Source organism: Nicotiana tomentosiformis, chromosome 5, assembly GCF_000390325.3.
Source record: "Nicotiana tomentosiformis chromosome 5, ASM39032v3, whole genome shotgun sequence".
In the NCBI taxonomy this organism is placed as follows: Eukaryota; Viridiplantae; Streptophyta; class Magnoliopsida; order Solanales; family Solanaceae; genus Nicotiana; species Nicotiana tomentosiformis.
In genome coordinates this window covers 126,573,282-126,645,370 of record NC_090816.1, presented here as the reverse complement: position 1 = coordinate 126,645,370, position 72,089 = coordinate 126,573,282, and the positions used below count along the sequence as shown (strand labels likewise).

Genomic DNA, 72,089 nt, shown 5'->3' with positions numbered 1-72,089 from the left:
GAGTATTGTTTATCTTATGGGTGACGATGAATGCTATTAATTATAACAAATTTGAGATTTTAGAATTTATTAGGAGTAAGAGAATGGGGTTGTTGGGTGTAGAGACACTATTAATGAGGGTTATGAGGCTTAACGCTCATAAGGTGTTTGATAAAATGCTTAAGTGACCAACACATGAATATTATTGCTAATATACAATCCCTTTGACTTGTATTGATATAGATTAAAGTTGAAAAGGTTGGCGAATTTTGTATTACGCTTAAGAGCAGGAAGTTAAGGTATGTGAAGCTAACTCTCTATGTTTTGTAATGTTGATGATTCTCCCTACACTACATTTCTTTTACAAAGTTACTAATTGCCTCAAAAATATAGTTAAGCCTCGTTCCTTGAATAGTTGCAGAACTTCTATTCTCTAGCTTCGTAATCCGTTCATGACTTTCATTTTGAACGTTGTGAGCTCAGTGTGTAATCAATATAAACTTGTGTTTAATATCCATGAATCTAAGTCTATATTACCAGCATGTCATAAACAGTTGAAGCATAAGCTCTCATAATTAGTTCATGAATACATGTCTCAGTCTAGTTCTATTGAGCATTCCAGTATCATGTAACTCAATATGGTTCAGTATTCAGTATCATGTATTGCAGTATGATTCTCAGTTCCTAATTTTAAATCCATGAATGTTGATCCCTTGTACTTGGGTCTGAGGCTGCAGTTTATGTTTTATGCATCTTTGCGCCTAAGGCCTCATTTTATGCTTTATGCATCTTTGGGCATGATGCCACGGTTTATCCTTTATTCATCTTTGGGCCTGATGCAACAGTTATGTATACGTATACTAGGGCTCGAGGCCACAGTTTGTGCACATATATATTAGGCCACAATTTATTTATTCAGATAAATAGGTGGTTCATCATTCAGAAGAGGGAGTATTCATATCCTTACTTCCTTTGTTCAGTTCAGTTATCAGTTATCAGTCATCAGTTATCATTTCAGTTATTAGTTATCATTTCAATTATCAAATATTAGCTATCAGTTCTCAGTTATTAGTTATCAGTTATCAGTTCAGTTTCAATATCAATATTTACAGTTCTTTCTTTCAGTTGCTTTATATACCAGTGCAATTCAAATGTACTGATATCCCTTTTTGCAGAGACCTGCGTTTCACGATGCAGGTAATGATTTACAAGTTGATGATTTAGAGCGCTTGGATTCTCGTACCAGCTATTTGGTGATCCTAGTTCTTTCGGGGCATTATCATTAATACAATCTTCAGTATTTTCAAACAACCAATGTTTTCAGTACTTTATTAGAGTCTTCAAAGACTAGAGTAACAGTTAGACATAGTCGAAGGCTTTTCATGTTAAGCCATGCCGGCTACAAGTATGTTTTAGAATTGTATTAGTGTTTTCACACTTTGATTTATTATCATTCAGAATTTCAATATATCAACATATATTAGTTTATCTTTCGCATTCAAAATGTTATGATATCGCATGTTGATTCAGCCAGCAGTTGGTTCGCTCGGTCACATATAGTCAGGCACCGAGTGTCGTGTTACACCCAGGCTATTGTTCGGGGCGTCACAATCAGAGGACTGGTGGTTTTCTTCAGAGGTTGGAGATTCCTGAATAGAAGTGGGAGCGTATTACCATGGATTTCGTTGTTGGGCGGACAAGTTAACCAAGTGGGCGCATTTCATTCCAGTAGCAGTTGCCTACTCTTCAGAGCGGTTGGTTGAGATCTATATCCGTGAGGTCATCCATCTTCACGGTGTGCCCGTGTCCATCATTTCTGATCGAGGTATGTAGTTCACCTCGCACTTCTGGAGGGCCGTACAGCGTGAGTTAGGTACACGGGTTGAGTTGAGTACAATATTTCATTCCCAGATGGATGGACAGTCCTAGTGTACCATTCAGATATTGGAGGATATGCTCCGTGCTTGTGTTATGGATTTTGGGGGTTCTTAGGATCAGTTCTTGCCACTTAGAGTTTTCCTACAACAACAACTAACAATCAAGCATTCAGATGGCTCCCTATGAGGCTTTATACGGGATGCAGTGCTATTCGCCAGTTGATTGGTTTGAGTCGGAAGAGGCTCGGTTGTTGGGTACCGTTTTGGTTTAGGATGCCTTGGAAAAAGGTCAAGATGATTCAGGATATTGCCTTCGTACAACTCAGTCTAGACAGAAAAGTTATGCCGATTGGAGAGTTTGTGACGTTGCATTCATGGTTGAAGAGAGGGTTCTACTACGAGTTTTACCCATGAAGGGTATGATGCGATTCGGAAAGAAAGGCAAGTTGAGCCCTAGGTATATCAACCTTTTTGAGATTCTTGAGAGAGTGGGTAAGGTGGCCTACAGGCTTGCACTGCCACCTAGTTTATCAGCAGTCCATCTGGTGTTCTATGTGTCCATACTCCAGAAGTATCATGGTGATCTGTCCCATATGTTATCTAGCCATAAGAGAAAGAGGTGTCGAATAAGGCCACTCATCCGTTGATCTGGCCGAAAGAAGAAAGCAAAGAGTTTTGCGCTCTCTCAAAACGCTTGCACGCTTGTGAGTGTTCTCCCCGGTCCTACAAATTGAGCTTCCGAAAGGGGTGCTTGCTGGAGAATCTCAACGAGATGTGGGTTCAATTCCCTTTATGCCTCATCCTAGTAGGTGGATGCCTTTCCACTCCTCACTTTGGTTTCCACCAAGCCAATCAAATCTGCCTCATGTGCTCTTATATAATTTTTGGCCTCTCTCTGCTTCTCGACTCTGCGCGTCTACCGGGGCATCATACTTACTTTTTTCTTTATAATATAAGGAGTGCACGGAACTTCATAAAGAGTGATTTAGCTCAATCCAATTGGACAAGGATTTAACTTATGATGAGGAGTCGGTGGCCATTCTAGCCCGGTAAGTCTGGAAGTTGAGGTCTAAGAGTTATCTTTCAGTTAGAGTAGAGTGGAGAGGTTAACTAATCGAGGGAGCCACATGGGAGTCCGTGTATGACATGCGGAGTAGATACCCACACCTCTTCACCAGTCCAAGTACCTTTCTATGTCCGCTCGAGGAAGAACATTTGGTTTAGAGGTGGAGAGTGTGATTATCCGATAGGTCATTTTGAGTTTTAGCCTACATTTATGTGTTTTGAGACGTCGAATAGCCCCGTTTGGCATTACTCAATTTGCGTGCGCATTCCGTGTCTCTTCCGGAAAATTTTAATGTGAAAAATTGAAGAAAATATAAAATTTGGCCTTAAAATGATTTAAGTTGACTACTGTCAACATTTTGTGTAAACAGACCCGGATCAGTATTTTGACGATCCAGTGGGCCCGTATCGTGATTTTGGACTTGAATCGAATTCGGAAGTCCCTAACTTGATTTAATGTGAATTGTTGAAAACTAGTAATTTGAAGGTTTAAAGAATTCCTAAGTTTGATCGTAGGTTGACTTTGTTGCTACCGAGGTTCGTATTTCAGTTTCGGAACTTGGTATAGGTTTTTTCCACTATTTATGACTTGTCTGTAAAATTTGATGCAAAACGGAATTGATTTGACGTGATTCGGATGTCCGGTTGTAAACTTGAAAGCCCTTAAGTTTCATTGAAAATTTAATACATTTTCGATGTACGGTTCGTGGTTCTAGGTGTTATTTTGATATTTTGATCGTGCGAGCGAGTTCTTATTGATATTATTACACTTGTGTGCATGTTTGTTTTGGAGATCAAGGGTCTCCCGAGAGTTTTGGATAGGATACAGACCATTTTCAAACTTGAAGGATTGCTGGTTTTCACAACTGCTGATATCTGGTGTATTCTTCTTCGCGATCACGAAACTACTCTCGTGATCGCAAAGGGTAACTGGGGACTGGGGAGGATTTCTTCTTTGCGAGCCTGGAGGAGGGCTCGCGAACGCGGAGCATTGGAGGGGTAACCCTCCGCGAATGCGGCTCTTCACTCGTGAACGCGATGAGTAAGGGGTCTGGGAGGGGAGCAGCTGGGTGTTCTTCGCGAACACGATCAAAGGGTCGTGAATGCGATGGCCAGGGGGATATCCATCGAGAGCACGAATAACATCTCGCGAACACGAAGGCCAATTGGGCCGCAGTTAGGGGTGTTCAAAACTGAAAACCGAACCACAAAAGTGACTTATTGGTATTGGGTTATTGGTTTAACGGATGAGGAACATATCGAAATTTTATTATTAACGGCTTATCGATTTGGGAGAGGACTATTCAATTTTCTTATCGGATAAACCATTAACCGGTTAGGAATATATATCCACTGTTGAAGAATTTCCATTTTGTTCCGTTGCTCAAACTTATAACATGCCAACAATCTCCTTCTTTGCATGTTATAAATATATAGGTAAATATGATCCTAATGCCACCAGATGGACCAAATTGTTGACCAAAAGAATATAGTAACAAGCAATGGCTTGTGTTTTACGACCATTGAAGGTAACAACGAAAAATAGTGGGAATACATGCAAACTAAACTGGCGTTTGCTGGTATTTACTAGTAACAGTATAATACGAGGAACCAAAATAGGCCTCTGTAATACAGAATCAATTAGGACGATAAACCGCCCGATAATAGCTAAACCAATACCAATCTACCTGATATCTTATCGGGTGTGTGATGACCTAAAAATATCATCTTTAATTTAAACGTTCAATTCTGTGTTATATGATGATGTTGAGAGCTTACCTGCTATGAGTTACGTATCACCTGAATAGTTGATGTTAATGGCATTCCTTTTCTAGTAATATATTGTTTATGAGGCCATTGTTAGTATCGTTTTCATGTTGTGTTACGTTTATTAGATTATGTATGTGTTATTAGGATTGGTTTCTGGGATTCTCTGACAGGTGGATAGGCCCAGCTACAAAGGAAACTCTGGCAAAATTTTTGAAAATTTTGGGAGTTAGTAAAAATTCGGGAAATTAAAATGGGTGAAAGACGAGATAAGTTATGTTATGTATTTGGGGGCGGACTCTACTTCTCATTTGAGGACTATTAATATGATGGATATCAATTGGATATGATAATAAGTGTACGAGGCATATTATAAGTGATGTGGGTTATAAGGAGAGGCTTAAGTCTAAGTCAAGTTGGAAAATTTCATAATAGACTAAAGTTCCAAATGAGTACGCACAAGACCAAAATTTGAACGAGCATATCTACATATATATATATATATATATATATATATATATATATATATAAGGAGTTATGTGATGAACAACCAATCAAATGAAAGATCTTCGAGTCTAGTTTCTAACTCTTCAAACCGTTTGTCATTTGCACACTCCTAAAAGAAGTTATGACCAAATTACCAAAACTGGCAGAATATGATTCCGCGGCCAATTGTGCGACCGCAGAATCATTGTGCGAACCGCATACCCATTGTGCGGTCCATTGTGAGACCGCAGACCTGACTTCGGAGGTTCCATTTTCCTATTTGCCTAACCCGACCCCATTTTGATAAATAGGCTTTGAGGCTTATTTTGGGGCAATTATCTGATAATTTTAGAGAGAAACGAGAGTGTTCTAGAGAGAGGAAGAAACTCAAGTGCTTTGTTCAAGCTTTGAAATCCAACAAGGAAATATCACAAGATCTTCACCCAAGAGGTAAGGTTCTAACTCCTAGTCTTCAATTTCGAGTTTGGGCAAAGATGGATGATAGGGAGTGTGATTTTTGGATGTGAGAGTATTAGTTATACATGCTTGTACCAATAAGGTTGTGAGAAGATTGTTGAGTTCAAATGGGTAAAGATTGGGTTGAAAATGGTAAAAATCTTCAAAGACTTTAATTGAGAATTTGAAAGGCATTCCGATGTCGGAATTCGATAATTTTTGTATGGTTGAACTCGTATCGGAGCGGGTATTCAGATTTCATGAGTTTTTCGGGATTCGAGACGTGGATCCCACTGTCGATTTTTAAAATAAATTTCGGATGTTAATCCGAAAAATTAGTAATTTCATATAGAATTAATTCCTACGATTCGTGTTGAGTATATTGAATTGTTTGTGACTAGATTTGAAGCTTTAAGATACTAATTCGCGAGGCAAAGGTTTATTGAAATCTTGAATTTGGTTACAAAGCGAGGTAAGTGTCGTGGTTAACCTTGACTTGAGGGAATAAAATTCTTAAATTATTTGTTAAGTGAATTTCAAGTATAATGACGTATAGACGAGGTGACGAGTGTCTATACGTCGTCAAATTGATTGTTCGCATAATTATCTGAGAATCATAAATTATTTTAAATCATGAATTAATTATTACATTAATTATTTCTCTCAAATTCCTTGTTCATTATTATGTCTTAAATCCATGCTATAATTTCTACATGCTTATTTGAATTATGCGTCATAATCACTACTTGACATTTAGCATATTATATATTAAATTGCCTATTTTCTCCCTGATTTCTATAATTAATTGCTACTTGTCATTACTTGTTTCCTAAATAAATCATAATAATTGTATGCTTTGTTGCCTAATAATTTTTTCTTAAATGTGGTATTTATTGGAGTATTTTTACATTTAAGAGTTGTTTCATTATATTGTTGGAGCGGGTTGTACGCCGCAACAGATTTATTTTAAGTTTATATTGTTGGAGCGGGTTGCACGCCGCAACAGAATTTAATTGAAAGATTATATTGTTGGATCGGGTTGCATGCCGCAACGGAAATAAATTGAGGGATTATGACTACTGAATTGACTTTAATTTTTGATATGATTTACCGGTCTTACTTCTATTCCTGTTATTATTATTATTATTATTATTATTATTATTATTATTATTATTATTATTATTATTATTATTATTATTATTATTATTAATGCGTACAGGTTAATGTAAATGGCCTGCCTTAGCCTCGTTATTACTTAGTTGAGATTAGGCTCGGCACTTACAGAGTATATGGGGTCGGTTGTACTCATACCACGCTCTGCACTTCTTGTGCAGATACCAGAGTTGGTCCCAGCGGCGTACAGTAGATTTGCTCGGATTCAGCTATTCGCAGGGGACTTGAGGTATGACTGCATGGCGTTCGCAGTTCTGAAATCCCCTTCCACTTTATCGTAGGTGTGTATTTCTTTCAGACATCTTCATTTTCATTCAGACCTCTATTTGTATCATTCTAGTAGCTCGTGCACGTGTGACACCAGTTCTGGGATGGTATTTAGACATCGCTAATATTATGGATTATTCACTTTATTTTCGCATTTTTTTCTTTGTTATTAATTAATTTAAAATTATTTAAAAATGGCGAATATTATTCTAACGTTGGCTTGCCTAGCAAGCGAAATGTTAGGCGCCATCACGGCCCCAAAGGTGGGAATTTTGGGTCGTGACAAGGTGACTAGCAGATTAATACATTTAAAAGCCGATAACCGATAAACCGAACCGTTAAAGAGTAAATAACCGTCCGATCTGCCCGATAAGTAGCCCTAGCTACAGTGCTTCGTGACCGAATCAGGTTCTTCACGAACGCGATGAAGACCTGACGCCAGTGATTTTAAATATCCCAAAATCAGGATTTTCTTCATTTTTCACCATCTTCACATTAGAGCTCGGCCTAGAGGCGATTTTGAAGAGAAATTTCATCCCAACTTCATAGGTTAGTAGATTTTAACTTATTTTCTTCCATTTCCATCAATACCCATTGATTTCTAACCTTTAATTTATGCTCTTTCAAGTTAGAAATTAGGGATTTGGATAAAATTGGGGATTTTAGTAAAAATTAAGATTTAGACCTCAAATTGAGGTCAAATTTCGAAACTAATCACATAATCGGGCTCAGGATGAATGGATAACTGGGTTTTGGTATGAATCACGGGTTTTTGACCAAGTAGGATCGGAGTTCACTTTTATTGACTTTTTAGGAAAAGTTTAAAGATCTTTGCTTTATCTATTATAATTGATTTCCCTAGCATTGTTTGATAATATTGAGTTAATTTTGGTTATATTCGATTGGTTTGGAGGAGAATTTTAGAGGGAAGTCCCAGGTTGAGCTTTGATTTGATTGCGGAGCGAGGTAAGTATTGGGTCTAACCTTGATTTGAGGAAGTTAGGAAACCTTGAACTATATGTTATGTGAATTACGTGTGAACGACGTATATGCGAGGTGACAAGTGTATATACGCCCATGAAATGATTGTTTCCATGTCTTTCTCGTATTTCATGAACTATCTCACTCTATGCCTTAACTGTTACATACCTTAATTAATTTTTATGCCATAATTTGTTACTTGTCATTAATCATTCTTGTATTGAATTGTTCGTTCCTTCCATGACTCTGTGATTAATTGATACTTGCCTTAATTGTCTTACTTGCATACCTTAATTGTCACGTACTTGACTTGTCTTGTTGCTATTGTATTATTTGTAGCATTCCTTTGATTAGTACATTGTTCCTTTATTGCTTTGCTTTCATATTCCTTAATCATAGAGATTCTTGTAAATTGAGCTATTGGATTGATTACATTTATTAAAATTATTTATGGATCGGGTTGCATGCCGCAACGGTTATGATATGGTGGAATAAGGGAGGGTTTTGATATTGATTGTAATGATATGGCGGGATCGGGTTGGGCGCCACAACGGTTGTGTACGTAATACTTGATATTGATAAATTGTGACATGATGAAATAAGGGAGGATTATGACATTGATTATGATGATATGGTGGGATCGGGTTGCAAGCTGCAACGAATTGTATATATGAATCTTGATATTGATAAACGATGTTATGGTGAAATAAGGGAGGATTGAATGTGTACGGTGGGATCGGGTTGCGCGCCGCAACAGATTGTGTATGTTGATTTCGTTGTTGTTATTGTGTTGGTTTCAACATTTTTACATGAAATTATGTGATCGGTTATTCTGGGTTTGCCGACTGTGAGGATTGAGTTCTTTTTCATAAATTAATTGCCTTACTTTTATTTCCTGTCTTCCTTTCTTGTTATTAGTATTATATTGCATACATGTTATTTTAAGTGGCCCGACTTAGCCTTGTCACTTCCTTGTCGAGATTAGGCTCGACACTTATAGAGTACATGGGGTTGGTCATACTACACGCTGCAATTCTTGTGCAGATTTCGGAGTGGGTCCTAGCGGGGTTCAGTAGATTTGCTCGGGTCCAGTTCGTGACAGAGACTTGAGGTACAACTGCACAACGTTTGCAGCCATGAAGTCCCCTTCCCTCCTATATTTACTACTTTTCTGAGTTCAAAATAGTGTATTTTATTCCGACCACGTTTGTAGTAATCTAGATGTTCATGTACTCGTGACACCGATTTTTGGGTTATGTTTAGACTCGTTATTCAGTATTATCATACTATGCCTCAGACTTGTACCATTTTCATCGTTATTATCTTGTCATCAAATTGCTTAACTTAGTTAATTTTTTGTTCACGTCGGCTTGCCTTGTAAGTAGATGTTAGGCGCCATCATGACCCCGAGGTTGGAATTTCGGGTCGTGACAGTCGGATCCATTAAAAAAAGGCCTATTTAGAGAGGTAGTTAAAAGATCATCGAGGGAAATGGGACTATGACCGAGGACAAGTCATTGTGGAGATAACTCTTCCTAGAAGACTGGAGATATGAAAATCTAGGTTTAAGGAGCTCAAACAAAGTCATTAATGATGTTCAACATTGTCTAATAAAATTTCTTTTTGGTCCATTCTTGCGATGAGACAATGTTCAGTATCAAGGATAAAGCGTTAAGACTTTTTAATGGTTTCTAAGTTTGATACGGGGTATATCAAATAGTGTATCTACGACATAACATGTTTAGGAATCACCTATGCAAGTGTGAAGTATTAGCCGCTTCAAAGAGAGTTCTGTAAGGCCAATTCTCTATGCATTTATGAAACCAGGCGGTGTTCATCACTGAAACAAACACAACAATAAGAACCAAAAACGGTTAAGGGCTGATTGTGTGGCTTATGGTTGTCTAGGTATACACCAAAGCTTGACGGTTCAAAGATATCAAATCTACTGATTGACTGAGTATATCTGACACATGTTCATTACGGAAAGTTCAAAGGGAAACCTACTTATGCAGATGCTATTAATCCTTACCTGCGAATCACACAAGTTTTTTCATGTTTCTTAAACATATTTCCATCCCCATTCATGTGGTGGATTGATAGGTTTCGTGAATGGAAAATGGAAGAGGCACCTTTTAAATTGAACGTCTTCATCTCACTCTTTCATTGTCTATAAGTTTAGAGGCTTAGCCTCATTTTTCAGAAAATAAAAAATCTGAAAACTTCTCCCATCTTTTCTACATTATTGCATTGTTTTTCCAAATAAATAAAGTGTCAAGTGTAATTTGCTTCGTTTGTTGAGTTTACTGAAATTCTGTAATTTTGACTACCAATATTACAGAATAGTTTTTTCGTTCTATCCTAGGAGGAAGTAATCCATAACCTTGGGCAATAGTGAGGAGATTAAATTTCTGAAGGACACACAAACAACTTGTGGGCTCGAAAATTATTTTATATTTTGTTTTATTGAACTGACATTTCTTTACTTCTCTGATTTTCTGATTTTGATCATAGATTACTAACAACACATGTGTCGCTTAGGGTATAAAGGGCATGATAACTTTTCGTCATCCTCACTTTCCTACGGTTTATCATGGACAGTTTATTCAGGGTTTCAAACTAAACGATGGTAACTAACACGAGTGCGCTCGTTGAGAGACTTCACCGAACACCTTTGAGCTGACGACAGCCATACACAGAGGCGGATCTAGAATTTAAGTTTGATAGGTTCAATGTTTAAGGTTTTTAGCATTGAATCCATTGTATTTTAAAGTTATGGGTTCATATTGTTATATATTGTAATATTAATGAATTTTTGTACATGAATTTGTACTCCGCACCAAAAGTATCGGATTTAGTTAAATCCGGTGCTGATACATTATATCTGCCTATGGCCATGCACCACCTGTGTCTGTGTTCCCGAAGGCACCCCTCTCTTTCAAGAGGATTCACGACATGTCAAGTCCTAGTAAGGTTCTTCGCTTTGCATCAAATTAAATCACATGCTCCACCGAGCTTAGAAGTCAATTATGGGAAAGTCGAAAACTATTGTATCTTTTCTAAAGCAACATTCTCCCTTCTATCGACAAGAGGAGTTTGTTCAGATGGTCAGCACCCCCCTCATATAACCTCAGGGCCTCGTGGGTTCGAGTCACCAAAGGAGCAATAACTCCAACAAAGGGGAATCAAAAGAAAAAAAAAATTCCGTGCTATCTATTTTTAGTGGAATTATAGAACTTTCTCCCGAAGTTGCGGAATGAGTCTAATCAATAAAATCCATCATTTTTTATATTCCTTTATTATTATTATTATTATTATTATTATTATTATTATTATTATTATTATTATTATTATTATTAGTCTTTAATGTATGAGCATATTTTTTTTGTACAATATTTTTTATGACTTTCTGTCATACTTAACACACTCATAATGCTTTAGTAATAGTTTGAAACAATGAATTTGGTCACATTCATTTCAGTCTTTAAAAATGACCTTTTTTGTCCAAAGTCCAAATTCAATCTGTTGTTGGCTGATGTCTCAAAAGTCAACCGTTACGAAGAGGCCTTTGTCCCATGTATTAATTGCAAATCACTTCTGAGAGTTTATTTTCACAATTCTCAACTATTTATGCAGCATTGAAAAGGTCGCTAAATTTTTTTAAATTTTCGGTGATCAAACACCTATTTTAGTTGCTAAATTATTAACTTTTATCATTTTTTAATATATCAGCTACTATCTACCGTTACTTGATGAAATTGATTCCCAAACTAATATACCCAGCAACAGGGAATAATTTCATAATATAATATGTCATTGTCAAATAGTTTTCTAAATAAAATAAAGAACAATATTGTAGGTCATATATCCCATTATAACAATCAAAGTCTATGGCAAAAAATATGGGATAATGGGGCCATAAATATAGTATAACTTGAATAAGTCCCTGTATACAACCATAAACAACGGTTAGCTACGGTTGTTTTGCTTGGTTGAGGTTTGAATTTGAATCTCTCTAATTTAAGATTATTAAGTTTGTTATTATGTAAATTTTTTCTTTTACAATCATGTATTTGCTATGAATAACTTTGATTATTTTAAGTTTCTACAAAGTTTTAAATAGATTAAAATGTCATTGACTTAAAGATTTATGTGAATGTGACATTTTATCAATACTTTATCTATTGCAATTATTTCTAGCCTCAACGGCATAGCACTCGGCGATCACTAATCTTCTGTACCAAGTACTTTCACTGCTAGTTATTGTTGTGCAACCACCATTTGTAATCACATTCATCACCAGCGACCACCATCAATCAGCTCTACAGACAACCCCACCATCACTAGCCACCTTCATCACCAGTTGCCACCTTCCACCGCGCGCCATACGTCGTTCATCGTACAAAACCATCATTCACAATTACATCTACTACCATTCACCACCACACATATATTATATCTGGCTGTTATTGTACAACTACTATGGTTGTCTCCCTCCAACAATTAACAAACAATCAACCCCCACCATTTACCACTTCGCAGACCATCACCACCTACTATTATCACCATAGGCGGATTTGGGATTTTAAACTGTATGAGTTCAATTTTTAAAATTTTTAGCATTGAACTCATTATGTTTTTAAAGTTATGGATTCAATTGAACCCGTCGAGTATAGACTTTATCCGCCCCTGACTACCATGACTATCCGTTATCACCGTCGATAACTTTTGGAGTATTTTATCACACAAAGGCATTCTACATTCACATGAAAAAATATGTAGTATTTTTCTCAAGTTTTTTTTTTTCTGGATATAAGAATTGATTATAATTTTATTTAAAATTTATATCTATTAGGTTTTAATAAATAAATTATACACTTTTAAGAATATAAATGTTTTTAATTATCAAATCTTTAAATTTAGAACAATATTTTGTAGTAATTAAATATTTCGTAGTATTCAGATCAAACATTTTAATGTCAGGAAATAACCAAGGCTTTACTAAACATTTTTTTACACGTTAATGCCAAGGAGAATGTCTCTTGTAAATATCGTAAGAAAAAAATTTGGAAAAGGGAGAGAGATTATCGTTCATTCTCTTTTTGATTGCAACAAGTGAAACAAACAAATATGAACAGAAAAGAAACATCACTTTACGTTTATATCTTTTGTCAAAATTAAGGAATAAAAATAGATTTTCTCTCTGTTTCTCTTTCTTTTTTATATTAGCTTAGCATTATTTGTTTTAATCGGGTAAATTAAAGTATTTAAAGTATTAAACTAACTGATAGAAAAAATGAAGATCAGCTTTATGGTCAATTATAGATATTATTTTTGTTATTATATAATTATTTTTACGGGATATTAATAAAATATAATACTGAAGAACACCAAATAAAACATAAAAGATCTTACAAAGTAATTCTGAACGAAATTATTTTTTTTAAAATCTAATACGAGGTTAAAAGAGTAATTAGGTCTCAAGGGAAGAAATCCAAATAAATATACTAACAATAGAATTAGCATTTAGCACATAAAGAATTGAGGAAATATTAAGAAAACAAAGAGAAGAACACATGTGTTAAGTCAACTTAAAAACTTAGGAATATTAAAACAAATAATTAAAAAATAATAATAATGCTAATAGTACTAAGGTACTAAAGAGAGGTACTTTGTCAAAAGCAAATTTTGCGTGTAAATATTTGGTTGGTCGATTCTATATATGGTTGATTGGTTCATATTTGTTCTTTCTTTTTCTCTCTTCTGTTTTTGTGTGGAGAGGAAAAAACGTTCCTTCTCTTTCTCTCTGTTCCCTCTTTTACTTTTGTCTGAATTCCCCCTTTTTTCCTCTCTCTCTGTTTGAAGTTTGTTTCTTTTGTGCATTTCATCAAACAGAAGAGAGGGTGTGTTTTTTGTGTTTTGTGTGCTCAGAATTAATGGAAATTCCGGTGATGGGCTGCTTCTGATCATCATCATAATGGATTTTGATGCCGGAATTTCCTTGTCTGTGACTGAAGGTCCTTCCTCTTTGTCACCGTCTCTCGATCAAGGTACTCGCTTTTTATTTTTTAGTCCATTTCAATAAGAAAAGTAGTAAATAATTTAACATAAACTTCGTATTTTTCTTTTTTTTTTTTCAGTTCATGTTACCCTATTTCGTTTTTAATCATTAAAAAAAATATAATGACTCTTTATAAATTTGGAAATAATCTAACATAAATTGCCCATTTTACCCTTAGTAACACTGCCTCTTGACTAATAAGGTACTCAGCCCATTTAGCCCGTCTCAACTTTATGTGACCCTGTTTACTTGTTTAGTCTATTAAAAAAATATACCCTAATATAAATTTGAAAAAATTTAGCTTAAACTTTTTAAGTAACAAGTTTTTTTCTTTATTTTTTTTTAATTGAGTATCATTAATGTAATTGTTGTGCTTGAAATATAATGCTGCTAATGTTTGTAATCTTGACTTGTAATTTTTTATATTTTTGTTGATTCTTAAATAAGGTTGGACGACAAAGATTGGATTTTTATACATGGGATATTCTTTTTTGTGGCAAAAGTATTCATCTTTGCCAAAACTTTGCTGTATATGGTAGTAATACATATGTTATTCTGAGCATGCCAAAGTGCAGATACGATATTATGGTGTCAGTTCCAAAAGAAAAAAAAGATCCTATATAAATTTGGAAACAATTTAACATAAACTTCATATTTCACCCTTTAATGGCAAGGTTTTCTTTTCCTTTTTTTTTCTTTATTTTATTTTGTTTTATATGAAGGATCATTACTGTAACTGTTATGGTGAAATACAATGTTGGGAAAGTTTGTAATTGAGTTGCAATTGTTTAATTGTTTTTTTGTTGCTTATTAAATAAGGTAAGAAGATAAAGATTGGATCTTTACAATTGGGATATTTGTTTTTTGGGAAAAAGTTTTCATCTTTGCCCAAGCATTTGCTGTATATGGTAGTAGAGTAATATATTACTTCATATACTTTGCATATTGTTCTCACAAAAATAGATCAAATGCTAAGTCTTTTTCCCTTTTTGTCTGCATATTATGATAATGCACCCTTAATTCTTTTTCATCCTTTCATTATTTTTTTCTTTTTTGACTTTTTAAGTTTTACAACTCTCCACACCCCAACAAAAAAAAAAAAAATGAAGGAAAAAACAATAGTTTGCTTCTATTGATATATGGATTTTTCTGTCACTATTTCTAAATTAATTAATATGAGAGGCCAATATAGGATTTGGATCTGTAACAACAAATGGTGGCTAGTAAAATTTAGGTGAATTGTCTAATATGGTTTAAAGAAGAAGAGTTCACGTGGAATTTGAAAATAAGCAAAGATGCTTTGATGATCAAAGTTTTGTGCTTTTCTTATTTCTTGATAACTTTTTGGATGCATTGTTTCTAATTTGTTGTATGACTTATGATGCTGATGAAATGCGCCTAAACTACTTATGGTTGTACTCATTAACTTTCTTGTACATTTATTGTTAGACGAATATTATATAAGCAAGGTATGCACAAGTTGGCTCGGATGATACCCTTATTAAACAAAATATAGAACCGTATAAGCAAGAAAAGAAATGCACCTTATTAAGTTGTTTTATTTTTCAAGATCAAATGCTGGTAAAATGCGTTTACAAGGTCCAGAACTTAGAGAAGAAATTTATGGAACTGGTATCAATACTAATATTACTTAAGCTGAAGTAGTGTTTATTGCGTATCCATTGGTTTTTCAGACACTCTGTGGCAAATGAACTTGAGATCAAGGGAATCAATTGAGTCGGGACATTATCCTGTCCGTGAAGGTGAACCAGATTGTTCCTACTACATCAGAACTGGTCTCTGTAGGTTTGGATCAACTTGCCGATTTAACCACCCTCCTAATAGGAAACTGGTAAGGCACTGTATTCCACTTATTTCATGTAGCATATGTCCTATATGACGAACTCTTATGTATTTGTTCTCCGTAGTATATGACGTTCTTTCCATTTTAGGATTCAAAGTGTTTGACACTATTCTACTACAACAATTTTCACTACTCTTAGGAATTCAAATTGTTAAACTACTCAAATTTGGAACATTGATGTGACATTATCTATATGATACGTCAGATTAACAACTTAAACTTCTTATGTAATCAAATACCATCATATAAAATAGGATGGAGGGAGTATTTATCACTAAGGAATAGAGCATTATCACTAATTGAATTTCTTTCTTCTTTCCTCTTGATTTACATGGTGTCAAATCCAAATAGAGGCAATTGTCGAATCTAGGTTGTTTCTTTCATTGAGAAAATCTTTCAACTTTGTAAGTAAGCCGGCACACTCATTGCCTCGATATTGGTACCAATCTCGGCGGTCAAGTTAGTCTGTTGACCACATTTATAGTTGTCTCGTGGAAATGACCACATTTATATTTCGTCTCGTGGAGATGACCACAGTTGTTAACAGAGACACTGCTATGCACTACTACTCGAGCCAACAACATTACCGTCACTTTTGGTGTATTAACTTCCACACCGTAGGCGCTAGATGCTGTCCACGACTGACGTCATCAACCACATTAGCATGTCGTCCCTGTCAGTAGTCTAATTAGCACTGCCATCTCAGCTTACCATTTAGCTAGTAGAGCACATCACTTAGTCCAGTAAGAACCACATCATGTGTGCCATGTCCACAATACAATGCCATGTCAGCCTGTCAATGTCACCTACTGTGTTACATAAAAACTATCAGGAGCCTCCGACCATATGATCGACTGCGGAAATTCATTGTGTTATTTTCCAATTTAGCCATAGTAGTTATTCTTGTTTTATATTTCTAATATCCTGGGACACCTTACTTAGGCTCGGTGTATTATTCCGTCTTCTACCAATGTTCCAATCAAGGTCAGTGACTCCATCTTGTGTGCGGATGACGTTGGTATTATGGTTAATGATCCTAAAGAGATTGAGGCACCAAATGATATTTCCTTATTCAAATTCAAAGCAAAGTTTGGGTTGGCTCAAGTATTATTTTGTCACAGAGGTGGCCCAGCCAACTTAAGTGTGGTCTATTACGAAAAGATAATTATCTTGGATGGACCAATATGGTTGATTGTCGACCTATTTACACACCAATGTTGTTACTTTTGAGACTTGAGAAACCTTTAGCAAAACACTACTACATGGTTGATCGAGCTTTTTTATTTGGTGTGTGTGTGTGTGTGTGTGTGTGTGGATAAGATAAGAAAGCAGGGGTCAGTAAACTCAATTATCTGACCGCATATTGAAACTTCTTTTTCGGTTAGTGTGGTTAGTCAATTTTTTAGGATATCATGATAGTCATTGAAATGCAATGGTTTGTTCCTTTCAATATATCAAGAGTGCTTTGGGTCAAGGACTCCTTATGAAGGTGGAGAAAATAGTAAGATTGTTAGATATGTTGATGAAGATTGGACTAGACCTCGATCTGATAGATGGTCTATGCACATTCATTGTGTATTGAGTGGTGGAAATTTGATCTCTTGGAAAAAAATTTAATAATTGTCTGGTCAACTGGAGGATTGAATATAGAGCAATGGTTTTAGCAACATATGGAGCTTATGCATTTCAAACAGTTGCCTCAAGAACTGTAGTTAAAAAAAATAGCATAGTTGACATTGGATTATGACACTCAAGTCGGATTATATTTCTTCTAATACATTGTTTCGTAAATAGACCAAGATGTTGTGTTCAATTACCATCTATCGTAAGAAAATATTGTTTTAACTTAATTCCATGAGCTCTGTTATCTCAGCTCGCAAACACGTGTACTTAATATGTATGTGATCCTACCATTTATAAATTTGTGTGGGAAGCTTGGAGCACGTGATCTTTACATACAATTTGAGAGGAAACGTGATAATGCATCTAAGATCAGTGTACACGTTTTGATTAATTGTACAGAATATTTTTAAAATTGTTTCACAACTAGGAACTTGGTAAGTAGAAAACTTTCTTTATTTGGTGGAGCCTAAACTCCTATATAAGGAGCCTTTATGTATGTTATTATCACCAACATAATAAGATTTCGATCGTCTTTAAAAAGAAAAAAAAATTCCCTCTTCTATTTTCTTTTTGATGTACAATGGGTCTCTAAATGACTTAATCCTGTATAAATTCCCAAATGCCAATATCCAGAGAGACATATGCAGCAGCAAAACAGGAGAGATAAGTCACCTCCAAATAGGAAGGTATAGGAAACCAATTTATATGCTTTGTTGGGAGTTGTGATAGCTGTTTTTGTGGAAAGATATGTTACATAGTTCCACACTTAATGTCTTTAAGAGATGACTATATATGTGTTTCATCCATTCCGTACTGTAGCTAAGACACTAGAAAATGTGAAATCAATTTTCAAGTGGAGACATCAGTCCTCTGAATGGGTTTTGCTTGTCTAATAGTTGGATAAGTGATTTAAACTTTTGGGGATTTTGACAAATATTTACTCCGTCTCTTGGAATAAGAGGAGACTAATTAATCTAGCAACACAATGGGTTTCCCTTTTCCTGGTTATCTGTCAACAATATTTCTCATTTACTATTATATATGGCATAGAGATTTTCCATCTGCTCCAATCCACGATCACGCTCAACAGTGCATTTTAATAACATAAGTGGATGTTATTACCCTTGTTATCTGAAAACAGAGAGAGGAAGCTTCCATTTGCATTCATTGCTCCTTGAAGCCTTTCCTTCTCACTGCAACTTACCTCCTCTGTCATTCACTCTTCCTCTCTCTCTCTCCATGTTATCCTTTCTCTGCAGTTGCCTATGCCCCTTTAGTGTTAACTTCCATGCAGTGTTGTCAAAGGCGAAAAGTTTTAAAAAGCGTTCTTGGTCTATTGAGGCTTTAAGTGCAACGCACAATTTAAGTGCGGGCTTCAGTAAAAAGAGGCTCAATGAATGAAAATATAAAAATATATATATGTAATTTAAGAAAGAAGTAACAAATTCATTCATAATGTTTTCCTTAACAGCTAATATGCTTATTTGCCGATTATATTGGTTTTATAGTACAGCTCGATTTAAGATAGAACTCATGGACAATGAGTGCATACACCTTAGTGCCTTGCCTACATTGAAGCGCAGCTTAAGTGAGGCAAAGCGCCCTCCCCGAGCTTTTCTGAGCTTCAGGGCGTAAGCGCGTCTTAAATGAGCCTTTAACAACACTGCTTCCATGCGCTGGTAGTGAAAAAAGAACTCCATATATTGGAAGTAATAGATCCCAAGAATGTCAAATTGGTATACTATAAGGCAGGAGCAGAAAAAGAGTCTAGATGAAAGGTAAAGAAAGGAGGAAGGATGGAGACGGGGTGAGTTAAGAACAGATTGGGGCATGACTATTTCTTTTTCTGTTTGATGAAACTTTGAAGAACTCTTTATGGATGAGCTTCCAAGACTTGGCTTTATTAAACTGACAAAAGAAGTTCTGCTCAGGGACTCTTTGTCTCCTTCACCAAAATGTTTCATGACAACGTGATATTGTTTGTAAGCCCATTTTTGGGCAACAAGGCCTGGAAAGTGGACAGGTTAGAGAAAATTCTCCTTTTCCTTTATCATAAAGAAGAAGAATTGAAAGTCAACCTGCACTCTAATTTTAAGTTGCCAAAAATTTAGAGTGACGGAGGTTATAAGTAGGCATGTGAAAATCTCAGCCATAGGTTTTGAATCTTCACATCCTTAGTTTACGTATGTTATGCATACTAGTATAAGCTTCCATGTACGCACTTCAGCTGGCATTTCTATACACTGCAATAGGAGATATTCAGTTGGGATCCTATTTCTTGATGATAATTAGTAGATGTATAACGCCAATGCTGTCTTCCTGTTAGAAATTTAATAAGCATCACTGAATTATGACTCTACATGTATTCATAAAGATTTATGCAGTTATGATTTGCATATATTCCTTTGTTTGTATCTTGGGAACTGATGGATATGCAAAGTATTTGATGCAGGCCATTGCCACGGCAAGGATGAAAGGAGAGTATCCAGAAAGAATGGGGCAACCAGAATGCCAGGTATGATCCAGACCAATATGTATTTTAGCTGCCGATCATCATACTATATTATAAGTGTGAAGACTTTTCGATAATGTTATTTTACTAAAATATCCTTCAAAACATGAATGGCCAAATTACCCTATACTTGTAAAATTATTTTCCATTAAATATATATATATATATATATATATATTAAAATTACTACTATGTGAACGCGTCATTAAATTGAGATCCTATTAAATGGTAGTATTCAATTATCCTTCCCATTACTTTTCATGTTTTTTGTCAGTTTGCTCCTTTGAGCTTCCACTATTAAAATCATCCGCTCAAAACCTTTTTATATGTTTGATATTTTTTCGTATAAAAGTGCACAATATATTGTCACTTCATTTCTTTTACAGTGCCTTCTTTACGCCAAAGTTGTATCCATTGACTTAATTTTTCTCTCCCATAAAAAGACAATGATCTTTTGGCTTTTGCTTTCCTATTTGGCAACAGATACATTTTATTGATAAATTACAATTTTTTTCTTCTATGTACAAACTTTTCTTTCTCTTTTATTATTTTGTTTTAGGACTTCATGAAATTGAGTCTATCTTTTAGACTTTTGAATAAATATGCTATTCTAAGCAACGTTATGTTGGGATATTACCCATAAATCAAAATCATGTATTAAGCATCATTATCTGATATGTACCGAATTACTTTATTAATCCCAATTTAAAGAATGAAAAAGAAGAAAATATCTCCTTTCATTGTACTAAGTTTTCCTTCATTACTATTACTTTTAGATCCTACAACTCCTTTTTCTTTTTTCAAAAATAAAAAAATTCTGCTCGTGTTGTCCTAGCAGATTAAAGCCTGTCTAATAGGAGTATTGGATTATGTTGTCACTGAAAGAATTTTTTTTTGAGAAAACAAAAGCATAATTTATACAAGAACAAAAGATGTAAAAAAAAGAGATTCGGTTTCTATTCCTATTATAACTTTTCTTCTTCAACAGTTCAACTCATGTTATTTGTGTGTATAAAATATAATGATTCCGACAAAATAAGGGAGTTAGCTCAATCTATATATGAATAGGCTATTCAAAGACTTATATAGATTAAAAGTAACAGTAAAAGTGAAATATTCATTAACTTTTATTTAATATTATGATTCTTGTAACTTTTCTCTATGCTCACTTTTTTTGTCTAATAAGAGCATATATATGACTTTCAAATTATTTTAAAGCAGGGTCTTATTTAGTAATTTTTTTTAATCATTCCTTAATTTTTTCTTTAGTCACACAGTCTCCTCCATTTAGATCGTGAAGTGCTAATTACGCCTAATTATTTGTACAAATCAGCTACTAATATTCTTTCTCCTAATTTACACATGACATGACTCATAATTTTGAATAAGACAACAAAATTCATGTACGTGCAACGATCAAGTATGTCAATTAACGATCAGGTATCTCTATCGCAATTAATTATTACTTCTTTGTAAGTATGAACCATGAAATTAATCATGATCTACTAGCTATTTAAGAAAGACATGAGTCGATCAAATATACTATACTACTTCCACAAAATACTACTTCCATTTGATACAACTTTTTGATATGTATGTTGTTGTAAAAGGAGGAGGCTACTATTTCTTAAAGACAAGGTAGAACCTTTAAACATGTCATTTATATTGTTGAAGTATAAAAGAACAAAAAATTGTGAAGCTTAATGTTTGATATGCTAGACAAGCTGCATAATTAAAGTTGTTTGAACATACTTTTAAAGTTTTATTATATAAATTTTCTAAACTATTTTACACTTATTGTATAAAGTATACGCGCAACGCGCGTATTTAAAACAAGTATAGGAAAATGAATAGAAGTGTAATAACATCTATTCATACAAATGGAATAACAACAAATAGCCTCAATACTAAACTAGCTTGAGGCTAGATTTTTACAAAAAGGAAATTTAAATTTAAAATCAGAAAATTTGTCAAGACATTTCGTTAAATAGAGCCTATTCTCTTTTAAATTTTAATTTAGAATGCTTTTTGTTAGATAGTTATGTAAATAATGTGAATTAGTCATAGTCCCACATAAAATATGAGTAGGATATGTATTGTATAAATAGGGCTCATTGTATTATAATTGAATAGAATATCAATAATATATTTTTCTCCCGTGCTTTCTCACATGGTAACAGAGCATTAATGAGAGAAAATCATTGTGCGTCATTCCAGCGACATCCAGGAAGAAAGAACTCAGTCACAGTGCAATATTCCGGTGACTTAAGTGACTGATTTGCATCATCTCACGTTTGGTGAGTGTTGTGCACAAACCAACACCACTATTAGACTCCGAAAACTTCGGTGACCAAACCCCATTCAGATTCTTCGGCAACAGAAGCCCCACACGCCTCCATGCGCCGTCTAGATCTGTGACTCCACCGGTACGTCTGTCCCACGCGCCGGCACGTGCGTGCTTCTCCGACCATTGTTTGGCTGAGCTCTTCAGGACAGTTTGTTCCACAGCATTTTCGAGTCCACCAGTACTATTTCCGACAGATTCCGACAACTTTGGAATTTTTCGGCGTGAACAATGTTTTTTTCTCTGTTGTGAACATTGTTTTCCTAGATATTTCTTCAGTTTTCTAGGAGTTACTGATTTCCACTATTTCAAGTTAACCCTACAACTTTTAGTCAAGAATTTGAGAAATTAATTGTAGCGAAATGGGATCCAATACTATGAATAGTTGGATGGTTTCTCTACCGGATTATACTGAGTTCCTTCATTACAAAGCGTTTAAACATACATCTTCAGAGATAGCTTCCGTTGTTCAAACATGTAATAGCGTGACTTGTGTCTCTCAATCTTCATCCTCCGAGTCATGGGTCATTAATTCAGGTGCATTTGATCACATTTCTGATAACATATCTCTTTCACTACTATTTTATATTCTCAATCTCTTCCAACAATCACAATAGCCAACGGGTTTCAAACCATGGCAACTGGAATAGGTCAAGCAAGTCCACCTCCTTCCTTACCTTTAGATTCAGTTCTTTATGTTCCTGGTAGTGCTTTTAATCTCATAGCCGTTAGTTGCTTAGACAAATCACTTAAATGCTCTATTTTATTCTTGATGACGCAGTACATGGCGGATCATTGGTACCAGGCGTGAATCAAATAGTTTTTATTACCTTATCCTTGCTAAATCACATGAACTCACATATTGTCTTTCTTCAACAACTTGTCCTGTTACTGATTCACCAGATTTGTTACATAAACTGTTGGGACATCTCAGTTTGTCAAAACTTCAGAAAATAGTACCTGGATTATCTTGCTTGTCCACTCTAGAGTGTGAGTTATGTCAGCTCGGTAAGCGTACTCACTCCTATTTCCCTCGGCGTCTTGATAACGAGCAGAGTCACCTTTTACTTTAGTCCATTAAGATGTTTGGGGTCCTTATTGGGTTAGTTCTACCTTGGGATTCCGCTGCTTTGTCAGTTTCATTGATGATTATTCCTGGTGCACTTGAATATTTTTTATGAAAAATCGATCTGAGTTGTTTTCTATTTTCTAGACCTTCTATGCTGAAATTCAAAATTGATTTAGGGTTTCTATCCCCACATTCGTAGTGATAATGCCCTAGAGTATTTGTCTTCCCTATTTCAACAGTTTATGAACTCTCATAGAATCATTCATCAAACATCTTGTCCGTACACATCTCAACAAAATGGGGTAGCCGAAAGAAAGAATAAACGTCTCATTGAAACTGCTAGTACTCTACTCATACAATCTCATCTTTCGTTGCGTTTTTGGGGGATGCAGTTCTCACATCTTGTTATCTTATTGATCGTATGCCATCCTCAGCTGTCCAGAATCAAGTGCCATTCTTTGTCTTGTTTCCCCACTCATTTTTGTTCTCTCTTCCATCCCATATCTTTGGGAGCACGTGTTTTCTTCATAACCTTACTCCAGGAAAAGATAAGTTAGCTTCTCGTGCTCTTAAGTGCGTATTTCTGTGTTACGTGAGAACGCAAAAGGGATATCGATGCTATTCACCTGACCTACAGTGGTACCTTATGGCCGCTGATGGTACCTTCTTTGAAACCCAGTCATACTTCATAGGTCCAGATGATTACTTAGATATTTCTGAGGTGCTACCAGTTCCATCTTTTGGAGATTCAATCACTATTGGCCAAATACATAGACAACCACTCTAACTTGGCACCAATTTTTATTTTGGCACTTTATCTCATCCTTGTTTCATTTTGGCTTCAACCCCTTTTATTATATTTCATTTTAACACAAAAAGTTGACTCAATGTAAAATATAAAGAGTGTGTGTATAAACGCTTCTGAAGTCTAATAACTATCTAATTAAATATAGCCAACTGTTTTTTAATCCATGTCTACCGGGTCTAACCAAATACCCGGAACCCTACACTAATAACTCGGATGGGCTCTGGGTAAAATAAGAGCCACCTGCTTATTTTCTCTAAGTCATAAACTTGTCTACCTTAATCTCGTTCCCAAAATTCTTAGTCATAGGTAATGAAACCCTAATCTCGTTCCCAAAATCCCTGGTCGTAGGTGATGAAATCACTTATTACAACTTAACATAATTGGTACCTAAAATCAATTTCATTTCCTCCATAATAGGTACATGAAAAAGATACATAAATAAAAGGCACACAAGACTTAACACTAGCCTTTTGCAGTACAAATTGAACTCCGACAATGTTGAACCCATTAGAGATATCATCAACATTCTTAAAGTTTGGAACTTCAAGCTTCAGACGAAGATATGGATTTTAAGAAATTAAAAAAAAAAACTAACTAAATAAAGGAACTAAGATACGGCAAAGCTTTGAAGCTTTCTGGAGATGGAGATCGAGAGCAACCAAGGAATTATTTTGGGAGTCTAGATGAAAGAAATAATGGGGAAAGAGGTTGGGCATTTAAAATAGAGCCTCACGCGCTTACCAGGTGAGAAAATTCATCCAATGTGACAAGTCAGCTTTTTGTGTTAAAATGAAACATATTAAATGGGATTGGAGTGCCAAAATGGAACAAGGCTGAGATCGAGTGCCAAAATGAAAATTGATGCCAAACTAGAGGGGCTGTCTATGTATTTGGCCATCACTATTTCTCATCCATCTTCCTCCACAATTCCAGCTCCACCACCTACAGTTCCAATTTCAGTTCCACCACCTACAACTCCACCACTCCTGACTTATCATCATCGTCCGCGCCCAACATCAGGCCCAGCTGATTCACGTCTTGCACCTGACCCTGCTCCTACTGCGGACTTGTCTCCTCTTAGTCAACTGATTGCACTTCGAAAAGGTATATGGTCCACACTTAATCCTAATCCTCACTATGTCGATTTAAGTTATCATCGTCTGTCACCACCCCATTATGCGTTTGTATTATTTTTGTCCTCTGTCTCCATCCATAAGTCTACAGGTGAAGCACTGTCTCATCCAGGATGGCGACATGCTATGATTGACGAGATGTCTGCTTTACATACGAGTGATACTTGGGAGCTTGTTTCTCTTCCTTCAGGTAAATCTTCTGCTGGTCGTCGTTGGGTGTATGCAGTCAAAGTTGGTCCAAATGGCCATGTTGATCGACTTAAGGCTCGTCTTGTTGCCAAATACTCAATATATTTGGGCTCAATTATAGTGATACTTTCTCTCCCGTGCCTAAAATAGCATCAGTCCGCCTTTTTCTATCCATGGCTGTTGTTCGCCATTGGCCTCTTTATCAGTTGAACATTAAGAATGCATTTCTTCACGGTGATCTTAAGGATGAGGTTTATATGGAGTAACTACCTGGTTTTGTTGCTCAGGGAGAATCTAATGGCGTTGTATGTCGGTTGCGCTGGTCCCTCTATGGTCTAAAGCAGTCTCCTCGAGCCTGGCTTGGTAAGTTCAACACAGTAATTCAGGAGTTTGGCATGACTCATAGTGAAGCTGATCATTCTGTATTTTATCGGCATTCTGCTCCAAATTTATGTATTTATCTGGTGGTTTATGTTGACGATATTGTTATTAGCGGCAATGATCAGGATGGTATTACTAGGTTGAAAAACCTTCTCTTTCAGCACTTTCAGACTAAGGATCTTGGCAGATTAAAGTATTTTATGGGTATTAAGGTCGCTCAGTCTAGCTAAGGTATTATGATCTCACAACGGAAGTACGCCTTGGACATTCTTGAGGAGACAGGAATGACAGGTTGTAGACATGTTGACACTCCTATGAATCCGAATTTTAAACTTCTGCCAGGACAGGGAGAACAGTTTAGTGATCCTACAAGATATAGTCAACTGGTTGGTAAATTAAATTACCTCACGGTGACCAGACCTAACATTTCCTTTCCTGTGTGTTGTGAGCCAGTTTATGGATTCTCCCTGTGATAGTCATTGAGATCCAGTTGTACGCATTCTTCGGTATATTAAATCAGCTCCGGACAAAGGATTATTGTTTGAGGATCGAGGCCATGAACGGATAGTTGGATACTCAAATATTGAATGGGCAGGATCACCTTCTGATAGACGTTCTATGTATGGATATTGTGTTTTAGTAGGAGGTAATTTGGTATCTTGGAAGAGTAAGAAACAGAATGTGGTTGCTCGGTCTAGTGCAGAAACAGAGTATTGAGCAATGGCTATAGCAACATGTGAGCTAGTTTGGATCAAACAGTTGCTCAAGGAGTTGAAATTTGGTGAGATCAACAAGATAGAACTTGTGTGTGATAATCAAACTGCCCTTCATATTGCATCAAATCCGGTATTCTATGAGAGAACTAAACACATTGAGATTGACTGTCACTTCGTTAGAGAAAAGATACTCTCGGGAGATATTACTACAAAGTTTGTGAAGTCGAATGATCAGCTTACAGATATTTTCACCAAGCCCCTCACTGGTCCTCGTATTAGTTACATATGTAACAAGCTCGGTACATGTGATTTGTATGCATCGGCTTGAGGGGAAACGTTAGATAGTTATATAAATAACGTGAATTAGTCCTAGTCCCACATAGAATAGGAGTAGGATATGTATTATATAAATATGGCTCATTGTATTGTAATTGAATAGAATATCAATAATATATTTTTCTCCCATGCTTTCTCACGCTTTTTAATAGTTCAAAAGTTCTCTCATTTTTGGAGTTTTAGTGAATCAGAGCAGTAGACCCACAGGCAGAAGACTCAAAATGATGCTTTTATGTCTATTAACCATCTTGTTTTGTTAACCATCCTGGAGTGACTAGTTTTTAGAGTTAGAGCAGTCGAGCGTTAAATATAATCATCTTTCTTAAGTTCAATTTATTTTCTGGTTGTTGAAGTCATACTTTGCATGAGCTTTGGTGTGGTAACTTTCCATTTGTCTCCCGCTAATTCCCTTTAGCCTATTTAGCTCACAAACTGAATGATTTTAGCAATTTTACAGTACTACTTGAAGACGGGAACTTGCAAATTTGGAGCCACATGCAAGTTTCACCATCCTAAAGACAAGGCTGGGATTGCTGGAAGAGTTACCCTAAATGTCTTGGGCTATCCGCTTCGCCCGGTTTGACTTCATTATCCGAACTACTTATTGAATTTAATAACATTGTTCTTTCTAATGTATGCAAAAGGTTCTTAGTTCATAATGATTCTAATGAATCTTAACCTGCATTTTTTTCTACTCGCCAAATTGTCAGGCAGGGGCTTGCAAAAGCCCTTTCTTTTGTTCCACATGCTTGCTGCTAAAGTTATATAAGATCGATTGTAATGATTGAAGAGAGCCATACCTATGTTTAATATAGAATATAAAGCTAACAAATGAATTTATTGCCTTGACGTTGTATTTGATATTCATGGGATACATGCATTGCTTCGTTGTATTTGCTAGGTGTGTTGTGATTGTGCAGATGGCTGATAAAGACCTCTTTCTTGAAACATGTTTGTGCTTTGTGGTTATACATAATGTCTTTTTTTTTTCTGCCTGCAGAATGAGGCTGAATGTGCTTATTACATGAGAACTGGACAGTGCAAGTTTGGAAGTACCTGTAAATTTCACCATCCCCAACCTTCTAACATGATGGTCTCTTTACGTGGTTCCCCTGTTTATCCCCCAGTTCCTTCTGCAACAACTCCTGGTCAGCTGTCCTATCCCTTGTCCAGAGGATCTTTCATCCCTGGTGCACGCTGGCAGGCTCCGTCAAGTTACACTCCATTGATAATGCCTCAGGGAGTAGTATCTGTTCCAGGGTTTGCATACAGTGTAAGCTTCCACATGATACCTTGCATTTGCTTGTTATGTATGGCCTAATTTTGTACTTTGTTGCTATTCGGGAAACCAGAATTTGCTGCATCCAGCCTTCTTTATTATAACTTGGGTTCCAAATTTGCTTGTTGATCAAGAAGTTCGGCTTAAACTTTTTTTTGGTTAAGCTTTTGTAACCTTTTATCTATATTCATATTTGGGGATTACTTTAACCTTTCTGGAATATTTGAAGATTGATGGACAAATATAATAATTACTATATCCTTTTTTGTCGCAGCATGCTTACTAAGATTTTGTTCTTTCTTCAAAGGTTCTGTTCTCTACTTGAATACATTTGAGAATCATTGCATCAGAACATCAGAAAACAATTCCACTTTAATATAGTGGTAGAGATTTTCTTTGGAAGATATCTTGGTAATTGTTACTCCCAAGATGAAATTTTCCTCTGTTTCTCTTTGAGGATGCCACCAACAACAAACAACAACCCAGTATAATCCCATTAGTGGGGTCCGGGGAGGATAGTGTGTACGCAGACCTTACCCCTAACCTGGGGTAGAGAGGCTGTTTCCGATAGACCCTCGGTTCCCTCCCTCCAAGAACTCCCCACCTTGCTATTGGGGTGACTCGAACTCACAATGTCTTTGAGGATGCCACCATTATTAGATATTGAAGTCATACCTTCTTCCGCTTCAGAGTCATTATGCTAGCACCTTCTCCTTCCTATGCTATTTGAGTGAATAATTTTCTTTTGTGGGATGTTAAGATTATTACTTTCTCAATTATGAAATAGGCGAGAAAAGTTTACGAGCTAAGTTTCAAGGAGACTTTTCACTGCCTTTATATTTTTTGGAGATAAAGCAACAGTCTCTTCTGTATTAAGTTGTTATTGTAGCTGATGTCCAGATGGAAGTAAGTTTAGAATGAACTTCTGAGAATATGTTGTCTTCTGAATAATCATCTTTTATTTGGTGGGGAGTGGAGCTGGCTGAGTTTGAACTTGACCTTAGACCTTGGTGGGGAGTATATACAAATTGAACTTAATCTCTTTGGATTTATATGGCAGTAGTCAGGCAAGATGTTGCATTCATTTATGGTCAAGTATTTTCTATAATCTTGTATTGCACAAGCTTGTGAGCTGTGCCTTATCTACTTTGAGGTTTTATAATACGTGCATATGAACTCAATTTACATAGGAGGTAATATCTCTTTCAGGGTCAGATGGGATCGATTTCTTCTCCTGAGGGCCAGCAACAGACAGCTGGAAATAGCCAGGTTTATGGAACTTCACGATCCGGTGATGCAGCAAATATGGGATCCCAAGGAGTCACTTCCCCATACCGTCCAGCTTCTGTTCCTATGGGGTACTATGCATTGCAGGGGGAGAATGTCTTCCCTGAACGACATGGGCAGCCTGAATGCCAGTTTTACATGAAGACTGGAGACTGCAAGTTTGGTGCTGTTTGTAGATTCCATCATCCGAGGGAAAGGCTGATTCCTCCTCCTGACTGCATGTTAAGTCCCATTGGACTTCCTTTACGCCCTGTGAGTACACTTTTTTTGTTATTTGCTAGTGTTTTTATTATGACATAAGTCTAGTGATGAGTTTGCTGTTCAAAACTTCCACACTTGTTTTTTGTCAGCTTTAAGCGGGTGAGATGATATCCTCCTTTGAGATGGATTTTTTGAACATCAATGTGACCAATATTCTATGTATAAATTCAGACTATTTCCACTCACGGGGATCTGCTGTTTATCAGTGCTAATAAACGAGATTTGGAAGTGATGTTAATCGAATATGACATTTCAGTGCAAGTATATATTGTTTCTCATGCTCGACGTACTTGGTGACTGACTCTGCAAAGTTGGTCCTCTCTTAAATTCTGTTTATTAAATATTTTGTTCCAGCTGTGAATAAAGTGCCACTAGGTTAATTAATTGACATTACATGTATACTGGGTTCAAAGAGATGTTTGTCTTCATTATTTTTCTACTTGGAAGATGGACTTAAAGTCCATGAAATAGAGTGTTCTTCAAAAATAAAGTATATGCTTTCAAATTTGTGGGGACCTGTATGACTTGTTGGAATCCATGTTAAGCTAGTTTCTGACTAAGCTGCTAATTGTTTGGTATTATAGCGAGTCATTTTGTGAAAAAATTCGTCAAGTTTAAGGATTAGCAATGAAGAAACAAAGATTTGCTTACTAAGTTTTGGGACACGAAGGTGTTTACTGACAATTGTAGCATTGAAAGCCTTCACTTCTTCGAACTCTCAGTATGCGCTTCTGGCTGAAGATTTTCTAAACCAAACAGCACTATTCTTATTTACAGAAAGCAAAAGGGAAACAGGAGTAAAAGACTCTTTTCAGAAGACAATTCTTTTGACACACACAAAACCGTTTCCTTCAAATTCAGATTCTACTTTAAACATTAAGACTACAAATTCAATCGATTTCTAATCAGACACCACCTTATTGAACTTAGATGTAATTATGTTAGCTAAAGGAGCTGTTGGATCATATTTTGGAAGAAAGTCAAAGGAAGAGAAGAAGAGATGTCGGAAAAGAATAAGTTGAAATTGGATAAAGAAAAAATGGTTACCTTTTCCTGCTTTCCCCCCCAGTTATAACCTTTTTGGTAATGTGGAGACTTAGTGAGCTGAAAAGATTTCTTTTGGCTTCTTTCTTGGATTTGTTTTGCAGGGAGAACCATTGTGTATTTTCTATTCAAGATATGGGATCTGCAAATTTGGCCCAAGTTGCAAGTTTGATCACCCAATGACGGTTTTCACTTATAGTATCTCAGCATCATCTTCTACTGATGCTCCTGCAGTTCAGCGTCTATTGGGTTCATCATCAGGAACCAGTGCATTGACCTTGACTTCAGAAGGGCTTGTTGAAGCAGTGTCAACGAAGCCCAGGCGACTGTCACTCTCAGAAACAAGAAAGATGCCACCTGGTGATAATAACATTGACAGAGAGGGATGATCTTTATCCCCCCAATTACCAGCCAGCATCATCATTTCTATCTTTTTGAGAATCAATAACAGTTGCCTGTAAATTCTTTTCCATCGGTGGAGATGTACAGAATCCAGTAAAAGTCAATTTATTCTTCTGAAAATGCATTTCAGTTGACAAGGTTGACATCTCTGTACTTCACTTTGGAGCAATGTATAAATCTGCCGATGTTGGCACAAATTGGTGAATCCAACTGTTAATTTGTAATCTGCCTAAAGCCCTCTACCTTTTTATATGAATCAATTTAACCCCCTAATCTCCTGTGTGAATCATTGGTTTCCTCAATTGTATCTGGCTCTCTGGTACTTTTTTGAATATCAGAGAAGGTTGTAAATGATCCAAATGTCTAACTCTCATACCTTGAAGTTGTTCTAGACATATGCTGATGACGTGCTTTGCTTATAATTATTATCAATGACCAGAGTCCAAAGGTATCTCATGGTTATTATCTATTTTTCTCGTCATCAGAAAAGAAAATAGCAATCTGCCCCTTCTAAGTTCTAAGTATTATGATTAACTGAACTTTTTGTTCTATTTTTCTCTTTTATTTTTGGCAGATATTCTCTTTGCAGGTTTTGTATGAGGTAACTTGTGGTGATTACAAACGTAAATGATGTCAATGGATCGTTCTCCGCCTGTTCGGTGCACTATTATCTGGTAACTGGAATTGTTAGGGGCTCACTGAGGAAAACACAGCACCTAGGTAGGTAGAATAGTTTTCATTATGGAAGTGATGACTCTTTCTCCATCTTAAATAAGTTTATTAACAGTCCCCTGTGAATTTTCTGTATTACAGTGATCGGAAAAGGAAGCAGCACATTCCACCGGGAAAGCAGTTAAAAAGCGATGTAACCTCTTAACTTAAATTTTGCTTTTTCCATCCTTCATCCTCTTTACTTTGATCGTGTAGTTCAGCTTTTCCATTTATTGCCATGTATATATCTCTCTCAAAAATAGAATTGAATTTCAAGAAAGAACGTACTTGTTTTTAAATCATGGAGAGGATTTCTTCCTTGTAGGTAGCTACTTGTGTAATTGTACCTTTTTCTCTCTCAAACAAACCCGAAAACTAGTTCCGCATGATGTATGTTCAGCAGTTTTATTTTATAGGCTACAGGATTACCACAATTGTCATCCAACAAGCTCCAGGATATTGGCAGATCTCATTCCAAGGTGGCACATATCTGTGGCAACAAGATCATCTCTGAAGAATATATTAGGGGTATGTGGTACTGGAATGACAACTTGTGCAAATAGGATGTCATTGCTTTTTTGGGTGCAGTAAGACATCTTACAATCTATGCCAACTTATTAATAGGAAGCTAGAGCTCTCTGGTGATCCGTGAAACATCTGAAGTTTTAATTTACTAAGTGAGATGTACCATGATATAATGAAGTTGAAGTAGTCAACCTTGTAATTTGACATAAACCAGAGGATATTTAACCTAGTATCCCGTTCTCCTAGATGAGGATTGGATTTGGCAGGAAGATGTAAGCTCTAACAAGTCTCTGATCCAATGTAGAAATTTCTGTCTTGACCTAATAAAGGAAGATTTTTGCAGAAATGCAGGGTAAGACTGCATACAAGAGACACTTGTGGTCCGGCCTTTCCCTGAATCCCGCGCATAGCGGGAGCTTAGTGCACCGGGCTGCCCTTTACATTTATGAATTCATAATCAGTGGATTTATTGATGTCACTAGCTGATCCTTGAATCTTTTGAAAAAGATGGTCAGAGAGTCGCTGCCAATCAACAACAAAATAAAGTAAATAGTTATTCAGGGAGTTACACTGAGAACCATATGATATTTTGTGATGAGGAGCCTCTAGATCATGGCACTGTTATTAGCAGCATTCTCTTCTTTGAAAGATCTATGGAGAAAAAATCTGTTAGTATAGAATACAGTGTTTTCGTGTAAATGGAAGGAACAATAGTTATTCTAGTGATTTATTCAATGGTTAGTAGGAGTGAGTAAATTTTCTTTTATTTTTGGCCATGTTGGGATTTATGCTATAACAAATTTTGATCTCTTTTAATGGGGTTTAAACAATTTTTCTGTATGTTTAGGTATTGTATGGTGTTGACTTCGATATAATTTTGGAGAACTGCTTTTTGTATGATTTGGTTGTTGGATTAACCTTCTGGTAACCCCCTCCAGGGCATGTTCGTGGCTAACTAGATCGAGAAATACCAGTAGGTACCAGAGGAGATCGCTTCAATATATTCTGTTTTCTTGAATTTATGAATGTTGAGTTTACATCCTCCTCCTCAGAGAGATACAATTAGATTTTAGTTAACAAATACTTGTCCAACCTCTAAATTCATGTGAGTCTCTTTACTCATTTGGTGTATATTGATTTATTGATAATAATGCTTATTTTTCTTTCTGGTGAAACATTGGATAATAATGTGAGGTATACTTCCTTCAATGGTTCACACTGCCTTGATCAAATTTCTTTGACTAGCCGTTTGTAAATTCATGTTGAAACCTATCATATGAATGATTGCTTGGTAGTATTCTGTCATTTTCATTCTAAAACACAATCTCTTTTCTTCTGTCAGAAAATAAAGTACTCAGACAAATTTGCTAGACAGTTAGCTTCTTGGCGACAGGTAGGTGCGGTAGATTTTTTGTCATTCGTCTGTATGCGATTTCAGATGTTGGAGGGTGTGTGTGTCTGTCTCGAGAAAACCTCAGCTGACAGTTTGCATTCAATGGCGTGGGATAGTCACTTTTTAATATGATATTTAGTTTTTATTCGATATTTTGAGCAAAAATAGCCACTACTCTATTAAAATTAATACGAAAAGACACTTTTACCCTTTCTTCATGAGTGCTATGTGAATATTAAAGACATGGTGTCCTTAACATTTATACTTCACACATGAAGTTAAGGACGCCATGCCCTTAATATTTACATTGCACATATGAAGTGAAAGACATGATATCCTAAAATTTAACAACGGAAAGTGCAAATACAGGACACTTTGTCCTTAATATTTACACATCATTCATGAAGTTAAGGACACCATGTCTTTAATATTTACATTGCACACATGAAGTTAAGGACACCATGTTCTTAACATTTACACTGCACATATGAAGTTAAGGATATGTGGTCCTAAAGTTTATCAACAAGGTGCAAATACAGGACACTTTGTCCTTAATATTTACACATCATTCATGAAGTTAAGAACACCATGTTCTTAATATTTACACAACACCCATGTCTAGCACAGGGAAATTTTTGTCCGGACGGTTAAAAAAATTATTAAGCACTGGCTAAAGAGTAAATATATTTTAAACAATGACTAAAGAGTAAAGACATCTCTAACTAGTGGTTAACTGTGCACTTCCCCCGAAAGTTTACGAGTTTCTGGACCTGATTTTTGAGTAAACTGTTAATGAGTTGGGTAAAGTCTGCGGACACACTACCCTCCGCAGACTAGAGCCGTCAATATGGGCTTGGCCCGTAAATTAGTAGGGTTGGGCTAGAATTTTTGGAGCCCATTTAAAAACGAGACTTTTAAGCCCGACATGAGTAAGCCCGTGAGGCTTGATTGAGGCTGAATTGGGCTGGCCCGTGGGCCTAATAAGAATATTTATTTAAAATATATTAAATATAAAAAGTATAAGACATTGTAGCATCGGAATCATCATTTTGCATTGGTGGGCGTGTTCTTACCTAGTACAAAAGTTGCATCCATCATGAAAATGTCCAAACACTTGTTACTACTCAAAATTGGCTGCACGACTTTTCCTAAACTCAAACTGATAATATTTTTTTATGTGAATTTGAATATTATTAGTTTTTAAAATTTAATTATTCTTAATATTTAACTAATTAATATTGCATATGAATTGTAGATGTAGATGAAAGTGAAGATGTTAAGACAGCCTTGTCACAAGCGGATTCAAATGTGTTTGATAAAGATGATGTGTTGGATATCCCTTAAGCAACATGGACGTTCTCTTGAATAGTTGTTTTGAGTTTTGACTTTTAGTGAATGAAATATAGTCTTGTCTTTTACTTTTTTAGTGTTTATTATGATATATTGGATCAATACAAAAAGTAATTTAGTTTTGTGAAAATTTTCTAATAAGATATTTTTTAATTTTTAAATATTTATCCTTTTTAGATTAGTACTTATAGAAAAAATATAAAATTATATTTTAAAAAATGATGGGCCGACCCGTGGGGGCCCACCCCACGGTTCACATATGGCTGGGGTGGGCTGACCATTATAAGGCCCATCAAAATGGTGGGCTAGCCCAACCCGACCCGTCAATTGCTAAAGCCCACATAAGTTGGGCTGGGCTAACCCGACCCGGCCCATATTGTCAGTTCTACCACAGACTCAACTTATGAGACTACATTGAGTATGTTGTTGTTGTCATCAATGAGTTAGTATGATCTTATATTGTTAGTGGATTTGCTAGAAGAAAGGCAAAATACATAGTTTACCAATCAACCTTGCAGCGAAATCCCTGTTATACACCTCTCTTTCACGGGAAACCTATCACACACTTAACCTTTCAAAAGTGTGTCTAAGACACATTACTTTTGACCAGATAGCACTTGCGTGTTTACACCTAAAAAAAACGCATGAAGCCCATAAAAAATTCCATTTTTGTCTTCTCTCCCCCACAGGAACCCCTCCCCCTCCCTCTGATTTTCTTCCTTAGACCCCCACCCCCCCCAAATCTTCTTCCCCAAATAGAATTTTTGAAAGAACATAAAATTTTAGATCTAAAATTGAGCGGTTTTTGTTGGTTTATTGTCCAAATTTTGTGAAAATTATTTATTTGTGATAGATTTAGAAACTTTAAAAATAGTATTGAAGGTTTGATAAAAAAATCTTGAATCCACCATTGTTGGGGATCGAAAAAAGCTTGAAAATTCATTGGGTTTTGTTGTTTATTGGTTTGTTGAATTTAATTTGTTGCTCGATTATTTTCGACTAGTTGTTTAGATAGTGTGGTTGAATTTTGGTGTTATTGAAAACTTTCTCACAAACAACTATGGTAGAAGCAACAATGATGCTTAAGATAGAAAATGGGAAGATGAAGATGGGTTTTAATTATAATTTCTAATATTTTTTTTTCCTTTTTAAAGTCAATGACACGTGTCACAACCCTATTAGGGCGTGACTTTCGCGTTATCTGAAAAATTGGTCAAGCACAAAAGTGGTGTGTCTTAGATACACTTTTAAAAGGTTGAGTGTGTAAAAGATTTTTCGTGAACGTGAGGTGTGTAACATGGATTTCGCTACAAGTTTGATGGGTAAATTATGTATTTTGCCCGGAAGAAATAAAGAGAAAGAAGGCATCAGTCACTCAACTGCACTTTTACCATACTGCAACAGTTGTATGAATCCTATGTATCCCTATTTAGAGGTTTTATCAAGTTTAGACTATTTTCGCCTGAATGTAATCATACTGCAGTCCTTTTCCTTATTTGATCTTGAGACTGATTATGCTATGCAATCATTTTCCTTTGTTCAATCTTGAGACTGATTATGCTTTGTAAAACTATCATTGATGGAGTTTAACTATGAAAGAGGATAAAGAAATAAAATAAAAAAAAATTCGGTTGGAAAAAGAAAGCATACTACTAAATCTACTATTTCAACATATTGCTTGCACTGGTCTCATAGCCATCTCTTTTAACATATTCGTTCGACGTCTTCCTTCATGCTTCCCTCAAATCAGTACCCCCTCGGTCATCTCTTTATTCAATATTTGTCATGCTAAGAATGGAGAGTTTAGCAAGAATATGAGCTCTATTTCGGGGTTTTCAGGTGTCGAACTCTTTTATCTTCGTCAAGTTGCTTTCACAACGATATTTTCTCATTCCGAAGTTGATCTTCCGTCCTCTACTGACTCACCCCAATCCGCATTACTAAAAGTGTTAAAAATGACTTCTTGGAAAGTCTCAATAGAGGATGACTGGAAATTTTAACAGTTTTAAAAATCATTTCTAAGAATTGAAATATGGAAAAACCTGCAGTAGCTTGTGATCTAGCTAATCAACAGAACAAATTGTAATCACTCGAGTCTATGAATCATGGAACCTTAAACCCCAGCAGGAATGGATGATGCCAACCAACTAGACAGACATTCATACAGCCTCGTTTGTTCCGAATATTTTTAGATGTTATAGCGAATTGTTGTTATAGAGAACATATGTTATAACAAAACATGACATTTGATTCCGAAAAAACTTGGCTTTTATAGCGAAGTACTGTTATATAAGGATGTTGTTATAGAGAGGTTTGAATCAAAATAGATAAAGAAAGGCATGTTAAGCTTGCATTTTCCCAGTATCTTTTTCTTATTGAAGAGTCAAAATAGCAACTCGTAAATTTCCAGAAAAAAGAAAAAGAAAACTATTTTCTCATATTCGTAAAGGAAAAAACCTTATGCAACGAGATAGTGCTTTTCCAACTCTTTCAAATAGAATATATTCCAAACATGTAGGCCATGGTTCCTTACTTCAATACGTTAGAAATATTTGGATTTGATATTTTTATAATACATCTTAGAATGGTGGGTAGTTTAGGGTGAAAATAGCATTGTCTAACCAGTTTTCGGACTGGTAATAAAGTCATTGAAAAATAGCTACCATTTTATGTAGATATAGAATCTGGACAAAAATACCCTAGCTAAAACACGAAAAGTTCCAGTATAAGATGATGTATTATGAAACTCATGCGTATAAACTTCCAGCATATTACGTTGGAACTCCATCACATTATGAAAATCTTTATGTAAAAAAATCGAACTCCAGCATATTATGCTCCATTTTTCCGGATTTTTAAGAGTGTTTTTGTTAAGATTTTATCTTTACATGAAAAAGTGGCTAAATCCTAATTATTTTTAAAACTGTGACTATTTTTCAATTACCAGATATACTCTCCCCCCTCCCCCCCCCTCCCCCAAGCATTGCCATTTGCATATTAGTGCTGAAAGTAGCAAAGATTTATTTCTGAGAAGGATCTGTGCTGCATTAGGTTGATTTACACACTCTGTTCAGAAGTAGCTGGTTTATCTATTTATATATAGGTAATTAGCCAACATTTAAAAAAAACAGTTTTGCCTTTCCAATAGGAAAGAAGGCGTTTGTTCTTACAGCAACTGGGGAAGTGAAAAATGAACCATATCGAGAGAATATCAGTTAGTACATCCCATATAGGAAACCAGAAATTTCATTATCACAATTCACAACTAAGTGTTAAACATTTGCTAAGCTAAGAAGAAAATCATATTTTGCTATATTACATGAAAATACACAAGAATATCAAATAATTTAAGGCAACCAATCAGGTCCACCCGATTTCTTCAGCAATATCTGATTATACTCAGGTCTTGATGTCTGGAAGAAGAAAAACAAAGAACATTAATCCAAATCGTTCGATTTATGTATAATGAGAAGCATCAAAAGCATAACCAACCATTCCTTCTTAAAAAGCATCATTTCTAACAAAATTTCATAGTCAAGATTTTAAATCTAATGTAATGGAACCAACAGCTTTTTATGATTGTAGAGACTACAAACATGAAGAACTATGCGGGGTGGATGTTCAACCTAAATCAATGTAATTACCGACCACAATCCTAGTTATTAACACTTGCAAAGTTTTTCAAGGAAGTAACTTGTAGGTATAATGAGACCGTCTCTTTTTTTTTCTTCAGTAACCGTGGTGTACGGCCTCCAGTTCGTGCACACTTCGATTATTCCTCCAGGTACCTGCAACCTTTTACCAGCTTTGTCTGTCAAGGCTTAGGCAGATGAGAAGAATTACTTTAGTGTATAACGAGACCATCTTCTAAAAGCCGTAGCTGGATCTGAATAGCGAATACCAGGCACTAGAATGACAAGATTGTCCTTGCTTCAGACATATATTATTCTTCAGATTTATCTTGTACCAGTGCTACCCTACAACCAGTATTGATAGATTGAACTAACAGCAGCTTGAAGACCGTTGACTGACTAATGAGAACTCCATCCTACATTCTCCTAACAACTACCTCTAGAGCCTTAAACTCAGTCACAATTAATGAAAGAGGAAAAGGGACACATGTAAAAGGAAAATCAAGAATCTTTTTCAAGAAATTCCTTCATGGATTCATGCAATGAATACACATTTGGTGGACTCATGAACTCTAGATGTTCTTTTCTTTTCATTTATTTTACATATATTGTTGTTCTTCTTCCTTGTTCTTTGAGTTCATTTTAATATTTGTAAATTACTTCAGAAAGGTTAGGTAGCCGAGCGCTGTCCTTATTTGTAACAATAGTTTTAGTACATTACTTAGTGTCTTTCATGTATTTTCGTATCCCTAAACCAGAGGCGGCTCAAGAACATTAGAGGCCTAAAGCCAAACTCTTTTGAGAGGCCTTAAACTTAAAAATAATAAACTTCAAATATAAATGAAAAACTAATAGTATGTTAGAACACTAGAACTTGATTCTAGAAGTCAATAACTTGATATAGGATAAATTTCATTGTTGCTGCAATGCTTAAAAAAATGAAAATGAAGCAATTTTAATTTATTCATGTCTTCTATCGATAAAAACTCATCGACGCTGGGAGTTTGCACCTAACTAAATAATTAACCTTAAGAATCAACAAATCAAAGTGAAAATGTATATCACTCAACTATGGTTAAGTGTAAAAAAATATGTGTGCAAGAGATATATCTTACATTCATTGTCCTAGTATAAACACCCAGTGTAGGTAAACTTTTACCGACTTTCATCCCTTATCTTTTTAGAGAATAGACACCTTGGTAAGAGGGGGAAAAGAGAATATAAAACACAAGTTTTATTTTGAGAAAGAAAAAGAAGAAGAATATTAATATGAGAGTGCAAATTAAGTATTAGTCATCATAAGTCACATTGGCTAAATAATAATCTCTATTCTTTTTTAGAAAAATCTTATATCTTTTTACCATAAATATTCAAATGTATTTTGGAAAAATTACTTTAGTATTAACCTATTATTAATCTAAAAAATGGGGCCCTAGAAATTTTAGGCCTAAAGCCATTGCTTCATTGGCTTTACCCTCTAGCCGGCACTGCCCTAAACTTCTGTTATTACTTGTTGTTGCCTTTGTTTTGATTTTCTGATTGCATTACCTAGTGTTAGTTTTGTATTTTTGCTTCGGTTGCCAGATTGCTTTGCTTATTATTGCCCTTCCCTTTATCTTTCCTGACCCGAGAGTCTACCGGAAACAACCTCTCTGCCTTCTTAAAGGTAGGGCCGTAGGGGTAAGGTCTGCTTACATTCAACCCTCCCCAGATCCCACTTGTGGAACTACATTGGGTATGTTGTTGTTACTTTCCAACCAAAAAGCAATGCAGCAATTAGAGGCAGACAGGCTGTATCATAAATAGATAATTTCAATAATCACATGTCTTTTTTGGGGGTTGAAACTTGAAAGGGCAAATCACAGACTTTTAAAAGTCTGTTTATTTGAAAGAGAAAATAAAGAACAAGAATATCAGATGTCATCACTTTGAATGACAGTAAAGTATTCTTACAGTTAAAATTTGTTAATGACATTTAAGATACATAAAAACACAATCCCTAAATCAAGAATGAAGCAACTAATGAAAGATTGACCACCTTAACTAGAGTGCAAGATGGAATGCTCTCAGACCACAGCTGGTTAATAGTCAGAACCATTAGGGAATAGGGAATTGTAAAACAAAAACTTGTAAGTGTGAAATTAGGAAAATCTTTGAATTCTTGACTTTGTACAGTTCATACTTTGCATTTGGGTCATTATTGGAAACTGTTTAAATTATTGGACTACAACTACAACATCTAAGTCTCAATCCCAAAATCCCAAGCAAATCGAGTTAGGCTATATGAATCCTCACTAATCATGTCGCTTCATTTAAGCTCATCCCTAATAAATTGTTGGATAGCTACACAAATAGGTGAAAAACATGGGAGATCAAGGTTCAAATCAGATAAAAAGGACGTAAGGTGATTTCTTCCCATCTGTCTAAACCTTCATGTGAACTATAGTCACAAGTTCGAGTCGTGGAATTAGCCACTAACACCTGTGTTAGGGTAGGCTGCCTATATCACACCAATTAGGGTGCAGCCCTTCCCTGGACCCTGCATGAATGCGGGATACTTTGTGCACCGGGCTGCCCTATCTAAACCTTCGTGGTCAGATTTACCTAGTAGCTATACGGATGGGAGGTGACGGTACTCGATAAAATAGCCGAGGTTGGTGGTCAGAGCTACCCAGTAGCTATACTGGTGGGAGGTAACGGTACTAGGTAAAATAGTCGAGGTTGGTGTTCAGAGCTGCCTAGCAGCTATACTGGTGCGAGGTAACAGTACTCGGTGAAATAGTCGTATGCACAAACTGCCTCGAACTCTAATGTTATAAGGAAACAATCTTTAAAGGAGAAAACTTTATACATAAGCTCAAATATCCTGCTACTATCCATTTGATCTCTCAAGTTAACAAATGCAAGTAGTAGTTTTTTTATTTTTTTTAATTCTTACATACTATGATTGATTGAATCGAATTGCTGATAAGGTTAAAAAGCAAATAAAGGGAACAATTCAATGGTTACTATTTTTGTAGCAATATGCAATTAACAGTAAATTCTAAAATAATTGAATGGAAGAGTTAAAAAAAAACATTTTTTAAGAAAATGAAAATAACCCAATTTAGTAAATAAAGGTAAAGAAGAGAGGCTAACCAGATCTTTGAAGATTAGATATGCTATAAGGAAAAAGAGGACAAAGAGAATCTCAAACTCAGCGAATCGGACGAAAGTGAATACTGAGTTAACAGCCCGAGTCATAAGCGACGGCAACGATAACCGCTTCGCCATTGTTTTGCTTCAAATTGCAGCCTCTTTACAATTTGGAATTAAACAAATTGAAAATAAGACAATGGAATTTTGAATGTTCATTTATATGTAAGTGCTCCTATTTTAGAGTTCTTGATTCATTTGCTAGAACTATTTAGAGTTAATTAATACCCATTTCTTAAAATAAATATTTCTGTGTTGTGTTCTTTTTTCACAGGTGAGTGTGAGAATATCTTCTAAATAAACATATTAGGAATATAAACAAGGATAGAAAAAGAATCTGATTCAATTTGTTTTTTCCTTAATGGAGAGTACATATTTTCACTTTATAAGTGCACCTAAGATAATTATAAATTATTCTAATTTATAAATTTTCTATCGCATTTTATGTGATGATATTTGGCTAAATAATCATAAATATATGTCTATATAAAATTAAAAATTTAAAGTTAAATGGTCGTGCCAAAGTTCTTGTCAAATTTGCTTTTCGAGAGAACTTTGACCAACATTTAACATGATTTTTTACCGTATTGATATGAGGAGAATTGCAAATTATACTATTTTTTGTATAGTTTTTAAATATTTAAATTTTAATTTTAAAATATTAAATTAATCTAATTCAATTTAGATTCAAAGATTAATTAAATTAACTAATTTTTGAGAAGCGAAACATGACAAGTATTTTGAGACAAAAGGAGTACCAAATATAAAAATATAATATATTTTTTTAAACATAATAAAAAAAGAAAATATGTCACGTAGAATTAGAGGAACAGAGTGCACATTAGATTGATATAAATACCAAAGTACAACCATGCTAGTAAGTCTTTATCATATATCTAGAGAGTTACAATTGTACCAGTTTTTTTGTGAAATTTTACCTCTTAATTGTTTTTAGTTTTTAGAAAAAGTTATCTGTCCTTGAGTAAAAAGAAAAAAAAGAGAAAATTATCTGTCATAGGAAGCTTATTTCTGAAAATAGCTGAGAGGCCAATAATGACTCACATAATTACATTCACACTCACCTATAATATACCTGTGACTTTGTGACTCCACTTTGCACTTACGCTCTTACTGAGATTCATTTATACTATACTAACTGTGACCCAACTACAACACTCATTTCACTTTCCTCTCTTCCCCCAAAATCTCCCATTCTTTTTTCTTTTCCATTTTCAAAACAACCTTCTCCTAATTTTAACTCTTTTCTTGACAATTCAAGAACCAAACTCAAAAGTCTAAATCCAAACTTCTCTCTGCTGAAAGATCAAGAACCAACCTCAAAGTTACAATCTTTCTACATTTTACTCAAAATTGTGAGAATATAGCACAAAAAAGGAAAAATATGTCTGCTACTATTAGTGGGGTTCTCTTCCCCTTTCTATTTCTTGTGTTATTTATAAGTTTTCTTGGTGCCCCAGTTTGTCAAGTGAGTTCTTTTTCTCTCTTAATGTAGTTTCTTGTTTCTTGATAGATCCCATTAAAGTTCTTGATATAAACACTGAATTTTTTGTAATGTTTTGAGCTATATTGGCTTTTGTAGACAGAAGGGTCAATCTTTTTGGTATAAAGATTGAATTTTTATGGAATATTGAGCTATATTTGCTTTTGCAGGCAAAAGGGTCAAACAATGTTTGGCATAAAGATTGAATTTCTTTTTGGAATTTTGAGCTTGTTTGCTTGCGTAGACAAAAGGGTCACTTTTTTTTTTTGGTATAAAGATTGAATTTTTATGGAATATTGAGCTATATTTTCTTTTGTAGGCAAAAGGGTCAAAAAATATTTTGCCTAAAGATTGATTTTTTTTGAAATTTTGAGCTTGTTTGCTTGTGCAGGCAAAAGGGTTTTTTTGGTGTAAAGATTGAGTTTTTATGGAATTTTTAGCTGTAACAGCTTATGTAGGCAAAAGGGTCAGATTATTTTGGTATAAAGATTGAATTTTTATGGAGTTTTGAGGTATATTTTGCTATTGTAGGCAAACGGGTCAGAAGAAATGGTGCCACTAATTGAGCCAGGGAAAGCAGAGAAGATGATGATAATGCTGAATAACACAAGGAGAAAGCTTGGGGGTTTTCAGATTTGTGCACTTTGCACTTGCTGTGGTGGGGCCAAAGCAGTTTGCTTGCCTACTCCTTGTTGCTATGCTATCAATTGCAACATACCAAACAGGCCTTTTGGTTACTGTTCTTTCACTCCCAAAACTTGTAATTGCTTTGGATGTCATTACTAAATCCATAAGAAATCAAAAAAAAAGTATCTCTCTTTCTATAAAAGGAAAGAAAATTAAGTTAAGTTAGATCTTTTTTTTTTTTTTTTTTTGGTCTTTGATTTGTGTTTATGTGAGTCTGAAAGGGGAGAGGAATATCTGTTCTTAGATTTGATTTGTTTATAATTGTTTGAAGGACAGCTATTTCCAGGTAATCTTTTGCCACTTGATGTTGGGATTTGTGCCCTTGAACTAGCGTTAGATTTTACTCTTTTTCAGTAATGAAAAATTGTGATTCTTTTTCTTAAGTAGCAAAAAACTTGGATTAAGTACTAGATTCAGAGTGAAGTATAATACATATATACATTGATTGAGTGTTTCTCTCTCTTAATGAAGTTTAGTAGATTTGTTTATTACTCCACATTGTTAGTATATTTTATTGATGTTGATAGTCTTTTTCATTATAAAATATTGTTTGCTTAGCGAGGATGTTTACTGAGATATTCATTACTGTCATTAAGTTATATCTATATCTATTGTCTGAATGTTTTGGTCATTAACTAATCTTTTACTGACCACTGGGGTTATTTGTATAAAGGGGCAGTCCGGTGCACTAAGCTCCCGCTAGGCGTGGGGTACAGGAAAAGGTCGGACCACAAGGGTCTATTGTACACAACCTTACCCTATATTTTTGCAAGAGTTTGTTTTCACGGCTCGAGCCTGTGACCGGTAACTTACCGGTCACATGGCATCAATTTTACAAGTTACGCCAAGACTCCCCTTGAAATGTATGTTTATTTGTATAATAATGGGAAAATGATAGTGTAAACATTGAAGCCCTTGAAATGTATGTTTATTTGTATAATAATGGGAAAATGATAGTGTAAACATTGAAGCTAAGATTGAATTTCCCTATTTTCTAGAGTGTAGGACCTAGGTGATGTTAGTAGAGTTTGTTGTTTACTATTGATGTTGAAAGGGTCTACATGTGATATTGGTTCATTATTGGAAAAATATGCAGCCCCCACAAGTCCCTATATGTATAAGGAAAAGAAGAGAAAGATTGGGATAGAGCTATCACTTGCCCTATGCAATAAAGAAATTAGATGGGCTTTTATGAAGAGTATGAATAGGGTTGTTGTCAATGTGACAAACTTAACAATTATGGTGGGTGGAAGTTGAGTAGGGTAGTTAATCTCAGCTACCATAATAATGCACTGGATTTTAATTGTAGAGTAGTAGATACTATGTTCCAAACTTTTTCATTTCCATTTTCCATTACATATGTTTTGATTATTGTCTCACCATTTATTTCTGCTTTATGTGATCTATATAGATGATAACAATTAGCTGGAATTGAGTTTTAGTCATGTTAGTACATTTACTTTAGGTCTTATGTTTTTCCAGTAATCTTTTAGCCCAATTAGAGGTTTATATGCCGTTTGAAACTATAGAGAACTTTAAGTATCTTCAATATTAATAAAAAGGGCAGTCTGGTGCACAAGATATCCCGTATTCACGCAGGGTCCGGAAAGGGCCGTACCCTAAGGGATGTGACGTAGACAGCCTACACTAATGCTAGCATTAGTGGCTGCTTTCACGGCTCGGACCCGTAATCTATAGGTCACACAGAGACAATTTTACTGTTGCTCTAAGATTCCCTTTCTTCAATATTAGTCTTATAAAATATTAAATTGTGATGAGCTTAAATGAGTAACATGGTCAATAAGGATTCATATAGTCGATTCGACTTATTTGGTATTGAGGCGTAGTCATTGTTGTTACTGCCTATCAAAGTATAGGCAAATGAGAAGAAATCTCTTTAACATTTTTTTTGTCTCTGCCGAGAATTGAACCTTGATCTCATGCGACATCTCATATCCGCTTCATTGACTAATAGGCCACATGATACTTTTATGGTCTCTTTTTTAGCTTGGTTGGCTAATATGGATCCAAATAACACTAACTATGCAACTTGTGAGTGAATAAGAATGTGAATAAGTGGGGGACTGGTGTTAACCAACCAAATCTGAATCTGCTGTTTTGAGACTATTTGACTCTAGAAATATAGTGTGTAGGGAATCTAATTGACCTTAAGTTTGGGATAACTATGTTAAGCAACACATGTGACATGTTCTGCCTTGGGACAAGATGAGAAGATTTGCAGCCTCCCTTTGTATAATTGAATTGTTTTGAAGAAGTGGCTGCTTGTTGCTTATAATTTATCTTGAAATACTCTTTTGTTCAATCAGTCAACTTACTTGCTAATGTATTCTCTCAGTACCTTCTTGGTACTTTTTTAATAAAATCTTTACCTTATCTTCCAAAAAAAAAGGCTGCCCGTTCGATCCGGTAATACGTGTCCTCACCATATATGAGAGAATAGAATAATAAAAGTTTAGTTTCTCGCCGAGTTTTTACACCAAATTCAATAATTTAATCTTAGCAATTAAAACTCAAAGTGAGGATACATATGTGTGTATGAAAGACATGTTTTGCATTCCATGAGTTGGTGTAAACAATAGGCGTGGATCAATTTTTGTCAGTCTTTTACTCTCAAACCATTTTTTTTTTTGTGAAGAATTAACCCAAATAGCCGCACACCTAATTTCTTAAACTAAAAAAAGCTAGCGGATGTATAATATATGTAAAATTCATATATAATATGCGTATATCTGTGTATAATCAATATATAATTTATGTATACCGGCTAGAAAAAGTAAGCAGTGAATCTAGCCGGCTATTTTTGTAACAATCCCAAAAACTTTTAAGCAAGAGAAATTAGGGACCTCTCGCTTAGAAATTCCAATGAGGGAGTAAATTTTCTAAAGATTTTGAGGTCATTACATTGGAAGACAGGGCAATAAATGATATCAATCGAATCTTACCTAAAAGATAAAAAGATCAATGGGTTACACAAAATTGTACACTGCTAAAATACTAGACTATGAGTTGAGGGTTAAAAAGAAAATATGTTTCCAAATTAGAGCAAGCAAATGGCAAAACGATTAAAAAAAGGACCATATGCGTGTTTTGGACTAAAAAGAAAGAAGTCAAAGATACATGTGCTTCTCTGTTGAAATTTTGGTACTCTTTCCTTTTAAATTTTAATAATTTGAACATCTAAAAGCTATTGGATTTATATAGCATGTGTCCAAAATTATGGAAAATATTAACTTGCTAAAAATCGTTAAAAAAAGAAGAAGAGAAAATGACATTGTATAGCCGCTCTCAAAATAATAGCCTAAAAATGTATATTCATTGTATATATATACATTATGTATGTTATATACAAAAATTATACAAATTTTATACACTTTTTCGGCTACCGAATGCAATAGTTTCTGGCACGGGCTAAAAGTGAAAAAAGCGTAAAGGATACAAAAAAGAATGTGAATATATACAAAGAATCTCAAGATATACTGCTAAAAAATATATAACTCCACTTCCTACCGAGTCTGTCTAGCATTTGTTGTAAGAGTACATATTTGAAGCTCACATTACTTAACTATACATATACAGATTATTACTTCCAAGTCTTAAGTATAGCACATTAATCTATCAAATTGCAACTTTACACTAAAAAACTTGATAAAACTGTACATTCTGGTTTTCTAAATTCAAACTCTTCCATTCTCCACAAATTTGATGTCCTCTTCCTTCTGTTAAGGCGATAATTTTGGCGTTGATCATGCTCTAGTGAGGCAGTTTAACTTGCAACTTTGCCTATCTCCGTTTCTTGAATCAGCAGCTTCCTCGCCTCACCTCATTTCATTTTTTACAATAACCTGATTACTGAAAGTCCAATGTAAAAAGCAATGCTTTACTTCACTGACTCCGGATAAGGATCCGTCCAACACTTGTCCTCCTCGACTGCCTGTTTCCATCGTCGTCTGAATATCTTATACTCGTTGTAGGATTGTCTTCTCACCTGAAGTTCACATACATAATTGGAGTCAAAATGTCTTCGCATTGCATGCTGCATTAGTATTGCACTCCTTATTTCAATTCAGACTCTGTATAGCCGATCCCAACTAGCTTGGATTCAGGCGCAGTTGTTGTATTTCATTTCAGACTTTTTCTCAATCTTGATACTCCTTATTAGTTTTACCGGATACCATACGATTATGCAATATTTATCAGTCAACAAGCAAAAAATTTCCTTATTGTGATCATAATGTCACTCTGACCAACTAAAAGTCTATTCAAAGTCAGCTCGCGATAATTGTAATGTTCATAATAAAAGTGAACCAGAAACTTACTTCAACTCTGAAATTGAGAGTGCTGGGTTGAGATGGTGCCTGAATTAATGAAACTAATATTTAGCTTTGATGTTAAATAAAAGACGCGTCAAAAATCACAAGTAAACACATCTAATCTGGTGGACATGATCGGTTAGCTATGGACTCTTATAATATCCACATCATCACTGGATAAAGTTATGTAAAACATACTTGTTTTCCAAGGCTTGTGATGTTTTCTCCACCCACTGTCAAATTCTTCTGCATGATTGACATTAACGCGAATAAGTTAGAAATTGAAGAGGAATAGCAGTATGATATAAACATATCAAAAAGCCCACAGAATGCATAAATATCAGGAGAAATTAATTGTTTCACCAGTAAGAAAAGTAGTAGTGAAGTATTATTAAAACTTCATATTTCGAAAAGAGTTTTGCTGCTAACAGTATAGCATCTGAAAATAGTGTTAGATGTTTCTTGCTTCTATCTGGAATGACTAAAATGACAACTTAAACTGTCTCCAGATGGAACTCAAATGCCTTCCAATAATGAGGGAAAGCCGGTGTGGAACTCCAAAACTAGGATTTAACCATTTGACAGCAAAACAGAAAGCCAAACAAGGAAATATCATGCTAAGGAAACAAGCATTGTCTTACATGTTTCTCTATTGGTAAAATGAACTCAAAACAGTCGGCTTGATGGAGTGAATGTGGTAAGTTCAACTGTCGATCAGGTATGAACATCAACCAAAAACAACAGCTTCATTATTATTGCCTATACATTTTAGCCTGTTGCCGTTCTCAAAGTTCATTTCAACTATTTTATTGTGACAACCAGGCGAAACCCAAATCGATAAAACATGGGAGAGATGTTGGGTATATAAGTAAACAAGCCTTAGACCCTAATGACACGTTTTAAAGCCGTGCGGGCCTAGACCAAGCGGACAATATATATCATTAGTGGGTTGGGCTCTTACATATGGTATTAGAGCCACTCTACGTGCAATCTTGAATGGTAGTGGGGCAAACGTCAGCGAGTATACCGAGTCCCCGGGGGAGTGTATGTGACACCCCAGGTGAATTCCATATCGACAAAACAGGGGAGAAATTCTAGGTATATAAATAAACAAGCCTTAGACCCTAGTGACGCGTTTTAAAGCCGTATTCGGGCCTAGGCCCACAGCGGACAATATCAATAGTGGGCTGGGTTATTACATTTATGTGGTTGTTTTCTTTTCAAGACGAAGTCAATGAACCAATGAATCAATTGTTAACCCAAAACCAAGTTGTAAATACCTTCTTTTCAGGCTCTCCTAGTGTTGGAAGGCCATAATGAACAATGTATTCAGCATCGACAACCCCAATATTTTTAGTCCGGTCTCCCTATCACAAAGAATGACCAATGAACATAAGCAACTCATGACTGTAACATAAGCTAACTATCGCTTAAACAAAATAAAAAATAAAAAATTCGCCAAATCTAAAAGTACCTGCGCACAGTAACCAAGCTGCATGTCCAAACCCCAAGCATGGATCAAGTCATTCTGTGAAAGAACATAGAAGGAATCAGAAGTAAGGATTAATCATTTTGAATTAAGATGCAATTATGCCTGATGAACTGAACTAAACAGTGGTATGATCTAGCTTTATCAGATACAGCAGAGAAATCTATATACCTCTTTGCCAAAAACCAAATTTAACTGTAATATATTCAGTAATGCAGTTATAGCATGGCATATATAATTATTCGTGATAATACAGCATTTCTAAAAGGAAAAACCTGGATCATATACCACACGCAGCGCCAAGCAGCTCTTGAAAAAACAGGAGCCATTACTTCTATCCACCTACAATATCAGAAACTCCTTATGGCTTTCATTAAAAAAAATCTACCTTTTCATGTAGAAAAGGAAGTTATCGCTGTAAAATTCCAATTTATGTTCCCTAATATTTCCCATGAATAGAACAAGACTTTAACGAGTGAGTGGCATAAAACAAAATTAAGTTACCCTGTACAAGGAGGAGCCGTACTGGTATAGTCGCACTGAATGCCAGTATCGCCAGCCTTATAAGTCCTTCTGCAACGCAATGTGTTAAACCAATTAATTCCAACATCCCAAGAAGATCTAAGCCATTGTTAATCAAAGAGCTGCAAGAGATTGTATGACGTTGTATAAATGACCCCCCTCTGTCGGATTGTAGACTATACAAAGGAGCACGCCATTGTACACCATATTTTCATACATGTCCTAGCATTAATAAGTAGAAAAACTAAAGCCTTGTCCATTTATTTACTGTCATATGCAACTAAAATCTAGGGATATGAAAGAACATACTAAGACACAAAACTGTAAATAAAAACCTGTGCACTCTTGATCTCCTCCCACGAGCAGTAATCTGATGATGCACCTCTGATTTTCCAATATCTAGTGCTGGTTGTGAAATCTCAAGACCTTCATCTCTCACAATAGATATATATCTAAATTGATAATACAATTCAGGTTTAGTAAATACAGTATTTGATTGGAAACATACATAAAACTAAATGCATATATACAATCTAAACAATGCTAATCCTTCTCTCAAATGGATCAAGTAGTAAAGATCAAGAACATATGTGATTATATATACGAATGCAAAGTGAAAACAATGAAATGGCTTCAGCAGAAGAGTTCTAATAGTACTCCATCTCCTGTATTCTTAAGTAGAACATATACCGTTTCGGATTAAAATTTTCTACTCCAAGGTCTTCATCCCAGAGGAAGATATAACTGTACTCATCAACTATATCTGGATGCAAGAATCGTTTTGCAAACCACCTGCCATTTTCATAACACCCGAAAATGTTAATAGAGTTTGATATTTTGAGATGCAATCAAAATATCAATATATTAACAGTATAAATATCTCAAAGAAGGTAAAGAGACTTACTATGGTATAATTCAGAATTACAAGTACAAAGGTTTTTAAAACAAAATAATGCAGAAGGTAAGGATATGAAAACTGCACCATTTTGTTTGGTTCAAAGCTGAGATGTGTATCACACTGTTACTCCATTTAAAACTCCTCCATCCATCGACAATACCATCGTAGTGAAAAAGCATCACCACAAAATCACTTGACAGAAACTGCCAACCAATTCAATGAGCAAATTCACAGTAACTGTATATCATAAACTATAGAACTTATTTAAAAACTCACCTTTTGTACCATCTCATTTACTGTTTCCTTTTGCTTTATCCCAACAGCTGCTGCAAACAAGTACTTTGAAGGCTCCTTTTTCTGCTAAACCACAATAAAAGGTAAAAAAATGTAAGTGACTGTTTACACTGCTGACAATCTATACCACGAAAATGTCATATTATATTCTTGCACTACTTAAATATCGATCTCCTCATCAATTCATAAACAAGATCAGCAGCAGAAGTAACAATGATTATCAACATGTCCATGTTGTTCCTATACCAGTAGTATTAGTGTTAGTCTTGTATTCTATTATTGTTAGATTTCTATTACTACATGTTGTTCCTTTTGCTTCGTTTTCATATTATCTTGTTGTTGTTACTGCTTTCTTTTCATCTTTCTTTGAGCCGAGGGTCTATCGGGAACAATCTCTCTACCTTCAAGGTAGGGGTAAGGTTGCGTAAACACTACCCTCTCCCGACTCCACTTGTGAGCTTATACTGGATTTTTCATTGTTGTTGTAACATGTTCATCAAGCAAGACCTACAGTTGAAATTTGAAGAGAAAACGGAACATTTTGCCTTAAACTTGACTAGTTAAAGAGATTTGAATTCTAAAAACTTGTCAAGGTTATACAAACTAATATTACTAGTCGAATGATGTCCAATGGAGTATCTTACTTTGTGAAAGATATAAGAATTCATTTTCAACAGAAAACTTCAAATTTGCATGTAGAACTTAACAGGAACATGGCAAAGATAGATATGAAATTAACCTCTGGATAACCCCATAAGGGCCGTCTTTCCAAGTTAGAGGTCCTAGCAATAATACCTTCAGGTAATGGCTCACTTCCATTAGGCCTGCATTGATTCTAAAACAGATGACAAAAATTATTTATGTGAAGAATAAGAACGATATCAAGGTACTTAGAAACCCCTGAATAAAGTCAATTCATTAATATGGAACTATAAACAGATACTAAATGCCTAGGAAGATAGTTGATAACGTTTCAATACTAAAAAGAACAAACCTCACATGAGCTTCGCACTTTCTCCAGCTTCCATTGCAAACTTTTCTGCACAATAGAGTTCTTATGGTTATCCGTTCCCATTGTGTATCAATTGTGCAACAATTTACTAAAACTCAAAAAATACCAAGTTGCTCCTTTGACAATAAGTCGGATACACTATTAAAATAAAAAAGCTTGTAATCGATTAAGACTGCAGCACTGCCAGTATGATCACAATATTAAGCGGTAGCGAATCCAGGAATTCCCCCAAGGGTGTTCAAACTTAAAAGAAATAAAAGAAATCCCCGAGAAAGGGTATTCAATATATGACCTAATATTTTACCTATATAGGCGGTGTAATTTTCCGACGAAGTAGCGTCGCCAACTGATATTAAGAGTGGAAACTCGGGCAGGGCATATGCAATAAATAAAAAGTGTATTGCCTCTATCATATTAAGCTTTTAGATGATACGGTCATACGTTTCGACATAAACTACAGGAAAGGTCAAGAGAATAAGACAGAAAACTGTTTGTGATTTACTTCTCTTAGTAGCTAGGAAAAGAAAATGACACCTCTTTATGATCTGCTACAAAGTCACTCCCTAACAAGAGAATCAGACACAACAGGGAAACTGTAGGAAAAAGGGCACAGAAACATGATCTCCTGATTTTTGAATCTTTGAGTAGTGACACCTGAAAATACCAAGAAAAAAGAATCTCATCAGCACATTGAACTGAACATTGCAAACAACAAGCTTCTATAGTTTTACTTAAAATTCTTTTTTTTTTATGATGACCGAGAAATCCGTCTGGGGCCGATCCTTTGGACCAACCGCAGCCTTCGAAACTCGGTGGATAATGGGCCCTCCCCTCTACCCTTCTCCACTTAAATACCAGGCTTTGCTTTGCATGGTGTGGGGGCTTGAACCAGTGACCTAAGATACAAATCCACCACCCTTTGCCACTTGAGCTAGGCCCTGAGGGCAGTTTTACTTAAAATCTTAGAACAAAGGACTAGAGTTTATAGGACTAAAATTCAATGTGTTGATTCAAGGTGACAGCCAATACCAACTGATTTGATATCCGGTGCACAAACATCTCGGCCTACCCTGACATTAGAGGTGGCAAAATAGTTAAAAGAAAACGGTTATGCACCCATATTATCCATTAAAAAATGGGTTGGATAATGAACTTTTTAAAAACGAGTCGAATATGGATAAAAACCATATTATCCACTTAGAAAATGGTTAACCAAATTGATAACCAATGGATAATTAATGTGTTTAACCTTTACATTTGTAAAGCCTTAAATTAGGGGTTCCTCAAGTTTGGGAGACTAGAAATTCTCCCAAAAGTGATCATATTCAAGAAGCCATGGATTATATTGATATCCATATTATCCACCGGATAACCCGCTTTTTATCCGTCTCAAATACGGATTGAGTCGGATAAATTATTCGTTTTTTGAATTATCCGTTTATGACCTGCTCGTATCCGACCTGACCCGCCCGTTTGCCACCCCTACCTAACATAATGGCCAGTTGCTGATTCAACGGCTAGAACTCGTGATAGATAACTTTACTGTTGCTTCAGTGATTCACTTCTTCAGAAGACACTATAATGATACTAAAATCAATCTAAGGAAAAAGACTCTACAAATGATAGTAACTAGACTCCCCACAATTAATTGCCCATATAAATGTCTTGTATTGCCATAAGATCAAATCTTTTTCCCTTATAAAAAAAGAGACAAACATTAAATTCTGAATCATTTATCTGAAAAGTACAAATATTCAACGATAGGAACATATTGGTTGAATTCATTAAGTTTAAATCCTGATTACACAAACAACATTGCATGAACTTAACCATTAACGAATGCTCAACATGCAGATATATACGTAGAAAGATAAGCCACATACGTATATAAAACCAAAGAACATATAAAAGGAAATAACTTACAAAACCTGAGGGCTTCATGTTCCTTCAAATTGCAAACGATACTAATAAAATAAGAATAACAAATACTAATCAACTGCTGCCCCTCTCTCTCTCCCTAAAATAAAGGACATTTCTGTTTATTCAGAAACAGAAAAAAAAGAAGGGTGTCCTCAACAAGAATCAAGACCTTACTATATTTGAGAAGAAACAACAGATTTCCCACTTTTTCCTTTCTTGTTTTTGGTTAATATATAGATTATAAAAACATTGTTGAAGAAAGAAGAATTGATAATATTAATTATTTGATTGTAGATATATAGTGTGTGACAGATGACAGAAAGAGAAAAACAGAGAGACAAGAAAAAGATGGAGATTGTTGTACGAGGGAGAAACTGAGTCAATGTCAATGCCGCGAAGACTACGGCGACAAAAGGAAAATATATGGAAATTGTGGGGTGTTATGGAAAACATTTCGCGGATTCCAACCACCTATGCCATGTCAAATAGCAAGGATAATCCTTTCCAATTTATGTTAACTTATTTGATGGCCAAAGAGTTTAAGAAAAAATAAATTTTTTTAGAATTTGTGGTCCTAAATAAGTCAAAAAGGGGTCAGAGTATTTGTATGGTTATAAAAACTTCTCATTAAAGGTAGAATTGTAATTTTAAGTAAAATTGTTTCCAAATTTAGAAAGGGATCATTCTTTTTGGAACGGACCAAAAAAGAAATAGGTCCACATAAAGTGAAACGGAGGTAATATGAGATAGAATTTGAGATTGTACTTATTTTATGTTTGGTACAGGTCGGATCAGAGCAGATATGAGCTCGTAAAAAATGGATAATACAAAAAAGGATAAAAAAATATCTGACCCGTTCCATATTTAATACAGAAAAAATAGGTTAACCGACAGATAATAAGGATATCTATATTATTTATCGTTTTTTGAATATGATCACTTTTGGGAGAATTTCTAATTTTTCAAACTTGGGGAACCCCCAATTTGAGTCTTTGTAAATGTAAAAGTTAATACCATTAGTTATTCATTTTGTAAGTGGATAATATGTATATTATCCATATTTGACTCATTTTTAAAAAAGTTCATTATGTAACCCATCTTTTAATGAATAATATGGATGAATAAATATTTTGTCAATTTTGCCACCACTAGTTATTGGTATTAGCTAATATGACAGATAAATTTTATACTAAAATGATTGAATTAGCTATCTTACATAAAATGTGAGATAACTAATCTCATGAGATATTTCGTCCCATGGTATCTTCATTTCTTTCTTAGGAATCGAAGTCAAACCTATGTCAACCTATCTAGTCTTGACTCAGACTAAATGCACTTGGAATTACTCGAACTCATTTGTAAGAGGTTTATTCCACCATTGACCCATAAGGATTTAAATTATAGAGTCACCGATATTATTGTTTTCTTAATGACTTGTACCCGAGCCAATATGCGCACATTACCTGCTATTTTCAGCATAACTCGGTCATCATTATTATTGTATTTTAACATATTAAACTAGGTAATATATCTTATTATTCAAATTACTTATCTCACTTTTTAAGAACGATCATATGTAGTTATCCTTAGACTTTAGATTATAAATAATGAAAATATTATCTGCACAATATTACTATAAAGTAATTGCAAGTAAATCTTAATAGAAAACATTGATTAGTCACATTTTAAGAACAATTAATTGGAATTATTTTAAGAGTATGTAAGTTTTATGCACTGACAATAAAAATAAATATTCACAATCAGGTCATTCGTAAGCTAATTACATATAATTTTAATATAACTATTACTAATTAATAACCTACTAAAAATGATAACTAATCTACTGTAATAGATCATCAAACTACATCCATCATATAAAAAATCTTGACATTATCTATGTATAAACTTAAATCATAAACTGATATCTGGCAATCAGAAGATAAACTCCTAAAATAAGTAGTAACATTGCTTCTTGAATAACCAAAAAATCAACAAAGACAATGAGAGTGGATTCATTACTACAAATGAAATACTAAAATAATTTTCTCCTAACAAGCACGAGGTTTTGTGTTCCTTAGAAAATTGAACAAACACGTTTTACTCTTCTTGGCACTCGTGTCTTTGTCACACTTTGGTATGGTTTCACTCCCATCAACCACCACACCCTTTATAAACAAAGAAAAAGAAAATACAACAAACCGTAACTAACTACTCAACGATTCTTAAAAACAAACGCATATTATAGGGATAATAAATGTTACCAAACCAGAAACCCAGATAGTTTTATGAAGACAAAACATTTTTGAAGGATAAGTACATCCGATCAGCACTCTCTAGCAAAGGCGATTTCAGATCCAGAGCTAACAAATAATAGCACTCCATTATTGAGACATATAATGGAGTATAAAAATAAAAAATGACAAATGATTTGGGATGGTAACTTGAGATAACATTTGGTATTTTTCTTGCTTTGTTGTTTGTGGCGTTAATTAAACTATCTAAAATTAAAAGGTGCCTACCTATTAATAGATGCATGGATTAGTCAATCCAATCCAACTACTCCTAGCAATTTGAAATAGCATTAATCAAAATAGTAGAAAATTCACATCAAATAATAACTTTATTTGGTTTTTTAAGCCATGTTTCTTCATTATTGGAGCTATGGCCAGGTCACTGTTATGAGGGCCGAAGCTAGAGGGCGGAAGATGGTTTATCCGACCCCATTTATATTATGTATATAAGGTTAAATTCTTTTTTATTTATTTATGTATACTAGATGAATTCCCGTGATTTCTTTGCATGCTAATTAACCTTTTTATTTTTTGGACCGCTTGGTGAAAATTTCGCTTTTCTAAAATTCAATAAAAACAGCTTAACACATGCAAGTCAGATGGAAAATGGATTTTCCAGTGGCAGATAGGTGAGTAACACGTTCAGTTGAAAACGACTGCTAATACACCGTAGGCTAAGAAGCAAAAGGAGGAATCCGCTCACGGATGAGCTCACGTCTGATTAGCTAGTTGGTGAAAGATTCTATTCTGAACTCTTATATGTTTAATGTTCAGTATTATATTGCATGTCAATTTTGCTGCTGAAAAGTTATTATGTGCTTGCGCATATGATGACAACATATATATATATATATATATATATGCAGATTTCCTTTATAACTTCCATTAGTCATTCACATGCAGTCGAATATGCCGAAGCTAAAGCTTCCTATAAGAGTTAAAGAAATTTAGACTTGCAATTGAATCTGCAAAACATGCGTGTTTGTTAATTGTACAGCATTCCACTCACTGACCTGTATATGATTCTCGTGACTCATATTTTCTCTACAATATTGCTTACAACGCTAATATCTTTCTATTTAATTTTTGGTAGTACTTGTGAAACATTATTTTTTTTTAACTACAAATTATTACGTAAGTTCGACCATTTGAATTGACCTAAGGCAACCTTTTGAAATGCGTACTCCAATGGATTTATTGATTGTCCGTTGACCTCGTCCTGATACTACAGTATATAACCCTAAGGGGTGGTTTGCTTCATATTTAGTTATATAAAAAATATAATGCAGAAATTATTTATGTGATTAATTATAATGAAAGAGTATTAAGCGGTGAATAATACATGTAATGTTGTATATGATTATTTTATTTTGAGGGCATCTTTATTCACGTATTATTAATATGTTTCCATCCGTTTCAATTTATGTGAACCTATTCTCTTTTTAATCCGTGCAAAAAAGAATGACCCCTTTCCCTAATTGGAAACAATTTATCTTTATACAATAATTTATAGCCATACAATATATGTGTGCTTCATTTTACACTACAAGTTCAAAAATTTTCTCTCTTTTCTTAAATTCCGTGTCCAGACAAATGAGTTCACATAAATTGAAACGGATGAGATATATTCTTATCCTACATTTGAGTTCTGCATAAATAATACACATCTCACATAACTTAGTACGTGTACTACGTAATATTGTCAACAAAACATTGCATCTGACCAGATGTTGTATTAGTTATGTGAGCTGTATTTTTTCTAATCTCTCTAATCAAACACTATATTTTTAAATTTTATGCAGGATTTATGTTGGGATTATTTCCCCTATCCCTCTAACTAAAGGACCCCTACGATTATCTAACAACTTTATTTTCCATTTTTTTTTTCATCTTTCTTAGTTTCTGAACCTTGTAAATGTGACTCTCGCAAATTATTATCCACACGAGTGCTGATATTTATGCTTGATTCACTTATTGTACTACTGTTCCTTGTCCTTAATATTTAAGACATAGAGATCTACGTAATGTTTCATGTTTCTGTATGTTGCTTTTTGCAATTTTTGAGTCATTTGACAAGACTGTGTTGCTCTAGTGGTAACTTTCAACTAAGAGGTTGCGATTTCGAGTCACCCCAAGAGCAAGGTGGAGATTTCTTGGAGGGAGGGAGCCAGGAATCTATCGGAAACAGCCTCTCTACCCCAGGGTAGGGGTAAGGTCTGCGTATACACTACCCTCCCCAAACCCCACTAGTGGGATTATACTGAGTTGTTGTTGTTGTTGCAATTTTTGAGTCATTTTTGATGTATGTGATGACGTTATATATATATCCATTGCCATGCAGTAGAATTAACGTGAATGTTTTTTAGTATTAATGCATTCATATTTAAGTTTACCTCGTGAGCTATAACCAAGTTGTAGTCCAATGTCATCATGAATGTTGTCATGTACAATTAATTAATGAATATTTGATGAAAAATATTCATTGAATTAATTATCAATAAGAACGTAGAAACACAAATTCATTCACATATATAAAATGCTTTAAGAAGTATTCCTTCACATTTTTTCTTCTTGAGAAAAATTACAACTTATAGAATGTTTATGCAATATATGAATATTTAAATTTTAGATAAAAAGAATTAACTTCGTCCTATTTAAATCCAAAAATTAGTGAAATTGATAATTGATAAGTGAAAAGTATATACGAAACAAATTGGGACTAAGGATAGCTTTGCAAAAAGGATAGCTTTGTTATGAGATTGCTCATCACGAGAAGGTACGAATATATTCTTATTCAAATTCAAATATTTTAATTTTCTTCCCTCAGTTACCTTTTTGGCAAGCCATGAAACTTTCCCTAAATGTCAAAAGGTTCGATTCAAGAGTCAATTCAACATTCTAAATTAAGTAGCATTCCAACTAATTACAATTTACCTTCTCCACACCTCTCTCTATATATATATCCTGTCTCATAAATAAAATACTTGCACAAACAACTCAAAAAAGCATATCTCTCTCCAAACCTAACGTTGTACTTTCCCATCATATTTCTGTGTGTAAATTATATTAAGTCCTTTACCAAGGAGCTAATTCATTCAGAACTCGATCAACTAATTATTTTTATACCAAAAGGCATAGCGTCTTTGGCTCAGCATTAATATAGCATTCTATTTTTGTCCTCGAGTCTCATATTCACTTAGAGCAAAAAAATGTCGATTTCGTTTGAAGCATTGGCCATGGCAGGAGCTGACTATCTTAAAGATGGAATGAGCGTTGAAGAATTTGAAAGGCATGAATCAGAAGTGCCTCATTATTTATTAGCTGAAGAAGAAGATGAAGTTTTCTTCTTAAGGAAGAAAAAAATGCCTAATACTAAAAATTCATATGAATATTCTTTTTGTTCTCAAGAGTTTCATTTATGTGAAAATGATGAAGGGGAGCAGAAGAAGCCGTTAATTAGAAACAATAATTTCTGGGAATTCTTGAAAAACAAGGATGTAGCAAGTTTTTTGAGACTAGTAGGAATACTTGTTGTATAAATTATTATAATTATTGTCATTGTAAGTTGTAACTATTCTTTTTGAAAATAATAATCAAAGAGCACAATCATAGTGTCGTAGTTATCTACAAACGAAAGCCACATTGCAAGTGATGGGCACTGCACTAATTGAACTTTGCTATTTGAGGCAATTGCAGTAAGTTGACAAATCAACACATAATTAGTCAAATCGGGTATGATCTCCGGAGCAAGAACACAAAATAAATAGTGATAATTCATATATATACTCGATCTTATTGATCTTGCTTGATGAAATAGAAGTTGTAATTATTTTTATGGATTTAAGTTATATACACTACAGATTTCTTTTAATTACATTATTAGTAAATTTTAATATGTGATAGAAAATTAGTTACCATCTTTACATGATTACAAAGTGATGCTTGTCGGACGAAGTTTAAGAAAAGAAAGAAGACTTTTGAACTTGTGGTATAAAATAGGGCACATTTATTTTGTGTGGCTATAAATCATTGTATAAAAGTAAATTGTTTCTAAATATGGAAAGGGGTAATTCTTTTTGGCACGGACTAGAAAGTAAATAGATTCACATAAATTGAAACGGAGGGAGTAAGTGATATAATATTGTAAATAATTTTATATTGTCATTACATAGAACTCAAACTCTTTTTTCTTTGATCCCAATAACTAGACCATTGTCACGACCCAAAATTCCACCACAAGCGTCGTGATGACACTTAGTCTCTAACACTAGGTAAGCCGATTATAATAACAATTCAACCCCCCCCCCTTTTTTTTAATTCAATACAAATGCCAAAAACCAACAACGAAAATATTCAAATAACCTCCCAAGACTGGTAATACCAAGTCACGAACTCCAATTGAATATATGCAATGATCTCAGGGATCGAATATACAATACTGTTCGAATAAGAGTTGATAGTACAATAAAATGGAAAGACTCCAAGGGACTGCGATGACCAAGCAGTCCTACCTTGAATCCTTGCGATCACACTCTAGTCTCTGCCCGAATCCGATATCTCCAATACCTGGCTCTGCACAAAAATGTGCAGAAGTGTAGTATGAGTACACCACAGTCGGTACCTAACAAGTATCAAAACTAACATCGGTGGAGTAGTAAAGAGGTACAATCAAAAATAATACTGTAGAAAGACAAATAACAATAATAACAACAATAATCAACTAGTGATATAAACAGTAAGTGTCACGACCCAAAATCCCATCACAGACGTCGTGATGACACTTAGTCTCTAAGACTAGGTAAGCCGATTACAATTATATTTCGAGGCAATTTTTTTTGAAACATATAATGTAATACACGTGTCGAAACCATAAGCGGAAACAAATATAACAACTTCCCAAGACTGGTAATACCGAGTCACGAACTCTAACTGAATAAATGCAATGATCTCAAGGATCGAATAAACAATACTGTTCGAATAAGAGTTGACAGTACAATAAAATGAAAAGACTCCAAGAGACTGCGACGACCAAGCAGCTCTACCTTGAATCCTTGCTATCACAGTCTAACTCTATCCGAGTCCGATATCTCCAATACCTGGCTCTGCACAAAGATATGCAGAAGTGTAGTATGAGTACACCACGGTCGGTACCCAATAAGTATCAAGACTAACCTCGGCGGAGTAGTGATGAGGTACAGTCAAGACACACACTAGTCTAATAACATGTACAATATAGTATAAAAAATAACAGAAAATAAATAGCAGTGATGGCAACAATAATCAACTAGTGATGTAAACAGTAAGGCAACAAGAACTCCATAAATATTGCTCAAACAGATAATGAACATAAGTATAACCAATAATCAAGTCCTTTAAAATATACATCTTTTATCTATAAGTTTTTCAATAAAAGTTTCTAGAATATAATCCTTTCCAATAAATATGTTTCGGATATACTTCCTTCAAATAAATATCTTTCAATTATAATTCTTTCAAATAAATATCTTCGTGCCATGAACATATGATAATATAAAAATAATAGCACGACATCACCCTTCGTGCTTTTACTCTTATCCTCGCGTGATAATATAGTTGAAATGGCACGGTATCACCCTTCGTGCTTTTCACTCTCAAATGGCACGACATCACCCTTCGCGCTTTACACTTTCAAATGGCACGATAGCACACTTCGTGCTTTACACTCTCAAATGGAACGACATCACCCTTCGTGCTTTACACTTTTCCTTACCAAGCACATGCATATCATTAACAAGCAAGGTAGGAAGCATAAATAATATCAAGGAGAGTGTTTAAACGACAACACAATACAACAATTCATATCACAATTTGCCCACCGGCCACAACCAACTCCAAAGATACAACAAAAATTAATTAATTTCAAAGCAAATAGCCCAAGGCTCCACACAATGTATATAAAACCTCAAAAGAACAATATAGATGGAAAAGTAACTCAACATAGGACAACACCTTCTTTAATCCAAATTTTTGATAAATATATTAATACCTCTTTTAAAGCTTATTTAATTAATTATTTGCAGATGAAAAATCCATAATGAAATTAATTTCAAGAAATATCAAATCAACAAATACACGAAATTCACATAAAAATCCAAGTGGCAATCACTGTAACGACCCGACCGGTTGTTTTGAGTTCTAGCGCGTCATTTGGTGGTTTGAGGTCATGAGTAGCTTCACTTCGGGTAGTATGACTTGCACACATGGTCGGAATTGAATTTCGAGAAGTTCAGAGTTGATTTGGAAAGAGAATTCTAATTTCGGAAGCCTTAAGTTGGAGGAATTGACTAAAGTTTAATTTTTGAGTAAACGACCTTGGAATCGGGATTTGAAGGTTAAAACAGGTTCGTATGATGATTTTGGACTTGGGCGTATACCCGGAGCGGATTTTGGATGACCCAGGAGCGTTTCAGTGCATATTATGAAAGTTGGCATTTTGAAAGAATTCCCTAAATTTGAGTTGAAGTTTATTTCAATGTTATTGATGTCCGTTTGGGATTCCTAGTCTGGGAATAGCTCCGCATGTTGATTATGGCCTTAGGGGCGCATCCGAAAGTGGATTTGGAGGTCCGTAGGTCATTTGGCAAAAGTTGAAAATTTGGTTAATTTTGAGAAGTTTGAGCGGGAGTGGACTTTTTGATATCGGGGTCGGATTCCGATTACGAAAGTTAGAGTAGGTCCGTAATGTCAATTATGATTTGTGTGAAAAAATTGAGGTCAATCGGACGTGATCTGATAGGTTTTAACATCGATTGAAGAAGTTTTAACATCGATTGAAGAAGTTTGGAATTTCAAAGTTCATTAGGTTTGAATTGGAGGGTGATTCGTAGTTTCGATGTTGTTTGGCGTGATTTGAGGCCTCGACTAAGTTCGTAATGTATTTTGAGACGTGTTGGTATATTTGGTTGAGGTCACGAGGACCTCGGGTGGATTCTGGATGGTTAACAGATCGAGTTTGGACTTGGAAGGAAAGTCGAAGCATCTGTCTTCTGGTGTAACCGCACCTGCAAGGTTTTGGTCACAGGTGCAGAGCCGCAAAAGCGGCCAAGAGTGTCGCAGAAGCGGTTCTGGTTGGGGTAGGCTAGGACTGCAGATGCGGTCGAGTTCCGCAGAAGCGGGACCGCACTTGCGCACGTAGAGTCGCAGAAGCGAAGGCGCAAAAGCGTGTAGGGGGCACAGATGCGGGGGCTGTTGGGCCGAGCTTGAACCGCACTTGCGATGGAATTTCCGCAGGTACGGAGCCGCAGGAGCGGCTGTTGGACCGCAAAAACGAGAAGTCGGGCTGGGCAGTGTCATTTTAAAGACGAGATTTGGCCATTTTGCTCTATTTTCTTTTGGATGGGCGATTTTTGGAGCTCTTGGAAGGAGGATTTTTGTCATCTATGTCAAGGTAAGTGATTCCCACATATTGTGAGTTAAATACATGGTTTATATAAGGATTTAAACATGGAAATTAGTAGAAATTTGAGATTTTGAAGAAAAACCTAGAAATCGGTATTTTTAGAATTTGACCATGAATTTGGGGATGGAATAGGAAATAAATTATATATTTGAGTTCGTGGTGTCATGGGTAAAGTTTATCTTTGAAAATTTTCGGAATCCGGGCACGTGGGCCCGAGGGTAATTTTTATCGACTTTTCGAACGGAGTTGAAAATTATTGTAAACAGGATTATAATGAGTATTAGAGTATATATTTATGGAATTTCTCATTTATTGACTAGTTTTGGAGCGATGGTCATCGATGTGAGTCGTTGGAAGGGCTTTGGAGACGGTTATGGAATCTCGGAGCGAGGTAAGTCTCCTTTCTAATCTTGTAAGAGGGAATTAACCCCATAGGTGAATAATTTTAATATGTGCTTCTATTTGTGGGGGCTATGTACGCATAAGGTGACGAGAGTCCGTGCATAGCTACTATTATGCTTATGTCCGGGTAGTTTAGGACCCAAATCATATTATACTTGTGATGTTTGTAACCTACCTGTTAATTTAATTGCTTAAATCATATCGAAAACTTAGTAAAGGAACTATAAAAGGGTAAACTTCAATTGTTTTCTTGACCGTTAACGAGAATTTTAAATTTCTTGAGTAATTGCCCTTAATAAATCTTGAATTGATTGCTTTAAATGTGTTTTCTCTTTTGTGGAGCGGGCCGAACGCCTCGGTAGCAGATATATACATCTATGGTTCGTGTCGTTCGACCCTCGGCAGTGCACAGTTCAAACATTATGTTGGATCGAGCCTTACGACCTCGGTATGATTTGCACATGATGTATTTTTGGAATTGATAATAATTGATATTGCTTTCATTGGCCCGTGATACAAAAATGTTAAATGACGAAAATAAATTTGGAAATTTCTTATGAACAAAATAGTTGTTTACTTATTTCATGATATTAAGTTTAGAGCCATTTTATGTAATCCATGCTTAATTATATCATTGATGTTTTATTTATAGCCCATAGTAAGTGTCAGAGCTGACCCATCGTCACTACTTTTTCAAGGTTAGGCGAGATACTTACTGGGTACGCGTTGATTTACGTACTCATACTACACTTGCTGCACATTTTTGTGCAGGTGCATATATGCCTAGTGGCCTCGTGGGCGCAGATGTGCGGTTATTGTGGAGACTTAGGTGAGCTGCACTTTATATTACGATTCGCAGCCAACAGAATCTCCTTCAGAGTATTTATATTTTTCCTGTCCAATTTGTATTCTGGGTAGATGCTGTATTTTATTTTACGTTCCTAGTTGATGCTCATGCACTTGTGACACCGGCGTTTGGGGTAATTAGGGGTTGTCATGTATTGGAATTGTTTAAGATATTACTATTTATTTTGTGAACTCTATCTTTTACTATTTAATTGAAGGAAATATGATTTCAAAAATATAAAAAATGAGAACCAAATTAAATATTTATGTTTGGCTTGCCTGACAGCGGTGTCCAGCGCCATCACCACCTTTAATGGATTTTGGGTCGTGATAACATAGTATCAGAGCACTAGGTTCAATTAGGTCTCACGAGTCATGAACGAGTCTAGTAAAGTCTTGCGGATCAGTACGGAGACGTCTGTACTTATTTTCGAGAGGCTACATGACTGTTAGGAGCACTTCCCTTCTTGATTCCTCATCGTGCGATTTGATTCCTTTGAGGCTTATGACTTCATTCCCTTCCTATTCAATCTTGTGCGACGTGAAACGCTTGTTATAAATTTGAAATTGAGGAATTTTAATTGTACTACAGAGGTGGTGCGAGATGCTTCTCCCTGCGTATTTGATTGGGCTATTGTCGTCGCCTTGCGGAAGGTTGTTCTGTTATTTTAGCTCTGTATTAGTATTGCCTATGGTTTGAGATTTGGTACTGATTGTTATGATGATTCGTGCATTGCTATCATATAGTGTTGGTGTAATGGTAGGGTGCTTATCTATGGATTGTGGCAGTAAATGACTTGATAGAAAGACTTCTCATTTCATGGCTTAGAGGTTCAACATTTAGTTCCGGCGGAGGAAAGGCAATCAGACTAAGAATGTTCAGGTTGGATTGATGGAGTAACGATACTTGGTATTTTCGAGTATGGTGGAATTTTCATCTGTGATACGGTGTTATTGTCCTGGATTGGATGCGTTAAGTTTGCCGGTGTTGTGGTCTTCTTCAATTCGCCTTCAGGGTGGGGTATTGTGAAATGGTGCCGGAGAAGCGGTTGTTAGAAATAACGGGGTGTAGCGATTTTGGAATCGAATCGGTGGTCCGGTTGTTGAGGGCTCAAGGAAGATGATCTTCGGAAAGGTTTAACGTTGGTAGCGATCGATTGGTTCAAGTGCTACAGAGGTAGAATTTGATTTAAGGCAACAACTAGGCAGCAAAGGATAAGGAAGAATATGTGGGAGGTGTCTTGCGGTGGTTAAATTTCTAGAAGGCCAAGTGTGAGAAACAGAAATCGGGTAGTTGCTTAAAGGAGATGGTTTGACCAAAGTAGGAGAGTGGCAGAGCATCAGATGAGTTATGTGGTAGGATATCTATATGCGTTGAGGAAAGTTTAGAGTGATTTGGAACTCATCGTGGGCAGTGACTAAGTCTACGAACTTAATTTGGAATATTGGTTGCTATACGGAGAAGGGTTGGATACGACGGAAAGGAGTTTCATGATATGAAGAAGGATACAACATGACTTTGGATTGGAATGTATCGTCGCACGTTTAGTTGATGTCAATAGGGAGTGAACAGGCTTGTACAGCCTGTGAACGAGCACGGGCTCAGGATGGTTTATTGGTTTTGTGGTTATTGTACTCGGTGCAACATTGTTGGAAGATGTCGGCATGAAATTTCCACAAGTGGGTTATCTCCTGTGAGCAGGTTAGCGGTCGTGTGGTGTTGATGAAGCCTTTGCGAAGGATTTTGCTGGCTATCCGGTAAGAGGTCAAATATGTATATGTGGCTAGTGATTCAGAGCGTTCATGAGATGGTTAACATAAGGATTTTGAGGAATTTGGTGGGTTGATTGCGCGAGGTCATGTCGGTAAGGGAGAAAGAATCTTGTTAGGTTCCGAGGTCATATAATGGTAGCTTCAAGCTTAAGTGAGAGAGCCCCACCGCCTACGATTGGATTGCATAGTTGTCTACTTGTGAGGTTTCTGGGTATCGGCATATTGATAGGTTATTATGACTAAGGAAAGAAAACATCAGTGGCATTTTGAGCAAAGGATTTGAGAAATGTATGCTACAATTGGTCTTATCGATTCATGTTCAGGCTTTAGGAAGACTCAGAGTTTATGCTTTGTGTAGATGGGATTTACAAGGAAAGTGATTCAGTCAGGTGCTTCTTTGAGAGGGTGTTCATGTGCTAGCAGAGCCTTGGGGTTTGATTATATTCGGGACCAAGTCAAAGTGGGTGGCTCTCAACGACGGTCCTAGTGGATTCAAAAGTTAAAGTGTGGTGCCTAAGGATTTCGAGTCCGTAGTATGGTTAAGTATCGAGATGTTGCAGAGGATTATAAAAGGGGCTTGGAGTATTCGATGTTATCTTCAGTATGCGGTGTAGCAGTGGGAGAATGGGAGAAAATAACTTCGGAATCATAGGAAAATTATCAAAATGATTGTACCCGTTGAAGATGCGAATATGCGCACAAGGAAAGTATGTGATGGTTCATGGGTTTTGAGGCAGTGTGGTCTCGTGAAATAAGGTCACTAAGGATGAGTGCAGATTTGGGTTCATGATGTTTTAAATGGAGTTATTATTAATCCAAAGGCAAGTCCGAAGTAAGTTAAAAGAAGTGGCTCGGTTGGTAATGGTTGAATCAGCACGGTTATGGCAGTGACCAATTTCTCCAGCGTGAAGTTATACATGTGGTTTGTAGTTGTACACTTGGGCTAGAGCGCCGCCACAACTTGGTTGATTTGGGAGGTATTCTATTCATATGGCCTGTTGTGAAAATGGATTCGGAAGGGACATAGTAGATTAGACCATTACTTGGGGTTGTATTTTCTGCGGTTATGAGAATTCAGTCATGTGTTGCAATGGTTCTCCTGAAATGAGTCAAGTGAGAGGTTCCTATATGATGAAGTGTGTATTCTATTAGTGGTTCAGGAGTCATGATGAAATCCTTGTACTCTTGCGCATTGGCATGATTAGGTGCAGTGAGTAGCATGGGAATTAGAAGTTGAGGATCAAGGTTGCGGTTCGGTGTTGACAAGAATATCACGAGCTCAGATGATTAGGGAAGAATCCAGATGTTTAGAGTGAGCTGGTATTGTCTTTAGCGTCACCTGAGATCGGTGTCCTGTGTAAGAGGCTTGGTGTACTGATTTGCGACTTCTTGATTTGCTTTACAACATTAGTGTGGCCGGTAGTATAGATGTGCAGACTTGTTACCTGGTGCAGAAGGTCGTGGGAGCGTATCCCACGGGAAGATTGTATAAGTGTGACATATAGTCACTTGATTGAATAAAGATTGTAATCAAGTATGGAGATTTGGTACTATCGTTAATGTGAGAGTTTAGGCCTGAAATGTGCTCTATTCAGTTGGTTGTGAATTGTGGAAGTTTGTTCCGAATTTGATGATTGTTCTTGTATGTTAGGGGAAAAGGGGTGTTGTGGATCCTTGAAAGGTTATTAGCCCAGTGTGGTATGATCAGAATCGGTTTGGGGTCCGTTGATGGGTCCAAATGTGGAGGTGTACTCTACACCAGCCTGGTGTGTTCATTCATCATAACATTCCTTATGGAGGAGTATTCGGGCGTGGGATGTTAATTTTGTCGCCAGCTATTTCATGCAATACTCTATTGTGCTGTGTGGGTCGTGAGTCGGCTTGATTAATTGTACAATGTGTTGAGGTCCCGCGTGGCAGTGGTGTTATGTGAGCGGGATGGCTCTCGAGATGCAGATCATATATCGCACCTTAGTTGTGCTTGAGGTTTATAGCGTATGACGCTACCCGTCTCCTCAGGATTTGTATTATGCACTTGGCATGCTTATAGTTGATATTCAGGCATTTCGTAAGGTATAAACATTTCTGGCTTGAGGGGTATTTCCCTATTTATTACTATGTGCAGATCGGATGGCATGCCTCCACGGGGATGTTGTTTGGATCGGGTTGCATGCCACAACGGGTATCATGGTTGGATCAGGTTGCACGCCGCAACAGTATGATATTTAGTACAGGTCCCCATACCTATTATTGTGTGTTTTGCTTATCCCTTCCTGAGGAAGGTTCCTAACATCCTTTCGGTCGTTTAATTAGTTACGTGGGTTGAGTAGCTCTTTCCCGAGTTCGTTTTCCCTTATGTATCTCATTCGAGTTTGTAGCTTGTTGGCTCATTGTGGCATCAGATGAGATTTTTGGCGGTATATGAGATGGCTTATTGCCTGAGCAGCTTATGCTGGGTGAGACGAGATTATCTGACCTAGGATCAGTGCGATCAGATTTATATGAAGCATATCAAAGAGCAAATATCATTATTTGGTTTAGGATTTTGGCTATTGTTGTCAGAGGATGTTATTATGGTCATGTGAATTTTGCAGTGCATGGTGTGAATTCAGAAAATGCATGCAATCATGTATTAGTGCATCGTGTAGTGATTGATATGGTGTTCGTATGTTTGAAACCGGCCTGGTGGAGAATTTCGGAGGTTGGAATTTGGATCTAAGGCTTGTTTGACTAAATAAAATGGAGGATATGTTATTCAAGGATCCTTTCATGCATTATGTTAGGTATCTCAAGCTAATGTGCTCAACTGAGTTGTGGTAGCACGGGTAGGTGCACGAGGTATTAAACAATGATTTTGGACAACACCGGAGCAGTTCTTAGCACGTTCGAGGATGAACGTATGTTTAAGTGGGAGAGAATGTAATGACCCGACCAGTCGTTTTGAGTTTTAGCGCATCGTTCGGCGGTTTGAGGCCATGAGTAGCTTCACTTCGGGTATTATGACTTGTACGCATGGTCGAAATTGAATTTCGGGAAGTTCAGAGTTGATTTGGAAAGAGAATTCTAATTTCGGAAGCCTTAAGTTGGAGGACATGACTAAAGTTTGATTTTTGAGTAAACGACCTTGGAATAGAGATTTGAAGGTTCCAACAGGTTTGTATGATGACCCGGGAGTATGCCCGTAGCGGGTTTTGGATGACCCGGGAGCGTTTCAGCGCATATTATAGAAGTTGGCATTTTTGAAGAATTTCCTAAATTTGAGTTGAAGTGCATTTCAATGTTATTGATGTTCATTTGGGATTCTGAGTCTGGGAATAGCTCCGCATGTTTATTCTGGCCTTAGGGGCGCGTCCGGAAGTGGATTTGGAGGTCCGTAGGTCATTTGGCAAAAGTTAGAAATTTGGTTAATTTTGAGAAGTTTGACCGGGAGTGGACTTTTTGATATCGGGGTCGGATTCCGATTCCAGAAGTTAAAGTAGGTCTGTAATGTCAATTATGACTTGTGTGAAAAATTTGAGGTCAATCGCAGGTCAAACTTGTGTGCAAAATTCGATTGAAGAAGTTTGGAATTTCAAAGTTTATTAAGTTTGAATTGGAGGGTGATTCGTAGTTTCGATGTTGTTTGGCATGATTTGAGTCCGTGACTAAGTTCATAATGTGTTTTGGGACGTATTGGTATATTTGGTTGAGGTCCCGAGGAACTCAGGTGGATTCCAGATGGTTAACGGATCGAGTTTGGACTTGGAAGGAAAGGTGAAACATCTGTCTTCTAGTGTAACCGCACCTGCGAGGTTTTGGCCGCAGGTGCAGAGCTGCAGAAGCGGCCAAGAGAGTCGCAGAAGCGGCCAAGAGAGTCGCAAAAACGGTTCTGGCTGGGGTAGGCTGGGACCGCAGATGCGGTCGAGTTCCACAGAAGCGGGACCGCACCTGCGCACGTGGAGTCGCAGAAGCGCGTAGGGGGCGCAAATGCGGGGGCTGTTGGGCCGAGCTTGTACCGCACCTACGATGGAATTTCTGCAGGTATGGAGCCGCAGGAGTGGCTGTTGGACCGCAGAAGCGAGAAGTCGGGCTGGGCAGTGTCATTTTAAAGACGAGATTTGGCCATTTCCCTCTATTTTTGTTTTGGATGGGCGATTTTTGGAGCTCTTGGAAGGGGTATTTTCGTCATCTATGTCAAGGTAAGTGATTCCCACATATTGTGAGTTAAATACATGGTTTATATAGAGATTTAAACATGGAAATTAGTAAAAATTTGGGATTTTGAAGAAAAACCTAGAAATTGGTACTTTTAGAATTTGACCATGGATTTGGGCATGGAATGGGAAATAAATTATATATTTGAGTTCGTGGTGTCATGGGTAAAGTTTATCTTTGAAATTTTTTGGAATCCGGGCACGCGGGCCCGAGGGTGATTTTTATCGACTTTTCGAACGGAGTTGAAAATTGTTGTAAACAGGATTATAATGAGTATTAGAGTATATATTTATGGAATTTCCCATTTATTGACTAATTGTTTAGC

The 72,089-nt window shown here is 35.8% G+C and overlaps 4 protein-coding genes across 7 annotated transcripts; 2 read left to right on the top strand and 2 right to left on the bottom strand.

The window, feature by feature from the left end:
• The first annotated feature begins 13,806 nt into the window (after positions 1 to 13,806).
• On the top strand, positions 13,807 to 31,633 carry LOC104104893 (zinc finger CCCH domain-containing protein ZFN-like). 4 transcript variants are annotated; one of them, XM_009613079.4, is made up of 8 exons: positions 13,819 to 14,101; positions 15,807 to 15,964; positions 20,040 to 20,114; positions 21,501 to 21,551; positions 27,545 to 27,664; positions 28,088 to 28,360; positions 29,576 to 29,905; positions 31,063 to 31,633. In XM_009613079.4, exons 1-8 carry the CDS (start codon positions 14,029 to 14,031, stop codon positions 31,345 to 31,347), a joined length of 1,365 nt encoding a protein of 454 aa, XP_009611374.1. In that variant the 5' UTR covers positions 13,819 to 14,028; the 3' UTR covers positions 31,348 to 31,633. The 4 variants fall into 4 exon arrangements, with proteins under 4 accessions (XP_009611380.1, XP_009611379.1, XP_009611374.1 ...); XM_009613083.4 differs by having other exon boundaries at positions 13,820 to 14,101; positions 20,052 to 20,114; XM_009613085.4 differs by lacking the exon at positions 21,501 to 21,551 and having other exon boundaries at positions 13,807 to 14,101; positions 20,052 to 20,114.
• LOC138891655 (uncharacterized) lies at positions 21,559 to 27,538 on the top strand. The gene is made up of 2 exons (XM_070175334.1): positions 21,559 to 25,655; positions 25,942 to 27,538. Exons 1-2 carry the CDS (start codon positions 25,136 to 25,138, stop codon positions 25,950 to 25,952), a joined length of 531 nt encoding a protein of 176 aa, XP_070031435.1. The 5' UTR covers positions 21,559 to 25,135; the 3' UTR covers positions 25,953 to 27,538.
• Positions 31,634 to 38,515: 6,882 nt separating the features above from the next.
• LOC104104890 (uncharacterized) lies at positions 38,516 to 42,444 on the bottom strand. The gene is made up of 2 exons (XM_009613077.4): positions 42,110 to 42,444; positions 38,516 to 38,752 (listed from the first exon to the last, which is right to left on the bottom strand). The coding sequence occupies exons 1-2, from the start codon at positions 42,242 to 42,244 to the stop codon at positions 38,687 to 38,689; spliced, it is 201 nt and encodes a 66-aa protein (XP_009611372.1). The 5' UTR covers positions 42,245 to 42,444; the 3' UTR covers positions 38,516 to 38,686.
• Positions 42,445 to 48,106: 5,662 nt separating this feature from the next.
• LOC104104888 (uncharacterized) lies at positions 48,107 to 55,023 on the bottom strand. The gene is made up of 15 exons (XM_009613075.4): positions 54,824 to 55,023; positions 53,435 to 53,554; positions 52,883 to 52,927; positions 52,628 to 52,723; positions 51,871 to 51,951; positions 51,679 to 51,797; positions 51,387 to 51,488; positions 51,032 to 51,148; positions 50,679 to 50,747; positions 50,450 to 50,516; positions 50,160 to 50,213; positions 49,966 to 50,052; positions 48,884 to 48,931; positions 48,692 to 48,730; positions 48,107 to 48,360 (listed from the first exon to the last, which is right to left on the bottom strand). The coding sequence occupies exons 1-15, from the start codon at positions 54,839 to 54,841 to the stop codon at positions 48,253 to 48,255; spliced, it is 1,170 nt and encodes a 389-aa protein (XP_009611370.1). The 5' UTR covers positions 54,842 to 55,023; the 3' UTR covers positions 48,107 to 48,252.
• Positions 55,024 to 72,089: the final 17,066 nt, after the last annotated feature.

Excerpts from the sequence above, each read along its gene's own strand:
- LOC104104893 (XM_009613079.4), top strand. The coding sequence starts at position 14,029 with ATGGATTTTGATGCCGGAATTTCCTTGTCTGTGACTGAAGGTCCTTCC. Across the intron at positions 21,552-27,544 it reads GTATGTCAATTAACGATCAG|TACTACTTGAAGACGGGAAC; the intron begins GTATCTCTATCG and ends GCAATTTTACAG. Across the intron at positions 27,665-28,087 it reads TGGGCTATCCGCTTCGCCCG|AATGAGGCTGAATGTGCTTA; the intron begins GTTTGACTTCAT and ends TTCTGCCTGCAG.
- LOC138891655 (XM_070175334.1), top strand. The coding sequence starts at position 25,136 with ATGGGATTGGAGTGCCAAAATGGAACAAGGCTGAGATCGAGTGCCAAA.
- LOC104104890 (XM_009613077.4), bottom strand. The coding sequence starts at position 42,244 with ATGGCGAAGCGGTTATCGTTGCCGTCGCTTATGACTCGGGCTGTTAAC. Across the intron at positions 38,753-42,109 it reads ATCTAATCTTCAAAGATCTG|ACATCAAGACCTGAGTATAA; the intron begins GTTAGCCTCTCT and ends TTCTTCTTCCAG.
- LOC104104888 (XM_009613075.4), bottom strand. Across the intron at positions 52,724-52,882 it reads AAGTGCGAAGCTCATGTGAG|AATCAATGCAGGCCTAATGG; the intron begins GTTTGTTCTTTT and ends CATCTGTTTTAG. Across the intron at positions 50,517-50,678 it reads ACGGCTCCTCCTTGTACAGG|GTGGATAGAAGTAATGGCTC; the intron begins GTAACTTAATTT and ends CTGATATTGTAG.